General features: G+C 44.5%; 1 protein-coding gene and 1 long non-coding RNA gene across 7 annotated transcripts; one reads left to right on the top strand and one right to left on the bottom strand.

Moving 5' to 3' along the window:
* Window positions 1–24,575: 24,575 nt before the first annotated feature.
* On the top strand, window positions 24,576–59,958 carry LOC120044898 (long-chain fatty acid transport protein 4-like). Its single transcript, XM_038989622.1, has 13 exons — window positions 24,576–24,911; window positions 27,117–27,278; window positions 29,738–30,132; window positions 30,616–30,774; window positions 31,067–31,136; window positions 34,641–34,732; window positions 34,875–34,984; window positions 41,339–41,548; window positions 42,011–42,137; window positions 52,273–52,410; window positions 52,709–52,873; window positions 54,041–54,187; window positions 55,289–59,958. Exons 2-13 carry the CDS (start codon window positions 27,118–27,120, stop codon window positions 55,444–55,446), a joined length of 1,932 nt encoding a protein of 643 aa, XP_038845550.1. The 5' UTR covers window positions 24,576–24,911; window position 27,117; the 3' UTR covers window positions 55,447–59,958.
* Window positions 59,959–61,790: 1,832 nt separating this feature from the next.
* Window positions 61,791–66,585, bottom strand: LOC120044897. Of its 6 annotated transcripts, none has more exons than XR_005476597.1 (8): window positions 65,931–66,585; window positions 65,688–65,862; window positions 64,813–65,490; window positions 64,126–64,199; window positions 63,803–64,067; window positions 63,556–63,618; window positions 63,362–63,439; window positions 61,791–62,779 (listed from the first exon to the last, which is right to left on the bottom strand). It is a non-coding gene; the product is annotated as an uncharacterized LOC120044897 (long non-coding RNA). The 6 variants fall into 6 exon arrangements; XR_005476598.1 differs by having other exon boundaries at window positions 64,126–64,241; window positions 64,971–65,490; XR_005476594.1 differs by having other exon boundaries at window positions 63,803–64,199; window positions 64,755–65,490; window positions 65,931–66,582.
* Between the last annotated feature and the right edge of the window lie 5,504 nt (window positions 66,586–72,089).

The raw sequence follows: 72,089 nt of genomic DNA, 5'->3' as shown, positions 1-72,089 counted from the left end.
CTTGTTGGCGTCCTTAAGAAAGCGGTTTCTTTGCAGCAATTGGACCATGAAGGCCTGATTTACACCGTCTCCTCTGAACAGTTGATGAGATGTGTCTGTTACTTGAACTCTGTGAAGCATTTATTCCGGCTGCAATTTCTGAGGCTGGTAACTCTTATGAACTTATCTTCTGGAGCAGAGGTAACTCTGGGTCTTCCTTTCCTGTGGCGGTCCTCATGAGAGACAGTTTCATCATAGTGCTTGATGGTTTTTGCAACTGCACTTGAAGAAACTTTCAAAGTTCTTGACATTTTCCGGATTGATTGACCTTCATGTCTTAAAGTAATGATGGACTGTTGTTTCTCTTTGCTTAGTTGAGCTGTTCTTGCCATAATATGGACTTGGTCTTTTACCAAATAGGGCTATCTTCTGTATACCACCCCTAATCTTGTCACAACACAACTGACTGGCTCAAATGCATTAAGAAGGAAAGAAATACCACAAATTAACTTTTATTAACAAGGCACACCTGTTAATTGAAATGCATTCCAGATGACTACCTCATGAAGCTGGTTGAGAGAATGCCAAGAGTGTGCAAAGCTGTCATCAAGGCAAAGGGTGGCTACTTCGAATAATCTCAAATATAAAATATATTTTGACTTGTTTAACACTTTTTTGGTTACTACATGATTCCATATGTGTTATTTCATAATTGTAGAAAATAGTAAAAAAAAAAGAAGAAAAACCATGGAATGAGTAGGTGTGTCCAAACTGTTGACTGCTACTGTATATATTTGCTACTGCGCCACTAAAAAAATCTCTGTCGACCAACAGCCTATCGACCAAACAATCGACCAGTCAATTAATTGGGGTCATCCCTATCTACCGCTCAGATTTTTTTTTAAACATGACTTAAAAAACGTAAGCCTATGCAACATTAACCAATTAAAAACAGTACTGTAGTAATGAGGTTTGTGCAGTAAGCTATAGGCTCAATATATTATCATTGTATATTGGCTACGCTTGACTTGCCCTGCCAATGTTGTTCTTCTCAGACCATTTATAAATTATATTTCAACATTTTCAGTAAATGATCACACTGGTAATAGATAATTTGTTGAATTACTTGTGAGGCACAGCTGAATGAGCATAATATATATATTGTTTTACTGCACTGTTGGCCTGCATCTGAAGGCCAGTCTGAGCGGAGGGAGTAGCGGTGAGGCTGCCTCTCACCCGACAGAACCATCCCTCCTCTCTCCCTCCCTCCTCTCTCCCTCCCTCCTCTCTCCATCCCTCCTCTCTCCCTCCCTCCTCTCTCCCTCCCTCCTCTCCCTCCCTCCTCTCTCCCTCCCTCCTCTCTCCATCCCTCCTCTCTCCATCCCTCCTCTCTCCCTCACTCCTCTCTCCCTCCCTCCTCTCTCCATCCCTCCTCTCTCCCTCCCTCCTCTCTCCCTCACTCCTCTGAGAAAAGGAGACATAGTCTTCCAGCTGATGGTGAAACTTCGGTCGCACTGCATTATTTCTGTCTCATGCACCAATTCATGTTGTTACTCCCATGACCAGAGAAAGTGAAATATACTGTACCTTGGTATTAAAAAAGAGAATCCGCAAATAATAACAAAGCAAGCTTATCGAAACGCACATTTTATGGCTTATAAAACTGTTGAACAAAAGTGTTGACAGTGCTGAATAACCACTTAAATGAGTAACCACTTACTCATAAAAACAGCAGCTCTTTGCTGGTCTCTCTCTAGTTTTAAAAGTTTTTAATTGTCACATTATCAACTTTGCTGTGCATTGAGGGTTCTTTTTGCAACTGTGCAAACACGGTGATCTGAGCTATCTGATTGGCCAGCGGTAGACATGTATGTGCACTTGATTTTCCGTCTGGGCCGGCCGGGTAGGCGGAGTTTTACCTTCAGACACATGAAATGGTTAAAAATGGGAACACTTGACCTTCCCGGCGCTAGGGCTGCGGAATCAAGCGCACCCCTATTGAATAAAAACAATAGGAACGCAAGGCTTTATCGTTGGGTTTTTAACAGAAATGTTTGGTGATCGACCGGTTGGTGACCACTGCCCTGAGAGGAGGGGAGTAAATTAGTCCCTGGTGACCTTTGTTCGTTTGTTTGTGTGTGTTTAACTTTTCTATTATTTCTTTATTTTCTTTCTCTCTGCATTGTTGGGAAGGGCCCGTAATTAAGCATTTCACTGTTAGTCTACATCTGTTGTTTCTCTCTGCATTGTTGGGAAGGGCCCGTAATTAAGCATTTCACTGTTAGTCTACATCTGTTGTTTCTCTCTGCATTGTTGGGAAGGGCCCGTAATTAAGCATTTCACTGTTAGTCTACATCTGTTGTTTCTCTCTGCATTGTTGGGAAGGGCCCGTAATTAAGCATTTCACTGTTAGTCCACACCTGTTGTTTACAAAGCACGTGATGAATAACATTTGATTTTTGATTTGTGTGTGCGTGTGTGCGTGTGTGCGTGCGTTTAGAGTGATTCAAAAGCCGCCCTGAACATGCAGTGAAAAGGGAGGAAATCTGTGGTTTAAATAATTCAAGGCCATAATGGGTTCCTGTGCATCCAGCCTGGATGGAATAGTGTATAGATGTTTTGTGACATGCTTTGAATCATGCTTCTCTCCCATTAACCTTACTCTCTATATGTATGAGCTCTCTCACAGACTCGCTCACATTCACTCTCTCTCTCTCTTTCTCGCTCTCACACACACACACACACACACACTGCACTCCCTCTCTGACACACACATTCTCAACTTCGCTCTTTATCTCTCACTCACCCGTTCACTCGCTTGCTTACACACTCACTAATTCTCTCTCTCTCCCCCAGTGGATAGCAGGGGGAGTGTCTGCAGTGTGTTTTATGAGCTTTGGCATAAACACATAGTCAGTGGGGGGGGGGGGGGGGGGCATCATGAATTATAAACATGATGGAAAACAAACCAGCTGTCAGTGGAGCCAATGCCTTTCCACTCCTCTGTCCTCCTTACTTCTTTCCTCTCCTCTTCCTCTCTCCTCTCCCTCTCTCCTCTCTCCCCATCCTCTCTCCTCTCCTTCTCTCCTCTCTCCCCATCCTCTGTATCTCAGGGTGTCTTGGGTCTTGACTGTAGCCAGGAGGCAGGACCTCTTCAGGGCCTGAGAAGGGCAGGACATGCCCTTCATGTTCTTTTGTTGTAAACACAAAATAAGAAGCATCGCACACCAGTTGCCTTGGTTACTATGTTGTTGTTTTTATATTTTTTATTTTATTGTGTTTTTATTGTGGTTTTATTGCAAATCCATGTTTGGTCCATTGACCTTAGTTAGAGAAGGGCTTTGGTATTCATTATTTCAATAAAAATGTTTTTATATATACATTTCTGTAAACACTCCAATGAACCCGAAAGAATGAAAACTCCAATGCTGTAAGATACTTGTTCTATTCCTTTTAGGCCTCTGTGTTACACAACGGATACCAGATACCAGAAGCTTTCAAATAAAATAAAAACGAGGCAAAGTTATGACTTACCTTTCTTTACAAAGCCAACAAACTTGCACCATTTCATCACCTTTCATCCTCCTGTTCTGCAGTTGAGCTGAGGGAGGAGAGAGGTATGTGGGTTTTATAAAGCTGTATTGATTGTTAAAATTCAGTCAGTATGTCTGTACCTCAGGCTGAGAAGGAACACAGACCAGAACAGAGCAACTCAGAACATGTTGCGTGTGTCACGTTCCTGACCTGTTTTCCTTTGTTTTGTATTTATTTTAGTTGGTCAGGGCGTGAGTTGGGTGGGTTGTCTATGGTTGATTTTCTATGTTGGGATTTTGTGTTCGGCCTGGTATGATTCTCAATCAGAGACAGCTGTGAATCGTTGTCCCTGATTGAGAATCATACTAAGGCAGCCAGGGTTTCACTTGTGTTTTGTGGGTGTTTGTTCCTGTGGAGGTTTTGTTGCCACACAGGACGGTTTCGGTTTTGTCACGTTGGTTGTTTTTGTATTTTGAAGTGTTTTGTTGATTTTCATTAAAAGAATGAACACTAACCACTCTGCGTTTTGGTCCCCACCTTCTGTCAGCGAGGACAGCCGTAACAGAAACACCCACCAACAAAGGATCAAGCAACGAGGGAGAAAGAAGCAACAACAAACGCAGGATTACAGGAATTGGGAGGAAATTCTGGACCGCGAAGTACCAGGAGAATATAATCGCCCCAAAGCTGAGCTGGAGGCAGCGAAAGCAGAGAGGCGGCGATTTGAGGAGCAAGCACGGAAACAGAAGGTGGAGAGGCATCTGGGTTATAATTCATGGGAGGAGATCGACAGATGGGCGATCGACCCAAGGAGAGTGCCGGAGCCCGCCTGGGATTCAATGGAGCAATGTGCGGAGGGATACCGGAGAATGGAGGCAGCACGACGACGCGGTAGGAAGCCTGTTAGACAAGCCCAAAAATTTCTTGGGGGGGGGCTTAAAGGGAATGTGGCGAAGTCAGGTAGGAGACCTGCGCCAACTCCCTGTACTTACCGTGGAGAGCGAGAGTACGGGCAGATACCGTGTTACGCAGTAGAGCGCACGGTGTCTCCTGTACGTGTGCATAGCCCGGTGCGGTACATACCAGCTCCTCGTATCTGCCGGGCTAGATTGAGCATTGAGCCAAGTGCCATGAAGCCGGCTCTACATATCTGGCCACCAGTGCGTCTCCTCGGGCCGGCTTACATGGCACCAGCCTTACGCATGGTGTCCCCGGTTCGCCTACATAGCCCGGTGCGGGTTATTCCACCTCCCCGGGGAGTATTCAACCAGGTAAGGTTGGGCAGGCTCAATGCTCAAGGGAGCCAGTACGCCTGCACGGTCCGGTATTTCCGGCGCCACCTTCCCGCCCCAGCCTAGTACCACCAGTGCCTACACCACGCACCAGGCTTCCAGTGCGTTTCCAGAGCCCTGTTCCTCCTCCACGCACTCTCCCTATGGTGCGTGTCTCCAGCCCAGTGCCTCCAGTTCCGGCACCACGCACTAAGCCACCTGTGCGTCTCCAGAGCCCTGTACGCACTGTTCCTTCTCCCCGCACTCGCCCTGAGGTGCGTGCCCTTAGCCCGGTACCACCAGTGCCGGTACCACGCACCAGGCCTATAGTGCGCTTCGAGAGGTCAGTGTGCCCTGTCCCTGCTCCCCGCACTAGCCTGAAGGTGCGTGTCCTTAGCCCGGTGCCTCCAGTTCCGGCACCACGCACCAGGCCTACAGTGCGCCTCATCCGGCCAGAGCCATCCGTCTCCCCAGCGCCATCTGAGCCATCCATCTCCCCAGCGCCATCTGAGCCATCCGTCTCCCCAGCGCCATCTGAGCCATCCGTCTCCCCAGCGCCATCTGAGCCATCCGTCTCCCCAGCGCCATCTGAGCCATCCGTCTCCCCAGCGCCATCTGAGCCATCCGTCTGCCCAGTGCCGTCTGAGCCATCCGTCTGCCCAGTGCCGTCTGAGCCATCCGTCTGTCCCGAGCCATTAGAGCCGCCCGTCTGTCCCGAGCCGTCAGAGCCGTTAGTCAGTCAGGAGCCGCTAGAGCCATTCACCAGACAGGATCTGCCAGAGCCGCCAACCAGACAGGATCTGCCAGAGCCGCCAACCAGACAGGATCTGCCAGAGCCGCCAACCAGACAGGATCTGCCAGAGCCGCCAACCAGACAGGATCTGCCAGAGCCGCCAGCCAGCCATGAGCGTCCAGAGCCGTCAGCCAGCCATGAGCGTCCAGAGCCGTCAGCCAGCCATGAGCGTCCAGAGCCGTCAGCCAGCCATGAGCGTCCAGAGCCGTCAGCCAGCCATGAGCGTCCAGAGCCGTCAGCCAGCCATGAGCTGCCCCTCAGCCCAGAGCTGCCATCAGTCCGGTGCTGCCCCTCAGTCCGGTGCTGCCCCTCAGTCCGGTGCTGCCCCTCAGTCTGTTACTGCCCTTTGGAATAGTGGGATTGACATGGAGGGTGGATATTGGGAGGAGGCCACGGAAGCGGGGGTTGACTATGGTGGGGTGGGGACCACGACCAGCGCCAGCGCCAGAGCCGCCACCGTGGACAGACGCCCACCCAGACCCTCCCCTAGACTTTGTGCTGGTGCGCCCGGAGTTCGCACCTTAAGGGGGGGGTTCTGTCACGTTCCTGACCTGTTTTCCTTTGTTTTGTATTTATTTTAGTTGGTCAGGGCGTGAGTTGGGTGGGTTGTCTATGGTTGATTTTCTATGTTGGGATTTTGTGTTCGGCCTGGTATGATTCTCAATCAGAGACAGCTGTGAATCGTTGTCCCTGATTGAGAATCATACTAAGGCAGCCAGGGTTTCACTTGTGTTTTGTGGGTGTTTGTTCCTGTGGAGGTTTTGTTGCCACACAGGACGGTTTCGGTTTTGTCACGTTGGTTGTTTTTGTATTTTGAAGTGTTTTGTTGATTTTCATTAAAAGAATGAACACTAACCACTCTGCGTTTTGGTCCCCACCTTCTGTCAGCGAGGACAGCCGTAACAGCGTGATAGAAACACCCATTGATAGCAGCATAAGATTACAGGGTAACCATGAAGGAGACTCACAGGGTGTATAGCTACTGTACTGGTAGAATATTCCACAGCACCAGACAGAGATGGATGCCAGTGAGACAGAATATGCTCACAGGCACACACACACACACCGTGAGCGCCAAAAATATTGGGACAGTGACATTTTTTTCCAGTTTTGTCTCTGTACTTCAGCCCTTTGGATTTGAAATGGTACAATGACGATGAGATTAGGATGCAGACTGTCAGTATTTTCATCCATATCGGGTGAACCGTTTAGAGATTACAGCACTTTCTGTGAATAATGATGAGTGAGAAAGTTACAGACGCACAAATATCATACCCCCCCCAAAATGCTAACCTCACCTGTAATTGTAATGGTGAGGTTAGCACTTTTGGGAGTATATAATATTCGCGTGTCTTTAATTTTCTCACTCGTCATTATTCACGATTTGTTCAGGATTAGCCGTAATCATGGTAGCATCCACATTAAGGGCTTCGAAACATATTATATTCTTATTTACAATAAAAGTGACTCCAAAATGACACAATACATTATTTACCATTCATTTCTATTGGGTACAAAATAATCTGAAACACAACCAAAACAAACAGCAAATGCATCCAACAAGCTTGATGTACTCATTGCATGCTATGAACATGGGACCAAATACTTCACTTTTACCTACTTTAATACACATAAGGGAATTTGTCCCAATACGTTTGGTCCCCTAAAATGGGGGGACTATGTACAGAATGTGCTGTAATTTCTAAATGATCACCCGATATGGATGAAATACCCTCAAATTACAGCTGACAGTCTGCACTTTAAACTCATAGTCAGGGCGGCAGGTAGCCTAGTGGTTAGAGCGTTGGACTAGTAACCAAAAGGTTGCAAGATTCAATCCCCGAGCTGACAAGGTAAAAATCTGTCGTTCTGCCCCTGAACAAGGCAGTTAACCCACAGTTCCTAGGCCGTCATTGTAAATAAGAATTTGTTCTTAATTGACTTGCCTGGTTAAATAAAGGTCAAAGTAATTGTATCATTTCAAGGTGCTGGAGTAGAGTGCAAAGCTAAAATTTTCACTGTCCCGATAATTTTGGAGCTCACTGTATGTACTTCACGTGTCAAGGAGTAAAGAGCGTACCATAAACTCACTCCACAGCTAACCTGAAATGTTGCGGACGGAGCCATCCAATGGGTACCTTTTGGGAGGCTCAACACATTGAAACGTTGTCAAGGAGGGCGGTTGTGTGTGTTGCAGGGCAGTCAGACAGTGGAGGAAGCTAAACTGTTAGCAGCACACTGTTACACACACATGCATGGCAAGCTCACACACACACAAGTGTACTGCACGCAGGCACACACACACTAACACCTTCCGACACACACAAACCTCTTGCATAATGATGGCGGTGTCAGACCCAGAGAGCCCACCACAGGGCCATTACCACATGTGTTTGTGATCTGCTGATTTTTAGAAGGAGACTGAGGCTGTGTACCACTGAATATTTCATCCTGCATTCTCCTTTTTCTACTGATTAATAAAGTACAACTACAGACCACTATATTTTTTTATTTTCCTGAAAAACTGAATCTCTCTATTTCTCCATTGATATTTGCCCAGTGAACAATGAGGTAAGAAGACAGTTCTTTCCACTCCAGGGTCCTCATTTATAACCATTATGTCCATTTCACACTAAATATCTGCCTGGCTATTTCTGAAAAGACTGAGCAGGTACAAAAATATTGAGATTTATAAACTTGACGCACGCCATACATACGCATGTTTCCCGTTATAAATCCGACCCCTTCTGAATTTGTGCTTGCGTGAACGAGTATTAAAACTCTGCCAGAAAAACGCCCATAATTCACTTTATATGGTGACAATAATGACCTTATTTGCTGTATACCTTGGAAGTATTGGAATTAGGACAAGAGAGTTCCTGAAAGAAAAATACAATAGAAAATTGTTGTAGACCTGTAAACAGATTCAATTCAATAATGTTTTGTGTTAACTTTTTCCCGAACCTAAATATGCTCCACTGCCCACTAAATGTTAAACACTGTCTAGTATGTCTAATCGAAAAAATTATTAACTTCAGTGGTAGCCTACATACACACTTCAAAGCTATTCATCTGTTACGTTCTAATGTACACAATGCATTCACAAAGTATTCAGACCCCTTGACTTTTTCCATATTTTGTTAAGTTACAGCCTTATTTTAAAATGTATTAAATCTTTTTTGCAAATTTATAAAATAAAAAAACAGAAATATCACATTTTAATAAGTATTCAGGCCCTTTACTCAGTACTTTGTTGAAGCACCTTTGGCAGCGATTACAGCCTCGAGTCTTCTTGGGTATGACGCTACAAGGTTGGCACACCTGTATTTGGGGAGTTTCTCCCATGCTTCTCGGGAGATCCTCTCAAGCTCTGTCAGGTTGGATTGGGAGCGTTGCTGCACAGCTATTTTCAGGTCTCTCCAGAGATGTTCGATCAGCTTCAAGTCCGGGCTGTGGCTGGGCCATTCAAGGACATTCAGAGACTTAAAGATTAAAGCCACTCCTGCATTGTCTTGGCTATGTGCTTAGGGTTGTTGTCCTGTTGGAAGGTCAACCATCGCCCCAGTCTGAGGTCCTGAGCGCTCTGGAGCAGGTTTTCATCAAAGATCTCTCTGTACTTTGCCCCGTTCATCTTTCCCTCGATCCTGACTAGTCTCCCAGTCCCTGTCGCTGAAAAACATCCCCATAGCATGATGCTGCCACCACCATGCTTCACCGTAGGGATGGTGCCAGGTTTCTTCCAGATGTGATGCTTGGCATTCAGGCCAAATAATTCATCAGACCAGAGAATCTTGTTTCTCATGGTCTGAGAGTCTTTAGGTGCCTTTTGGCAAACTCCAAGCGGACTGTCATGTGCCTTTTACTGAGGAGTGGCTTCCGTCTGACCACTCTACCATAAAGGCCTGATTGGTGGAGTGCTGCAGAGATGGTTGTCCTTCTGGAATGTTCTCTCATCTCCACAGAGGAACTCTACAGCTCTGTCAGAGTGACCATTGGGTTCTTGGTCACCTCCCTGACCAAGGCCCTTCTCACCCGATTGCTCAGTTTGGCCGGGCGGCCAGCTCTAGGAAGAGTCTTGGTGGTTCCAAACTTCTTCCATTTAAGATTGATGGAGGCCACTGTGTTCTTGAGGACATTCAATGCTGCAGAAATGTTTTGGTACCCTTCCCCAGATCTGCGCCTTGACACAATCCTGTCTCTGAGCTCTACGGACCCCATGGCTTGGTTTTTGCTCTGACAACTGTGGGACCTTATATAGACAGGCGTGTGCCTTTCCAAATCATGTCCAATCAATTGAATTTACCACAGGTGGACACCAATTAAGTTGTAGAAACATCTCAAGGATGATCAATGGAAACAGGATGCACCTGAGCTCAATTTCGAGTCTCATAGCAAAGAGTCAGAATACTTATGTAAATAAGTTATTTTTGTGGGGGGGTTACATAAAATTGTAAAAACATGTTTCCGCTTGTCATTATGCGGTATTGTGTGTAGATTGATGAGGAAAATATTTCTTTAATCCATTTTAGAAGAAGGCTGTAACATAACAAAATTTTGAAAAAGTCCAGGGGTCTGAATACTTCCTGAATGCACTGTATAATATACTAAACCGCTACTTAAAATACTAGCCTATCTAATAGGCCCAATTAAATGAGAGATTCACATGGTCATTTGTTGTAGGCTACAGCTTCTTCAGGAATATGAACCCATCATGGCCTGAAAACGTGGTGAGGAATGTGTTCAGAAAATGGTCATGACAATATTTAGTATAAATGAAAAATTGTTTACTTGAGACATTTGAAATTACAGTAGGCTATTTAGACGTAGACTATTCAGACCTAAAACAAGTACATGGAAAAGGTAAACCGTCTGTTCTACATTAAAATGCGCTCCGGATGGGATCACATATATCAAAATACTACAAATAGTGTATCTATTTACTACTGTTAAGTGGGTCCAATTAAATGAGAGATGTGATGTTGTAGGCCCACAGGCAACTTTGCGAGTATCAACCATGACAGTCAGAAAAGGTGAGTCATTTATTATTTAATGATCATGAAAATTGAATAGGAAATAGATGCATATTTCTAATGATTTTAGCTCTTCTCACTAACGCCAAATGATTGCATCTTGTTATTATATTTACCTTTTGTTGTTGTTGTTGTTATGAACAAGCGTGTCATACCCCACACCCATCTGCACAAAATACCTGGCTTCTTGCCTGCTTGCAAACCAATACTTCAACCACTAGAAACCCTGCATATTCATGATCTAAAGTGTCCAGGAAGCTAAGCACATTCTCATGTCAAGTTCAATTTTTATAAATGACAACTTTTGTATGAAAACTGGCGCACGTCTGTTTTGCGGCATTTTTTGGACATACGCAAGGTTAATAAAGGAGTCCCCAGGTGTAGCTGTAGCTACAAGAAAATACCAACTCTACAATATTGGGCTCCCGAGTGGTGCAGCAGTCTAAGGCTCTGCATCTCAGTGCTAGAGGCGTCACCATAGACACCCTGGTTTGAATTCAGGCTGTATCACAACCAGCCGTGATTGGGAGTCCCATAGGGCGGCGCACAATTGGCCCAGTGTCGTCCGGGTTTGGCCGGGGTAGGCCGTCATTGTAAATAATAATTTGTTCTTAACTGACTTGCCTAGTTAAATAAAGGTTCAACAAAAAAATGTACATGATGATGTCATGAATCCGGCAAACTTGTAAGTGGTATGGCACCTGGTGGGTTATAGAAGAAACTGGGTTCTCTGTTCAGATGTGTCCATTTAACAGTATCAACACAGCATCACCATTAATCAACAGCATTATATTCAACAGTATAATCTTGGGTACCAAGGAGTTTGTGCTGTGAGGTAAAAACACCTGCTATATTACAGTGCATAAATTGTTATAAAAAATATCAGTAACACATCTCATTCAATATCACCCAACTCTTTATTTTTCCCCAAAAATTCAGATTTTCATAATTAAACATGAAACATTTTCATAATTAAACAAGGGTATGACTGTTGTTTTTTAAAGATTTGTGCTTGAGCCCTTCTGACTTGAAAAGCTGTTGTCTGTCTACTGGTGAAATAGATTTGTTAATGCCGCCGTCTAGTGGTCAAAGGGTACCATCACACCTAGTGAAGGGAAACCGAGGCTTTCTGAGGTCATGGGGCTTTCACCAAATTGTGCCGGAAAACGGGTTTAACACAATGCACATTAGTGACATCTGCTGGTCAGCAATGAAAAGCAGCGTTTGATGTTCATGTATACGTGTTTTTCTACAATATTAATAACATCTCCGTTGCGCGGCAGCTAACCGCGGAAGCCTTGTTCACACTGCAGGCCTTAATTCTCAAATCAATTTAGTTTTTCAAATCCGTTTTGGACTACTGAATGTCAAATAGCAAGTTACAAGTGACCAAATCTGATGTGTGTGTGTGTTCAGACAACAGTCATTTGACAAGGCTACGCTAGTTGTCATAGTAACGATGGGTGTGTGCAGTGGTGCAGGCTGATTGTTGGTGGTGCTTGTGCTTCCTATCTATCACTCAGAAGTTATGTAGCAGTGGAGGCTGGTGGGATAAGCTATAGGAGGACAGGCTCATTGTAATGGCTGGATTGGAATCAGTGGAACGGTGTCAAACATGTGGTTTACATATGTTTAATACCATTCCAGCATTTCCACTGTTATATTGCAAGCTAAGGTGACAACAATGCCTGCAATGGATGTTCCCCAGTTGCTTTGAATGTTCAAAATCATAGGGTAAGAACACTTTTAAAAACCTCAAAGAATAAGATGATCCAACATTCAAAATGAGTCCTATAGCTGTTCAGCTTTCTAGCACATTCACTCATTTGTTTGTAAACAATTAACAAGCTAATTAGCTACCACTGTCAACAGAGTAGTAGCTAGCAAGCTAAGCTAAGTTATGCCAAATACTGAAAGTCTAAAAAACACTTGAGGGCAAATAAATCAGATTTGACCCTTCAGACACCAGTCACATGGCCAAAAAGATTTGTATCTGACTTCAAACCACCAACAAATGTGGCTTGAAGTATCTGATTCCATTTGCTTTTTGGTTGTTCAGACTGCAGGAAAAAGAACCTGTTTCGAATCGGATATGGAAATAAATAGGATTTGAGTTACTTCAAGCTGCCAATGTGAACACGGCTTTAGTCAGTGTTGCCATGTTTGCGATTTTCCGGACAAATTGGGTTATATTGAAAACGATGTCGTGGGTGGAAATGTATTGGTAGCGGGGTTTTGGGCAATTTCTAAGTTCCATGGCGGCCGCCATGGCATTTCTCTTCACTGTGACCTGCTGCTGACTGTTAGGCACTGAGGCAGGATGTTGCTGAGTGAGTGAGTGAAGGGGGGGCACATCTTCTCTATGCTGGTGTAAACTATCTGACATGAGATGTAGAACTATCAGGGGCTATAGACTACCTGCCTTTAGCTAAGAAAACTGTGGCAAAATGTAATTACAATCATAAACCCAGATTTGAGTCTGTAACAGCCTATGACTATTGAAATGACAAGTCAATCTCGCAAATGGGACATTTATAACGGTTTGTTGTCTTAACATCTGGCACGTAATAACGGCACAATTGCCAGAAAATAGCCTGACATTTGTTTTTTTTATGTTCATCCAAGTGTTTCTTGCTCAGAGATTGAGATCCTCTGTCCAATGCTCATCACTCAAACTCTCCTGTCGGATTTATCTATAGTTATGCACATGCGCAAAGGGGATTTATTTACATTTATAAACCTGTTTCGAGCCCTGAATGCTGATTTATTTTTGTATATTTAACTGCCAATGTTATTAGAACAGGCTGAAAGGCTGAACCCCGTGGTATTTCTGACCATATACCACAGGTATGACAAAACATTACATTTTACTGTTCCAATTGCAGTGGTAGGCAGTTTACAATAGCAATAAGGCACCTCACGGGTTTGTGGTATATGGCCAATATACCACAGCTAACGGCTGTATCCAGGCACTCCAATCCAATGCGGAGTGCCTGGATACAGCCGTTAGCTGTGGTATATTGGCCATATACCACAAACCCCCGGGTATATTGTGCTATATGGTATATGTGCCGTATTGCTTAAATCATAGCAGTCAAACTAATTAAATTGACATCCATTGACGGAAAATGACTTGGCGAGTTTAATAAGGGTAAATTATCTTTTCTCTTGCCACATATTCAAATTCCGTTATAACAACTTAAAATTATTATTATTTTGAGGCAACCCAAATGTTGCTTCTAACTTCGTTACAAGTTACTATGATATTCCTTCTTAATTGATTTTCGAGGGCTGAGGGGCTTACGTTCCCTGCTTGGGCAGGGAACCCACCCAAAAGGCCGACAACTAGCCCACATTTGTTTTTACAGCAAGAGAGAAGTTGCCATATTTATACAACTAACCATTTTCCCACAACGTTATCAAACGTTATGGGAAAATGGTTAGTTGTATAAATATGGCAACTTCTCTCTTGCTGTAAAAACAAATGTGGGCTAGTTGTCGGCCTTTTGGGTGGGTTCCCTGCCCAAGCAGGGAACGTAAGCCCCTCAGCCCTCGTTTTTGGTCGAGTTTGCGAGTGTAGAATTATGTTCACTTTGGGGCCCGAAAATCCCCATAATTAAATTCGCGACGATCTTACATACGCTAAGAAAAGTCCGCCAAAAAGTAAAACCTCAACATCAATATATGGAGTCAACATACAAGTGTAAGTAAAAACGAATGTAAATCAATTAGAAATTGTGCTACTAATGCACATGACGGAACAAACACGTCTCGTAAAAATAATTATGTTTTTGTTTGGTTAGCTTTTGGAAATTGTAGGAATAAAACATTTTCCTTCTTCAGAAGATCCAGCTAGACAGGTTAACGTTATTTAGCTAATTCATTTGCTAGCTATCATACAGTAGACATATATTAATAATTATATATTTAATGTAAGTATACATACAATCATAATTGACTGTAGCTCATATAAAGCACCCACAAGGCACCGGTGGCTGAAAACACAATCATCGCGGGATGAACAAGTGACGAATTTCCGGCTAAGGGCGGTCCATTTAAAACCTTTCCTTCCTCGCCCTGCAAGTGTATACTCGTCAGACGTCTTCAGAAGTGTCCCCTTAATTTTAGGGCTGAGGGGCTAGAGTGTGTTTGGACTGCTGCCTCATTTATCAAACAGCTTCGCACCTTCCATCATGCTTCCTTTTTGGGGGGGTTTAAGGTGAATCTATGGCATTATTTAGGATGCTTAAGACAGAAGCTTATACTTTACTAAATAAAACGAGTTGTTTGAACAACAATGTGCAGAAAGTGTGATTTCACATAAAACGATTGTGAAAATAATGTTTCCCCGGAAATTGACCACATTCCCATGATCTAGTTCCTGAGACCCCGACTCTGCTGAGCTACCGTTCAAGTGACGCTACATGAAAAACATCCTGACTAAGCTGTAAGGTGTCCATAGAGGTTGGTGTAAGAAAGCAACTTGGAATAGAAGAAAAAACCTGAAATCAGTGGGATCTCGCATTTGAAACATACAATTTGAAAAACCACGCGATCAAACGAAGCTTCGCCAGTCCTAATCATACCTCCACCCATAATATACTGAGGACCAATGAAAATGCCGTGCGTGTGTCGTTGTACGTTTTCTGGGCGCGGGAACGAGAGAATTAGAAAACTACAGGGAAATGGAGACAAACACCCCACGAAATATAGTTTACGTCTTTTTTTTTGTTGCCTTTTATGTGGCTTAATTTGCCTTTTATGTGGCTAATACTGTACTTCGAGTGGTATGGAGACAGAACGCAGTTCTGAAATCTGTGGCAATGTCCCAGATGTAAAAGTGTCAACACCAAAGGGGGAGGGCTTTTCCACAGTTAAAGGAGCTCATAAAATATGCGAATTAAATTTATTTTGGGTAGCAGACATATACAACAAAATGTACAATGTGGACCCAGAGGATATCACTTGAAGGTATTAATTAAAACGCTTGTTTTCCCGAAGTGGTCCTCGGCGGTAAAAAAAAATAATAATAACACATAATGATTAAAATACAATACAAAATTACAAACAATCATAAATACATTAATTTATATTGACATTCTAAAAAGTGGCACTATTCACTGCACTTCTCCCTAACCTTAAAAATCAACCATATTCATTTCACATTAAAACAATCTATTAATTGAACGTCATAACGATCCTTCAAATAAATACACCTGACCAGCAGTAGGGGGTACAAGGGGCAGTGGAGTGGTTTCTTTGACTTAGACAACCTTGTCCAAATGAAACACTTTTTTATTTTTAAAGCTATTTTTACTTTTTCTTTGCTTGATCTCTAAGGGAAGGCTATTCCACAGACAAATGTCTGTATGGAAAAACGTGCTCCTCGCAGTACGGTTAACTCTTGGGATTTTACAAGACATAACACTAGCTCTGTTGTTGTGACTGTGTTGGTTATTGACCATATCAATGTGGTTTTTCACGATCATTTAAGATGTCAAACATATGATTAAGTTTAAGTTGGTCCACTCTGGACTCCAGAGGCAACAAGCCCACCTCCCTGAACTCCTGTACCCCTATGTGGGTCCTAGGGGGAACATTCAGCATATAACATTATTGTGCTCATTAAGCATAGTAGATTGGAAACTTTGTCCTCTGTCAGCTCAAAAAACTCAAACTGTGTTCCACAAAATTACTAATGAGTTGTGCACTGGGCAGGTTCATAACTACCTCTGTTGTAGCTTGGGGTGACACCATGTTGTAATTGCTCCAAATTCAAGCTTCTTCTTTCAGCTGTAGGTAACTAACATCGTTATTTTTCATTTAGTTAGCTAGAAGGTTGTTGTCATGCTACATCATCCTTGCCGCTAGGTGGCGGTAATGTAGCATTACTGAAACATTATCAACAAAATGGTTACGGGTTTGAAAACTGTCAGAGGGTACTAGCATAGGTAGAACAATGAGCACATCTTTGGTATTAGTGCACTTTCATCACGGTACTATGGACTTTGCTTTGCCACAAATTAACTGGCAGAGGTTACTAGTGCAGTAAGGTACCTTAATTAAAGTGCACTTGTACCTTCTGCCTGTTAATTTGTGGCAAAGCAAAGTACAAAGTGTGGCACCATTCAATATCTAGGTTTATTAATCTAGGTTTATTTCAAGCGTATCATATCATAACCTCTAACACAACTTGGTGATGGTATCTTGAAAGTAATCTACCTGCCTTATCTCTAGGTCTAGATGCCTGATAACCAGACCAGATTATTATACAGCCTGAGATGTGGCATGTGGAAATATTCCATATAAGTTATAGGCCAAGGATTTAACTGAATAGGATATTACAGATGCACAATCGAGAGCATCCTGTCGGGCTGTATCACCGTCAGGGTACGGCAACTGCACCGCCCTCAACCGCAAGTCTCTCCAGAGAGTAGTGCGGTCTGCACAACGCATCACCAGGGGGCAAACTACCTGCCCTCCAGGACACCTACAGCACCCGATGTCACAGGAAGGCCAAAAAGATCATCAAGGACAACAACCACCCGAGCCAACTGCCTGTTCACCCCGCTATCATCCAGAAGGAGAGGTTAGTACAGGTGCATCAAAGCTGGGACAGAGAGACTGAAAAACAGCTTCTATCTCAAGGCCATCAGACTGCTAAACAGCCATCACTAACACAGAGAGGCTGCTGTCAACATACAGACTCAAATCTCTGGCCACTTTAATAAATGGACTTAATAAAGGTATCACTAGTCACGTTACATAACGCCACTTTAATAATGTTTACATATCCTACATTACTCATCTCATATGTATATACTGTTCTATACCATCTACTGCATCTTGCCTATGCCGTTCGGCCATCGCTCATCCATATATCTATATGTACATATTCATTCCTTTACATTTGTGTGTATAAGGTAGTTGTTGTGAATTTGTTAGACTACTTGTTAGATATTACTGCACGGTCAGAACTAGAAGCACAAGCATTTCGCTACAGTCACATTAACATCTGCTAACCATGTGTATGTGACCAATAAAATATGATTTGATTTTGTTTGACTCAGGATACTAAAACATCCATTCCAGCTCCAAGTCACCTGTAAGTCTACTGATGTGGAATCGCTTTTGCATATCACTCACACATACACACATCCTAGTCCTTGTGTCTTTCCCATGTCCAGACCTCAAGTACTGGCCATGTCAACCCTGAAGAGGAGATGGAGGACCTGAAGAGGAGACGGGCAGAGTTAAACTCAGAGATTACACTGCTGGAGAAAGAGTGCGTACAAGTGGAGAATTACTAGAATAGAGTTGACATTAGATCATGATCATTCATTCAGATGTGCTTCACTATTACTACTCTACTGAATGGTAGGAAAATATTATACTTCTATCAAAGCTGATATAGATTGTGGCAGAGTAGTTAGTGTGTGTGAAGACGTGTGTGTGTGTGTGTTTTATCTGATAGTGTCCTAATATTACTGATAACATTAACACTTAGTTTTCATACTGTGATCTGTTATTACCAACCATATACTTGGCAGTATAGGTGAAACCATGTGTGAGGGATGAACTGTCTGTATGTCTATAGTGGGATCACAGTTGTTGAGTTGGAGCAGGACATTGACCTGCTGCATGAGTACAACAACGTCACAGACATCGGACAGTCACTAGTAGACAGGATAGGTAAGGCCTACACACGCACACACACACACACACACACACACACACACACACACACACACACACACACACACACACACACAGGCATTCACGGTACACACACAAATCCCCATCTCACTATCTTTATCTCTCTCACGCACATACACACTAGGTACTAACTACTCTACCGTAATCTTATCAGCTTTGGTCAAAGTATATATAATTTCCATCCAGTAGATTAGCCACAGTCCTTAAAGAACATGTACATTAGCCAATGATTGGGTTCTAATTTCAAATCATTCAACTCTATTCTACTATAGTAAGTCCCCAGTGGATCTAATTTCAAATCATTCAACTCTATGCTACTTTACTAATTCCCCAGTGGAGTCTTGTCTTATTCAGGGACAAGTATTTGCAAAATATTGTTGAATGACTGTTGGCACCTGTCTGCTGACACTGAGGAAGTGTGTTAAGGTTCACATGGAGGGTGTTCTAATCACAGCAGATCTGTCACATCTATCTTTGTCTCAGGTTGGTTATTAGTTCATATTGAATATTAGAAGTAAACTGTTTTTCCCCAGTTGATGTTACTGGTGAAAGAAAGTCAACCATTTATTCCTATTAGTTTATACGTATTGCTTCTTAAAGAGTCCACTGTCTTTCTTTCCCAGCTAGCCACTGCACAGTACCCCTCAGACAGACAGTACAGCAATGTCAAGAGTATGATAATACCATCCTTCTACACCACAGTGTGAAGCAGCAGTGGTGCCGTTTCCCTCTTCACAGAGAGAGCCTTTCAGAGTGTCCTAAGCTATTCTACTCTGCTCTTTGACTGTGGGCTGAATGAGCTGTCTGGGGGTTAGTGGTAGGGGTGGCCTGTTGCAGGCAGTCATAGAGGTCATAGCGGACAGAGTCTACAGCGGATGTCGTTCAGGCCCTGGGTCGGTCGGTCAGTCTGGCTGGGAAGACAAGTATGCCTCTGTGTGTGTTGCAGACCTGGGTTCAAATACTATTCGAAATCTTTCAAATACTTCTAGCATTTGTATTTTCCTGCCTGGAGTGTCATATGACAGGGTTTTCGGACTAGTCTATTTGTTCCATTAAGCCAGGCAAGCTCAATCAAGCACAGATAAAGTATTTAGAGTGCCTTCAGAAAGTATTCATACCCCTTGAAATATTCCACATTTTTGTTGTTACAGCCTGAATTCAAAATGTATTAAATCAACAACAAAAAATCTCACCCATCTACACACACAATACCCCATGACAAAGTGAAAACATGTATTTTTTAAATTTTACCAAATGTATTAAAAATGAAATAGAGAAATATCTAATTTACATACAGTACCAGTCAAAAGTTTGGACACGCCTACTTATTCCAGGGTTCTTCTTTATTTTTACTATTTTCTACATTGGAGAATAATAGTGAAGACATCAAAACTATGAAATAACACACATGGAATCATGTAGTAACCAAAAAAGTGTTAAACAAATCAAAATATATTTTAGATTCTTCAAAGTTGCCACCGTTTGCCTTGATGACATCTTTGCACAGTCTTGGCATTCTCTCAACCAGCTTCATAAGGTAGTCACCTGGAATGCATTTCAATTAACAGGTGTGCCTTGTTAAAAGTGAATATGTGGTATTTATTTTCTTCTTAATGCGTTTGAACCAATCAGTTCAAGACCAATGTATTTTTCGCAGCTTTTCTTAAGTCTCTTAAAATAGTCAACATTGCTGGAGAAAATGGTAGGGGGGGTATACAGAAGATAGCCCTATTTGGTAAAAGACCAAGTCCATATTATGGCAAGAACAGCTCAAATAAGCACATGGTCAGTCAATATCGAAAACTTCAAGAACTTTGAAAGTTTCTTCAAGTGCAGTCGCAAAACCATCAAGCGCTATGATGAAACTGGCTCTCATGAGGACCGCCACAGGAAAGGAAGACCCAGAGTAACCTCAGCTGCAGAGGATTCTGCAGTATGAACTCTAAAGAGTTACCAGCCTCAGAAATTGCGCCCCAAATACAGTTGAAGTCGGAAGATTACATACACTTAGGTTGGAGTCATTAAAACTCGTTTTTCAACCACTCCACAAATGTCTTGTTAACAAACTATAGTTTTGGCAAGTCGGTTAGGACATCTACTTTGTGCATGACACAAGTAATTTTTCCAACAATTGTTTACAGACAGATTATTTAACTTATAATTCACTGTATCATAATTCCAGTGGGTCAGAAGTTTACATACACTAAGTTGACTGTGCCTTTAAACAGCTTGGAAAATTCCAGAAAATTATATCATGGTTTTAGAAGCTTCTGATAGGGTAATTTGAGTCAATTGGAGGTGTACCTGTGGATGTATTTCAAGGCCTACCTTCAAACTCAGTGCCTCTTTGCTTGACATCACGGGAAAATCAAAAGAAATAAGCCAATTTGTAGACCTCGACAAGTCTGGTTCATCCTTGGAAGCAATTTCCAAATGCCTGAAGGTACCACGTTCATCTGTACAAACAATAGTACGCAAGTATAAACACCATGGGACTACGCAGCCGTCATACCGCTCAGGAAGGAGAATCGTTCTGTCTCCTAGAGATGAACATACTTTGGTGCGAAAAGTCCAAATAAATCCCAGAACAACAGCAAAGGACCTTGTGAAGATGCTGGATGAAGCAGGTACAAAAGTACCTATATCCACAGTAAAACAAGTCCTATATCGACATAACCTGAAAGGCCGCTTAGCAAGGAAGAAGCCACTGCTCCAAAACCGCCATAAAAAAAGCCAGATTACGGTTTGAAACTGCACATGGGGACAAAGATCGTACTTTTTGCAGAAATGTCCTCTGGTCTGATGAAACAAAAATAGAACTGTTTGGCCATAATGACCATCGTTATGTTTGGAGGAAAGAGGGGGATGCTTGCAAGCCAAAGAACACCATCCCAACCGTGAAGCACGGGGTTGGCAGCATCATGTTGTGAGGGTGCTTTGCTGCAGGAGGGACTGGTGCACTTCACAAAATAGATGGCATCATGAGGGAGGAAAATGATGTGGATATATTGAGCTACATCTCAAGACATCAGTCAGGAAGTTAAAGCTTGGTCGCAAATGGGTCTTCCAAATGAACAATGACCCCAAGCATACTTCCAAAGTCGTGGCAAAATGGCTTAAGGACAACAAAGTCAAGGTATTGGAGTGGCCATCACAAAGCCCTGACCTCAATCCCATAGAAAATTTGGGGGCAGAACTGAAAAAGGGTGTGCGAGCAAGGAGGCCTACAAACCTGACTCAGTTACACCAGCTCTGTCAGGAGGAATGGGCCAAAATTCACCCAACTTATTGTGGGAAGCTTGTGGAAGGTTACCCAAAACGTTTGACCCAAGACAATTTAAAGACAATGCTACCAAATATGAATTGAGTGTATGTAAACTTCTGACCCACTGGGAATGTGATGAAAGAAATAAAATCTGAAATAAATCATTCTCTCTACTATTATTCTGACATTTCACATTCTTAAAATAAAGTGTTGATCTAACTGACCTAAGACAGGGAATTTTTACTAGGATTAAATGTCAGGAATTGTGAAAAACTGAGTTTAAATGTAGTTGGCTAAGGTGTATGAGTTCAAGTAACAGACACATCTCAACATCAACTGTTCAGAGGAGACTGTGTGAATCAGGCCTTCATGGTCGAATTGCTGCAAAGAAACCACTACTAAAGGACACCAATAAAAAGAAGAGACTTGCTTGAGCCAAGAAACACGAGCAATGGACATTAGACCGGTGGAAATGTGTTCTTTGGTCTGATTTTTGGTTCCAACCGTCGTGTCTTTGTAAGACGCGGTGTGGGTGAACGGATGATCTCCGCATGTGGATTTCCCACCGTAAAGCATGGAGGAGATGGTGTTATGGTGCTTTGCTGGTGACACTGTCTGTTATTTATTTAGAATTCAAAGCACACTTAACCAGCATGGCTACCACAGCATTCTGTAGCGATACACCATCCCATCTGGTTTGGGCTTAGTGGGACTATCATTTGTTTTTCAACAGGACAATGACCTAACACACCTCCAGGCTGTGTAAGGGCTATTTGACCAATAAGGAGAGTGATGGAGTGCTGCATCAGATGACCTGGCCTCCACAATCCCCCAACCTCAACCAAATTGAGATGGTTTGGGCTGAGTCGGACTGCAGAGTGAAGGAAAAGCAGCCAACAAATGCTCAGCATATGTGGGAACTCCTTCAAGACTGTTGGAAAAGCATTCCAGGTGAAGCTGGTTGAGAGAATGCCAAGAGTGTGCAACGCTGTCACCTAGGCAAAGGGTGGCTATTTGAAGAATCTCAAATATAAAATATATTTTGATTTGTTTAACACTTTTTTGTTATTACATGATTACATATGTGTTATTTCATAGTTTTGATGTCTTCACTATTATTCTACAATGTAGCAAATGGTAAAAAAATCAGAAAAACCCTTCAATGAGTAAGTTTTATGTGTATAAAGCAACCGCACCTGCTTTATGTCAGACTGACAGTGTCTGGAGGAAGTGTTTACACAGAATTAAGAGAACTTTAATGGAGGAATCTTTGTTTTAAACTTGCTCTCCTACATGGCACTGATATAAGAGGGTTATGCATTTAATTCCTTTGTGTTTAGGTACGCCCACATTTAGTATGTAAATATAAAAACCTGCCTCTGAAGTTTCGGTGAAAATGAAGCTCTTCTCTGTTTCCAAATTTAGCGCTAGCAAGTTTATGGGTCCAATATAAACATAGGCCTAATACAAACACATCATTTTTTTTACATTTTTCATAATAAAACAGCTTCATAAAAACAATTTTAGTATAAAACAGCTTTATAAAAACATAATTTGAGTATAAATGTGTTATTTTCTAATTAAGTTATTCTTGAAGGTTGAAAAATACAATAAAAAGATAATAATTTTGCAGTATAAATGTGTTATTTTCTAATTAAGTTATTCTGGAAGGTTAAAAAATCCAATAAAAAGATAATACTTTTGCAATATAAATGTTCCTACATTTGTATTATCAGATGCTTTTATTTTTGTCTGCAAATTATGTCATGGGTGCGTGTACAGAGAGAAAGTGATATGTCCTCTTGATATGTCCTCTTCTCTATCTACACACTCTTAGTAAAAAGGTGATATCTAGGACTTAAAAGGGTTCTTCGGCTGTCCACATAGGATAACTCTTTAAAGAACCCTTTTGGGTTCCATGTAGAACACTTTTTTCCATAGAGGGTTCTACATGGAACCCAAAAAGTTTATCCTGTGGGGGCAGTTGAAGAGCCCTTTAGGAACCCTTTCTTCTGAGAGTGCAGTGTCTTTAGAGGTTGTCTACTCTATGCTAGTCCACAGCCACATTGGCTCCTATTGTAGGAGGAAGTTGTGAAGGTCACCGAATGAGAATGAGGCGTTTCCCGTAATCTATGTGGGAAAACACTGATAACGTTTTGTCTTGGGCACTTAGTGACTGTTAGAAGTGCTGCTGCACCTCCCAGATGATTCAATGATTAGTAGGCTAGGCCTACTGGTGTCTTCTCTTGTTATCTGATCTTCTGCATTTCTCGAAAAGAATAGTGTCCTCTGACCCTGCACTGTCCTGGACAGGTTTTTATACTGTACATGTTGTCATGCTGTAGAAATAGGATATAGCAAGCAACCGCTAGGCACCCTCATTGAATAAGAATTGTATAATACTAGTCAAAAAGGGCTTTCTGTAATGATCAAATGTTACCCTGTGATCATTTTAGCAGTCTTTTTAAATATTCAGTTGTCTGCAGTGACTTACTGTACTGCAATAGAAGTATGTGGTTATGGTGTAAAAATAATGCCTTTCTGAACTCTGCACCTCGGTCCATATCCGAGCATACAAACTGTGCCAATGCTGCGTCGTTGCGCTCTAGTGGAGGCCAGTGTTTTATTATAGGAAGAATAGAACTGCCGTTATGCGCAGGTCTGGTACAGTTCCAACGTTCACCAGCGGCTCCTCGAGTGGTGGTGGTATGACTGTATACGCAAATCTCCCCCACCCATAGGATTTGTAGCTATGTGGGCTTAATGCGCGTCACACAGTCCTGCAGCAGGCCCGTGTCGGTGTCACAACCAGCTGGAATGAGGCGTGCACTCACTCGTCGAAAGAAGGGCCACATTTCCTTGATTGTGAAATTTATGCTGTAGCAAGCTCCACCTCTATGGGAAGCAATTATAAACTATGGGTAATTTGATTGGTCCTAGCGCTAGTCACTCTTCGCTGCTGACACATAATACCGGTGGATACGGAGGACGGCTCAACTAAGAAAAATGATAAGGTCATTCGAATTACTGTAGCGAGCGAGTTTATTGCTACAATGAAACTGAAAAAATTGTACTGGCGATAGGAATGAACGGATGATTTATATAGAGGCAAAGTCGAACCAAGGAGGCAGGCAAATTTGATATAAATACGCCGGAGGGGGGGCAATGCGCTGTTATCGGAGACCCCTGTGTCTGTCAATGTGCAAGTAGACGCCAGAGCGGTGGAAGGTTTTGCTAACGCAATCAAGGTGGAATTGTACAAAACAAGTTCCACGTCCGGTGTAATACGCACATTACTGTGTTTGTGGGGGACGTGAAACAAGGTAGGCCTCATAACACTTGTAATTTCTATATCATTCAATGGTCTGGGTTTCCGGATCCATTATTAGCCTATTTAGTAGCCTAGCCTAGTGAAGTCTGAATAGCTCAGGCTTCACCCAACTGTCCTTTATCAACCTTGCCAGTGTATATATGGAAGAAAGCCTGTGTTTGAATGGACCAGGTTTGATTCTGTTGGACCATTTATTTTCCGTTATGTAGGCCTACCCTAATGTTATACAGCGATCAGTGCCAAGAGTGCAGTTGGCGGAAAACGGGATACAGTCAGCAGCGTTGACACAATACATTTAGAGGCTACAGGATAGCCACCACTCCAGTCTAGTGTGCCGTTCGTTGCGCTCCACTTATCATCTTACCATAAATGGACAACGAGTACGTACGATCGAATGGAGATGTAACGGTTCTGATTAGGTTATATTTGGTAGGCTCGCGCACATGGCGTAGCTGCTGGTGATGGGCTCGAGCTTTTTTATTTGATGTATTTCCCATCAGCAGTGAGCACGCCTCTCTCGCCGCTGCTTCTATAACGCTACGGTGCGTTAAACCATATAGTTTATAGATCAGGTTATTAAACATTCACCTTTTTCTGATGTTGGATGATGATGATTTATAGCCAAGTAAATAGTAATATTATTTAATCGCAGCAATGTTTCACCCTCTATTGAGGGCCATAGCCTTAGCTACATTATAAATGTATGTATTGCCATGTTGGCCAGACAGAGCATGTAATATCCCTCGTTTCGCATGATGATGAGCACTTTGACGCACGCGATCATAACTAATTCTGCTCCCCCTTCATAACGGAAATATATATCTCATAAACAAAAATGATGTGCTATTGTTGACACAAGTACCAACTATTGTTACCACATGTGTCCTCTGGATCTGTGCTGGCTCTAGTCTCTGTGTCCGACAGTAAATCATCTATTTTAATGTCATCTGTGAGCCCAAGCTTGTGCTGTAAATGGACAGGATGTCCAGACAAGAACCATAATAAACAACATTTCTCTCCGGTGCTGCATACCGACATGACGCTATTGGTCCAAAGCCAATTTTATAATTCTTTGATACCAACATATACCTAATGTACCTTTGGCCTAGTTTTTACATCGACTGTGGTGCTGGCCTGGTACCTGGCCAGGAAGACTTCTTAGGTCAGAACAGTCACAAACTGGACCTTGCAGAGACAGACAAGCATAGGGCCTATCCATAATTGCATGTAGTGGTCTAAATCTGGAAGTGATAAATAAATAGGAACACCTTTTAAAGGGGAGGGGGATAAAGAGGGAACCACTGTAGGGATTTAGAACAGAGAAAGTGAGGCCCCTCTCCCCTGATGGAGAAAACCCTGGATGAACTGAACTGATCTACAACTAGATGTGATGAAGGTAGCAGAGGTTGTTTTTGGTCACCCTCTGTAGCCCTTTCCTGCAGTCAATGACCAATAGCACCCTCTTTGGCCTCATGGGTGGAAAGTTATTCATATTTTTTTTCATAATTACTTTTTTAATGAAAATCCTGTCTTTCTATGTCAAACAGTTATATTTCAGTCTTCTGTGATGTCTATAAAGTGTATTATTGGCATGGAAACTCAACATGGAATACATTTAAACTATATATCTGACATGGTACAGGTGTCTTTTTTTAAGCCCATAACCATGTGTGTTTAAGACTACCAAGAATCCCTCTGTTTGGCCCTGATTTAGCCCACTGCAGTAAGATGTTAAATGAATTACCATACCTGGTGGTGACACTCATCTAGTGCAAAAGGTCAGACTGTAGGCTGTAGACCTATTGTAAGGGTATATTTTATATATTAGCTAGTAATTCAGTAGGCACTCCTATCCAGAGAGCACTACAAGTGCTTTCAACTAAGGAAGTAGAGAAGACCACACACCACACACCACAGGTTCACTGTGAGTGCAACCTCTGTGCTAGAACAGAAGAGAGAGAAAAAAAAGTGAACATGTTTTGTCATTTATAATGATAGTTTTTCAAGCTTTAGAACAGCTTGTTAAACGTTTGTTTCGTGGGACGGAAACAAGGAAGCAAGGTGTCCTTTGCAAAAGCCAAATTGACAAACTCTTTTTCAGAAATATGGAACCATTGATCGAGACTTGTTATTCTAAGTCTAGAAAATGGATGTAAGATGATGACATTAACGGTGACTTGTCTTCCTTTCTCTCAAGGATGATGCGCCTGGCTTGCTGCACCGTCCTCCTCTTCCTGCTCCGTCTCTTGGTGGGCCTGCCCTGGTTCCAGGTTCTCCCCTCCATCCTCATCTTCTACCTGGGCTCTGGAGGCTGGAAGTTCCTACTCATTTTCGCCAAAACCATCAGCAGAGATTTACAGTGAGTGGACGTATAGTGTGGGATGTTGGGTGTGTGTCAGTGTGGACCTGTCTACACCTGTCTGCAAGTCAGAAGCACGTTTACAGAAACACGTGCGTCAGTGCTCCTCGAGTTTTAATGGCGTTAAACAACCAATACATTTAGACAACAGATACCTTCACCATGGTTAGGACTAGAATAGGACTTTAATAGGACTTTAAGTTAGGACTATAGGAGTTCCATTGTCTACAAAAAGAAAAGCAGCACATTCCTGTAAGACGAGGAGGAATGTGCCACAGAGGAGACAAACGCTCACGTGTGTTACAGAAGGGAATGTTGAGTTAGTCATGTATGGAGGAATGCTCAAGGACAAACGAGACTAAACGTGACGGAGAGAGCAAAGACAAAGCAGACAGATGAGAGAGACAGGTGCTGAGGTTTCTTTGTGTTACGAGTTCACATTCAAAGCTAGCTAGTGTTGTGATCAGTTCACCATGGTGACAGGTACTTTCCCTTGCACCCAAGTAACGCTTCAATGTTCTGATCCGAAAGTCTGGATTGGTGTAGTAACTCTTCAATGTTCTGAAGTGTCTGGATTGGGGAAGGGGAATCAGTTGTTACCACAATACAAGAAAAGCCCTTACTTGGAGTGAAGTTTGTGGTGCGTCAACCTGATTATTCAGAGAAGTAAAGTAATGTCCTATCTCACTTTCAATTTAAAAAAAATAATATTATTTCACCTTTATTTAATCAGGTAGGCCAGTTGAGAACAAGTTCTCATTTACAACTAATTACTTTACCTGGACAAGATAAAGCAAAGCAGGGCGACACAAACAACACACATGGGATAAACAACCGTACAGTCAATAACACAATAGAAAAGTCTATATACAGTGTGTGCAAATGTAGTAAGATTACGGAGGTAAGGCAATAAATAGGCCGTAGTGGCGAAATAATTACAATTTAGCAATTAAACACTGGAGTGATAGATGTGCAGAAGATAAGTGTGCAAGTAGTTGCACATTCAAGCAATAATAAATGATATGGTTTATTCCATTAGGGACAAACGTGTCGGCCACACGGGTTTCATCAGTGTCATAGATGAATCACATAATAAATAAATAACTTTATAGGTTGGTTTATTATGTGATTAATCTACGACACTGATGAAACCCGTGTGGCCGACACGTTTGTCCCTAATGGAATAAACCTTATCATGTCTTAGACCGAGTGCCGCAGAGGTCTCAGACACTGCATCTCAATGCAAGAGGTGTCACTACAGTCCCTGGTTTGAATCCAGGCTGTATCACATCTGGCCGCGACCGGGAGGCCCATGGGGCAGCGCACAACTGGCCCAGCGTCGTCCGGGTTAGGGAGGGTTTGGCCGGCAGGGATATCCTTGTCTCATCGTGCACTCATCGTGAAACTCCTGTGGCGGTCCGGGCACAGTGCACGCTGACACTGTCTCCAGGTGTACGGTGTTTCCTCCGACACATCGGTACGGCTGGCTTCCGGGTTGGATGTGCATTGTGTCAAGAAGCAGTGCGGCTTGGTTGGGTTGTGTTTAGGAGGACGCATGGCTCTCGACCTTCGCCTCTCCCGAGTCCGTACGGGAGTTGTAGCGATGAGACAAGACAGTAACTACTACCACTTGGATACCATGAAATTAGGGAGAAAAGGGGGGTAAAATAAAAATAATAATAAATAAATAAAATATTTGAGCCACCACAGTAGTTTGGATCCTCACGATAGTGTTAAAAGAGTAGTAGTGGTGACTGGCCGTTATTGTGAGACTCATGTGAGGGCCTCTGTTTCCCTTTACCCTACTGTACAGTTTAGTAATAAAACTTAAGAGGAAGTAGTCACTGGTTGGAGAGACGCCTCGTACCCCTTGAGTGACTCACCCCAAAGGAATGGTTTCGGTTAAACCTGCCTGTTCAGAGGGACAACCCCAAACCTTGATGGACCTGTATGGCTTATGAATACAAATAATGTCCTCTATATCCTAACCTGTTTTTATTGCTTATTTAGACTTTGTCCTGGAGAGCGAAACAAACCTTGGTGTTACAATATTTTACAACTCAAAGCCGCTGTTGCACTAATGAGTCTTTAAATGGACATTAATGTCTGTTTGCTCAAGAATTGCCACAGTTATAAAATGACATGCTCCAGTTTTATCAGCGTATTTGTTTCTCAATGTAAATTGGAAGCTTTTTCTGGATTTGAACTTTGATCCCAGAAACAAAACATGTATTACTTCATCATAGATTGCTTAATGTAGTTTATTGCTTCCTCACAGTGTACTTCACACCAGCTGCTATTTAGTCAGGAAAACCATGCAAAACGACATCAGGGTTGTGTTCATTAGGGCATGCACGTCCGGCTAGTTTACCACCATGTCTCTACATTCAGATTAACGTCACGTTCTCTTTAGGCTCTTAGTTCTCTGAGTTGTTCTTTAACCTCCCTCTCCTCCACAGTGCGGCAGGCGTCCTCCTCAAGGTGAAGTCAAACGTCAATCGTCACCTGAAGGAACGAAACACCCTCCCTAAGATTTTCGCCGAGACGGTGCGTCGCCATGGGGACAAGACTGCGCTCATTTTCGAGGGCACGGGCGAGAAGTGGTCCTTCCGGCAGCTGGACGAGTACTCCAACCGCGTAGCCAACCTGCTGCTCCAGAGGGGCTTTGTGGAAGGGGATGTGGTGGCTCTCTTCATGGAGAACCGGTCCCAGTACGTGGGCCTCTGGCTGGGCATGGCCAAGATAGGAGTGGAGGCTGCTCTGATCAACTTTAACCTGCGGCTGGAGGCCCTGGTGCACTGCGTCACCATCTCAAACGCTAAGGCCGTGGTGTTCGGCAGCGAGCTGACCGAGGGTGAGGACCAGGGGAGTTAGTGGATGGATGGAGGGAGGATGGGTGATGGAGGGAGTGGCGGGATGGAGGGAGGATGGGTGATGGAGGGAGTGGCGGGATGGAGGGAGTGGCTGAGTGACAGGTGGCTGGAGGGATTGTTTGAGTGACGGATGGAGGGAGGTAGTGGATGGAGGGATGGACAGGGGGCTGTAAATCTTTATTTAAGGAAATTGTACATGCTAAAGGCCCATTCCTGGACATACTGTAGAATTAGACTAATGCTGGACTACATTCTTTTTAGTCTCGGACTAGGCTTAATCTGAGTCTGGGAAACCAGTATAAGGGTTTATTTGATTCTCTGTTTCTATGACATTAACTTTAAGATCACTTTCCTGTCTTGTCTCGCTCTCCATCTCTCTCTCACTATCGCCCCCTTTCTTTCTCTCTCTACCTCCCTCTCCCTTGCTCTCTCTCTTCCCTGTCCTCCCTCCCTCTATCCTATAGCGGTGTGTGAGGTCCACAGTTCCATGGGGAAGACAGTACAGATGCTGTGTTCAGGGGACTGGGACCCCAAACGTGTCCCTGCAGGGACAGAGTGCCTGGAGCCTCTACTGGATGCCGCCCCGACCCACCTGCCCATCCGCCCAGATCGCTGCTTCACTGGTCAGTCAATCAATCTGTCCAATCATACTCAGTCAGTCAAACAGTCTGTCCAATCATACTCAGTCAGTTTATAAGGAGCCAGACCTGGACTCGGATAGTATTTTTCTTTCCAAAATGTTTTAGTGTTTGATTGAACCTGTCTAAAGTGCAGTGTTTGCAATTTCTGGAGTATTCCATTGCGCTAGGCAGGCAAGATCAATCAAGCCCCTAGTTTTACTGCTTTCTCCACTGTTTTCTATTGTATGTCTGTTGTATGTTTTTATTGATTTCTCCCCATATGTCTGTCTTCCAGATCGTCTGTTCTACATCTACACATCTGGGACCACCGGGATGCCCAAAGCTGCCATCGTGGTGCACAGCAGGTACGCACTCTGGACCTCCTATTTCTCTTCTCTCTCTCTGTATCTCTCTCTCTCTCTGTATCTCGCTCCCTCTCTCTCTCTCTGTATCTCTCTCTCGCTCTGTCTCTGTCTGTCTGTCTGTCTCTCGCTCTCTCTGTCTGTGTGTGTGTCTCGCTCTCGCGCTCTCTGGAGCTCTCTGTGGAGCTCTCTCTGGCTCTCTGTGGAGCTCTCTCTGGCTCTCTGTGGAGCTCTCTCTCGCTCTCTGTGGAGCTCTCTCTCGCTCTCTGTGGAGCTCTCTCTGGCTCTCTGTGGAGCTCTCTCTGGCTCTCTGTGGAGCTCTCTCTGGCTCTCTGTGGAGCTCTCTCTGGCTCTCTGTGGAGCTCTCTCTGGCTCTCTGTGGAGCTCTCTCTGGCTCTCTGTGGAGCTCTCTCTCGCTCTCTGTGGAGCTCTCGCTCTGTGGATCTTGCTCTCGCTCTGTGGAGCTCGCTCTCGCTCTGTGGATCTTGCTCTCTGGAGCTCACTCGCTCTCTTTCTGGAGCTCGCTCACTCGCTCTCTGTGGAACTCGCTCTCTGGAGCTCTCTGTGGAGCCCGCTCTCTCTCGCGCTCTGTGGAGCTCGCTCTCGCTCTGTGGATCATGCGCTCGCTCTCTGTCTCCCTGGAGCGCTCTCTCTCTCTCCCTGGAGCGTTCTTGCTCTCTCTCGCTCCCTGGAGCTCTCTGGAGCTCTCGCTCTCTCTCTGGAGCTCACGCCCTCGCTCTCTCTCTCTGGAGCTCTCTCTCGCTCTCCTTCTGGAGCTCGCTCTCGCTCTCTCTCTGGAGCTCGCTCTGTCTCTCTCTCTCTGTCTGTGTGTGTATCTCGCTCTCGCGCTCTCTCTCGCTCTCTGTGGAGCTCTCTCTGGCTCTCTGTGGAGCTCTCTCTGGCTCTCTGTGGAGCTCTCTCTCGCTCTCTGTGGAGCTCTCTCTGGCTCTCTGTGGAGCTCTCTCTGGCTCTCTGTGGAGCTCTCTCTGGCTCTCTGTGGAGCTCTCTCTGGCTCTCTGTGGAGCTCTCTCTGGCTCTCTGTGGAGCTCTCTCTCGCTCTCTGTGGAGCTCGCTCTCTCTCGCTCTCTGTGGAGCTCTCGCTCTCGCTCTGTGGATCTTGCTCTCGCTCTGTGGAGCTCGCTCTCGCTCTGTGGATCTTGCTCTCTGGAGCTCACTCGCTCTCTTTCTGGAGCTCGCTCACTCGCTCTCTGTGGAACTCGCTCTCTGGAGCTCTCTGTGGAGCTCGCTCTCTCTCGCGCTCTGTGGAGCTCGCTCTCGCTCTGTGGATCATGCGCTCGCTCTCTGTCTCCCTGGAGCGCTCTCTCTCTCTCCCTGGAGCGTTCTTGCTCTCTCTCGCTCCCTGGAGCTCTCTGGAGCTCTCGCTCTCTCTCTGGAGCTCACGCCCTCGCTCTCTCTCTCTGGAGCTCTCTCTCGCTCTCTCTCTGGAGCTCGCTCTCGCTCTCTCTCTGGAGCTCGCTCTGGCTCTCTCTCTCTGGAGCTCGCTCTGGCTCTCTCTCTCTGGAGCTCGCTCTCTCTCTGGAGCTCTTTCTCTGGAGCTCTCGCTCTCTCTCTGGTGCTCTCGCTCTCTCTCTGGAGCTCCCGTTCTCGCTCTCGCTCTCTCTCTGGAGCTCTCGCTCTCTCTCTCGACTCTCTCCACTGTTTTCTATTGTATGTCTGTTATATGTTTTCTCTCTGGAGCTCTCGCTCTCTCTCTGGTGCTCTCGCTCTCTCTCTGGTGCTCTCGCTCTCTCTCTCTGGAGCTCCACAGGCTCTCTCTCCAGAGAGAGCTCCACAGGCTCGCTCTCGATCTCTCTCTGGAGCTCTCGCTCTCTCTCTGGAGCTCTCGCTCTCTCTGGAGCTGTCGCTCTTGCTCTCTCTCTGGAGCTCGCTCTCGCTCTCTCTCTGGAGCTCGCTCTCGCCCTCTCTCTGGAGCTCGCTCTCGCGCTCTCTCTGGAGCTCGCTCTCTCTCTCTCTCTGGAGCTCTCGCTCTCTCTCTGGAGCTCTCGCTCTCGCTCTCTCTCTGGAGCTCTCGCTCTCTCTCTGGAGCTCTCGCTCTCTCTCTCTGGAGCTCGCTCTCGCTCTCTCTCTGGAGCTCGCTCTCGCCCTCTCTCTGGAGCTCGCTCTCTCTCTGGAGCTCTCGCTCTCTCTCTGTCTCTCTCTGGAGCTCGCTCTCTGGATCTCGCTCTCTCTCTGGAGCTCGCTCTCGCTCTCTCTCTGGAGCTCGCTCTCGCCCTCTCTCTGGAGCTCGCTCTCGCCCTCTCTCTGGAGCTCTCGCTCTCTCTCTGGAGCTCTCGCTCTCTCTGTGGAGCTCTCGCTCTCGCTCTCTCTCTGGAGCTCTCGCTCTCTCTCTGGAGCTCTCGCTCTCTCTCTGGAGCTCTCTCTCTCTGTATCTCTCCCTCTCTCTGTATCTATCCCTCTCTCTGTATCTCTCTCTCTCTCTCTCTGTATCTCTCTCTCTCTGTATCTCTCTCTCTCTGTATCTCTCTCTCTCTGTATCTCTCTCTCTCATTCTGTATCTCTCTATCTCGCTCTCGCTCTGTCTCTCTCTCTCTCTCGCTGTATCTCTCTCCCTCTCTCTCTCTCTGTATCTCTCTCTCGCTCTGTCTCTGTCTGTCTGTCTGTCTGTCTCTCGCTCTCTCTGTCTGTGTGTGTGTCTCGCTCTCGCGCTCTCTCTGGCTCTCTGTGGAGCTCTCTCTGGCTCTCTGTGGAGCTCTCTCTGGCTCTCTGTGGAGCTCTCTCTCGCTCTCTGTGGAGCTCTCTCTCGCTCTCTATGGAGCTCGCTCTCTCTCGCTCTCTGTGGAGCTCACTCTCTCTCGCTCTTTGTGGAGCTCTCGCTCTGTGGAGCTCGCTCTCGCTCTGTGGATCTTGCTCTCTGGAGCTCACTCGCTCTCTTTCTGGAGCTCGCTCACTCACTCTCTGTGGAACTCGCTCTCTGGAGCTCTCTGTGGAGCTCGCTCTCTCTCGCGCTCTGTGGAGCTCGCTCTCGCTCTGTGGATCATGGAGCTCGCTCTCGCCCTCTCTCTGGAGCTCGCTCTCTCTGGAGCTCTCGCTCTCTCTCTGGAGCTCTCGCTCTCTCTCTGGAGCTCTCGCTCTTTCTCTGGAGCTCTCGCTCTCGCTCTCTCTCTGGAGCTCTTGCTCTCTCTCTGGAGCTCTCGCTCTCTCTCTCTGGAGCTCGCTCTCGCTCTCTCTCTGGAGCTCGCTCTCGCCCTCTCTCTGGAGCTCGCTCTCTCTCTGGAGCTCTCGCTCTCTCTCTGTCTCTCTCTGGAGCTCGCTCTCTGGATCTCGCTCTCGCTCTCTCTCTGGATCTCGCTCTCGCTCTCTCTCTGGAGCTCTCTTTCTCTCTCTCTCTGGAGCTCTCTTTCTCTCTCTCTGGAGCTCTCTCTGGAGCTCTCTCTCTCTCTTTCTCGCTCTCTGCAGCTCTCTCTTTCACTCTTCTGCTCCTTTCCTCTCTCTTTCCCCTCTTATCCTGTCTTCTAATTCACTCTTTCTCTCACCTGTGTTTGACAGGTACTACCGCATGGCAGCCTTGGTATACTATGGCTTCGGTATGACGTCTGATGATGTGTTGTACGATTGCCTTCCCCTCTACCACTCCGCAGGTAACACGTGTGTGTGTGTGTGTGTGTGTGTGTGTGTGTGTGTGTGTGTGTGTGTGTGTGTGTGTGTGTGTGTGTGTGTGTGTGTGTGTGTGTGTGTGTCCATTGTAATTGTTTCTGAAACACGTGTGCATGTCTTCTCTAGGAAACATTGTCGGCGTGGGGCAGTGCCTGATCCACGGCATGACGGTGGTCATCAAGAAGAAGTTCTCTGCCTCCCGGTTCTGGGACGACTGTGCCAAGTACAACTGCACGGTGAGACAGAGACACGCTGCTAGCTGACTCCCAGTAGCTCAGAGACTGTATGACTCATATCTACAGAATAGGAGACCAGTAGAGAGAAGATGCATGTTTTGGGTTACTGCTCTGTTCAACTGTGTTGATGTTTATCTACAGCGATAGCTCAAGGATATTAGGGTTTACCATTAGGGTTTACCATTAGGGTTTACCATTAGGGTTTACCATGAGGGTTTACCATGAGGGTTTACCATGAGGGTTTACCATTAGGGTTTACCATGAGGGTTTAGCATGAGGGTTTACCATGAGGGTTTAGCATGAGGGTTTACCATGAGGGTTTAGCATGAGGGTTTACCATGAGGGTTTACCATGAGGGTTTACCATTAGGGTTTACCATTAGGGTTTACCATGAGGGTTTACCATGAGGGTTTACCATGAGGGTTTACCATTAGGGTTTACCATTAGGGTTTACCATTAGGGTTTAGCATTAGGGTTTACCATTAGGGTTTACCATTAGGGTTTACCATGAGGGTTTACCATGAGGGTTTACCATGAGGGTTTACCATTAGGGTTTACCATTAGGGTTTACCATTAGGGTTTAGCATTAGGGTTTAGCATTAGGGTTTACCATTAGGGTTTAGCATTAGGGTTTACCATGAGGGTTTACCATGAGGGTTTACCATTAGGGTTTACCATTAGGGTTTACCATTAGGGTTTACCATTAGGGTTTAGCATTAGGGTTTACCATTAGGGTTTACCATTAGGGTTTACCATTAGGGTTTACCATTAGGGTTTAGCATTAGGGTTTAGCATTAGGGTTTAGCATTAGGGTTTACCATTAGGGTTTACCATTAGGGTTTAGCATTAGGGTTTAGCATTAGGGTTTAGCATTAGGGTTTACCATTAGGGTTTAGCATTAGGGTTTACCATTAGGGTTTACCATTAGGGTTTAGCATTAGGGTTTACCATTAGGGTTTAGCATTAGGGTTTACCATGAGGGTTTACCATTAGGGTTTACCATTAGGGTTTACCATTAGGGTTTAGCATTAGGGTTTACCATGAGGGTTTACCATGAGGGTTTACCATTAGGGTTTACCATGAGGGTTTACCATGAGGGTTTACCATTAGGGTTTACCATTAGGGTTTACCATTAGGGTTTACCATTAGGGTTTACCATTAGGGTTTAGCATTAGGGTTTACCATTAGGGTTTACCATGAGGGTTTACCATGAGGGTTTACCATGAGGGTTTACCATTAGGGTTTACCATTAGGGTTTACCATTAGGGTTTAGCATTAGGGTTTAGCATTAGGGTTTACCATTAGGGTTTAGCATTAGGGTTTACCATGAGGGTTTACCATGAGGGTTTACCATTAGGGTTTACCATTAGGGTTTACCATTAGGGTTTACCATTAGGGTTTAGCATTAGGGTTTACCATTAGGGTTTACCATTAGGGTTTACCATTAGGGTTTACCATTAGGGTTTAGCATTAGGGTTTAGCATTAGGGTTTAGCATTAGGGTTTACCATTAGGGTTTACCATTAGGGTTTAGCATTAGGGTTTAGCATTAGGGTTTAGCATTAGGGTTTACCATTAGGGTTTAGCATTAGGGTTTACCATTAGGGTTTACCATTAGGGTTTACCATTAGGGTTTAGCATTAGGGTTTACCATTAGGGTTTAGCATTAGGGTTTACCATGAGGGTTTACCATTAGGGTTTACCATTAGGGTTTACCATTAGGGTTTAGCATTAGGGTTTACCATGAGGGTTTACCATGAGGGTTTACCATTAGGGTTTACCATTAGGGTTTACCATTAGGGTTTACCATTAGGGTTTAGCATTAGGGTTTACCATTAGGGTTTACCATTAGGGTTTACCATTAGGGTTTACCATTAGGGTTTAGCATTAGGGTTTAGCATTAGGGTTTACCATTAGGGTTTACCATTAGGGTTTAGCATTAGGGTTTACCATTAGGGTTTACCATTAGGGTTTAGCATTAGGGTTTACCATTAGGGTTTACCATTAGGGTTTACCATTAGGGTTTAGCATTAGGGTTTACCATTAGGGTTTACCATTAGGGTTTACCATTAGGGTTTACCATTAGGGTTTACCATTAGGGTTTAGTTTACCATTAGGGTTTACCATTAGGGTTTACCATTAGGGTTTACCATTAGGGTTTACCATTAGGGTTTACCATTAGGGTTTACCATTAGGGTTTACCATTAGGGTTTAGCATTAGGGTTTACCATTAGGGTTTACCATTAGGGTTTACCATTAGGGTTTACCATTAGGGTTTAGCATTAGGGTTTACCATTAGGGTTTACCATTAGGGTTTACCATTAGGGTTTACCATTAGGGTTTAGCATTAGGGTTTACCATTAGGGTTTACCATTAGGGTTTACCATTAGGGTTTAGCATTAGGGTTTACCATTAGGGTTTACCATTAGGGTTTAGCATTAGGGTTTACCATTAGGGTTTACCATTAGGGTTTAGCATTAGGGTTTACCATTAGGGTTTAGCATTAGGGTTTACCATTAGGGTTTACCATTAGGGTTTAGCATTAGGGTTTACCATTAGGGTTTACCATTAGGGTTTACCATTAGGGTTTAGCATTAGGGTTTACCATTAGGGTTTACCATTAGGGTTTAGCATTAGGGTTTAGCATTAGGGTTTACCATTAGGGTTTAGCATTAGGGTTTACCATTAGGGTTTACCATTAGGGTTTACCATTAGGGTTTAGCATTAGGGTTTACCATTAGGGTTTACCATTAGGGTTTACCATTAGGGTTTAGCATTAGGGTTTACCATTAGGGTTTACCATTAGGGTTTAGCATTAGGGTTTACCATTAGGGTTTACCATTAGGGTTTAGCATTAGGGTTTACCATTAGGGTTTAGCATTAGGGTTTACCATTAGGGTTTACCATTAGGGTTTACCATTAGGGTTTACCATTAGGGTTTAGCATTAGGGTTTAGCATTAGGGTTTAGCATTAGGGTTTACCATTAGGGTTTACCATTAGGGTTTAGCATTAGGGTTTAGCATTAGGGTTTAGCATTAGGGTTTACCATTAGGGTTTAGCATTAGGGTTTACCATTAGGGTTTACCATTAGGGTTTAGCATTAGGGTTTACCATTAGGGTTTAGCATTAGGGTTTACCATTAGGGTTTACCATTAGGGTTTACCATTAGGGTTTACCATTAGGGTTTACCATTCGGGTTTACCATTAGGGTTTACCATTCGGGTTTACCATGAGGGTTTACCATTAGGGTTTACCATGAGGGTTTACCATGAGGGTTTACCATGAGGGTTTACCATGAGGGTTTACCATTAGGGTTTACCATGAGGGTTTACCATGAGGGTTTACCATTAGGGTTTACCATGAGGGTTTACCATTAGGGTTTACCATGAGGGTTTACCATGAGGGTTTACCATGAGGGTTTACCATGAGGGTTTACCATTAGGGTTTACCATGAGGGTTTACCATGAGGGTTTACCATTAGGGTTTACCATGAGGGTTTACCATGAGGGTTTACCATGAGGGTTTACCATGAGGGTTTACCATTAGGGTTTACCATGAGGGTTTACCATGAGGGTTTACCATGAGGGTTTACCATGAGGGTTTACCATGAGGGTTTACCATGAGGGTTTACCATTAGGGTTTACCATGAGGGTTTACCATTAGGGTTTACCATGAGGGTTTACCATGAGGGTTTACCATTAGGGTTTACCATTAGGGTTTACCATTAGGGTTTACCATTAGGGTTTAGCATTAGGGTTTAGCATTAGGGTTTACCATTAGGGTTTACCATTAGGGTTTACCATTAGGGTTTAGCATTAGGGTTTACCATTAGGGTTTAGCATTAGGGTTTACCATTAGGGTTTACCATTAGGGTTTACCATTAGGGTTTAGCATTAGGGTTTACCATTAGGGTTTACCATTAGGGTTTACCATTAGGGTTTAGCATTAGGGTTTAGCATTAGGGTTTACCATTAGGGTTTACCATTAGGGTTTACCATTAGGGTTTAGCATTAGGGTTTACCATTAGGGTTTACCATTAGGGTTTACCATTAGGGTTTACCATTAGGGTTTACCATTAGGGTTTAGCATTAGGGTTTACCATTAGGGTTTACCATTAGGGTTTAGCATTAGGGTTTAGCATTAGGGTTTAGCATTAGGGTTTACCATTAGGGTTTAGCATTAGGGTTTAGCATTAGGGTTTACCATTAGGGTTTAGCATTAGGGTTTAGCATTAGGGTTTAGCATTAGGGTTTACCATTAGGGTTTAGCATTAGGGTTTAGCATTAGGGTTTACCATTAGGGTTTAGCATTAGGGTTTAGCATTAGGGTTTAGCATTAGGGTTTAGCATTAGGGTTTAGCATTAGGGTTTACCATTAGGGTTTAGCATTAGGGTTTAGCATTAGGGTTTAGCATTAGGGTTTACCATTAGGGTTTAGCATTAAGGTTTAGCATTAGGGTTTACCATTAGGGTTTAGCATTAGGGTTTAGCATTAGGGTTTAGCATTAGGGTTTACCATTAGGGTTTAGCATTAGGGTTTAGCATTAGGGTTTAGCATTAGGGTTTACCATTAGGGTTTAGCATTAGGGTTTAGCATTAGGGTTTAGCATTAGGGTTTACCATTAGGGTTTAGCATTAGGGTTTACCATTAGGGTTTAGCATTAGGGTTTAGCATTAGGGTTTACCATTAGGGTTTAGCATTAGGGTTTAGCATTAGGGTTTAGCATTAGGGTTTACCATGAGGGTTTACCATTAGGGTTTAGCATTAGGGTTTAGCATTAGGGTTTAGCATTAGGGTTTAGCATTAGGGTTTACCATTAGGGTTTAGCATTAGGGTTTACCATTAGGGTTTACCATTAGGGTTTACCATTAGGGTTTACCATTAGGGTTTACCATTAGGGTTTAGCATTAGGGTTTACCATTAGGGTTTAGCATTAGGGTTTAGCATTAGGGTTTAGCATTAGGGTTTAGCATTAGGGTTTACCATTAGGGTTTAGCATTAGGGTTTAGCATTAGGGTTTACCATTAGGGTTTAGCATTAGGGTTTAGCATTAGGGTTTAGCATTAGGGTTTAGCATTAGGGTTTAGCATTAGGGTTTAGCATTAGGGTTTACCATTAGGGTTTACCATTAGGGTTTAGCATTAGGGTTTAGCATTAGGGTTTACCATTAGGGTTTAGCATTAGGGTTTAGCATTAGGGTTTACCATTAGGGTTTAGCATTAGGGTTTAGCATTAGGGTTTAGCATTAGGGTTTAGCATTAGGGTTTAGCATTAGGGTTTAGCATTAGGGTTTACCATTAGGGTTTAGCATTAGGGTTTAGCATTAGGGTTTACCATTAGGGTTTAGCATTAGGGTTTAGCATTAGGGTTTAGCATTAGGGTTTACCATTAGGGTTTACCATTAGGGTTTAGCATTAGGGTTTAGCATTAGGGTTTACCATTAGGGTTTAGCATTAGGGTTTAGCATTAGGGTTTAGCATTAGGGTTTACCATGAGGGTTTACCATTAGGGTTTAGCATTAGGGTTTAGCATTAGGGTTTAGCATTAGGGTTTAGCATTAGGGTTTACCATTAGGGTTTAGCATTAGGGTTTACCATTAGGGTTTAGCATTAGGGTTTACCATGAGGGTTTAGCATGAGGGTTTAGCATGAGGGTTTACCATGAGGGTTTACCATTAGGGTTTACCATGAGGGTTTAGCATTAGGGCTTACCATGAGGGTTTACCATGAGGGTTTACCATTAGGGTTTACCATTAGGGGTTAGCATTAGGGTTTACCATGAGGGTTTACCATTAGGGTTTAGCATTAGGGCTTACTATTAGGGTTTACAATTAGGGTTTACCATTAGGGTTTACCATTAGGGCTTAGCATTATGGTTTACCATTAGGGTTTAGCATTAGGGCTTACTATTAGGGTTTAGCATTAGGGTTTACCATTAGGGTTTACCATTAGGGTTTAGCATTAGGGTTTACCATTAGGGTTTAGCATTAGGGTTTACCATTAGGGTTTACCATTAGGGTTTAGCATTAGGGTTTACCATTAGGGTTCACCATTAGGGTTTACCATTAGGGTTTACCATTAGGGTTTAGCATTAGGGTTTACCATTAGGGTTTACCATTAGGGTTTAGGGGGAAATCTGTTCAGGTGGTCAAAGTAGTCAAATGTAATTCAACAGGAAGCCATGTGGGTAGACAGCATTATAAGACTGTGTTGTTCTACAGAAGTACCCAAAGATTTGGGGAATAATATAATAATAGTTAGATCTGTAGATTGGTGTGGGTTCCTCACTTATACGCCCTCGTCTCATTGTGCTGGTGACTGACTCACTGACTGACTGTTTCTCTCTGATCCCCAGATTGTCCAGTACATCGGGGAGATCTGCCGGTACCTGTTGAACCAGCCGGTAAAGGACATAGAGGGTAAACACAAGGTCCGTATGGCGCTCGGTAACGGCCTGCGCCAGTCCATCTGGGAGGAGTTCACCTCTCGCTTCAACGTGCCACAGATAGCAGAGTTCTACGGAGCCACAGAGTGCAACTGTAGCCTGGGAAACTTCGACAACATGGTGAGGCCCTAGGAGGACATTTTGGATCTCACAGCAAAGAGCTGAAAGCAAATGATGACGCTCTCATAGTTTATTTTATAGTATTGGCAGACATTTTGGCTCTGAGGGCCTGCTTTTTCTATAGTGTGTGGTCCCAGGAAATTAACATCGTCTGTGTAGTGTTGATCTTTATTATGGCTTTCACTTCACATCTCAAAGCACATAAAAACACTTAGGGTATTTCATCCTCAAAATAAAAATTTGGGTATTAGTGGTCAGTGATGGCACTCTGTCACTTTGTATTGAATTTGGACTGCATGCTGTCTGTCTCCATTCTCCCATTGTTTTGCTGTATCATAGCTATGTGTCTCCATTCTCCCATTGTTTTGCTGTATCATAGCTATGTGTGTAGCAGTTGCTGAACAGAGTTTCAGTGGTTTTAGATGGGTTGACCATAACAGTATGGTATTTTCTCTGTTACAGACAGGAGCATGTGGCTTCAACAGCCAGATCCTCCCCTTCATCTACCCCATCAGACTGGTGAAGGTAGATGAGGAGACCATGGAGCTAATCAGAGGCCCCGATGGCGTCTGCATCCCCTGTGGGCCTGGTACGTCACTACTAGTATAGCTATAGTATTACTCTCTCAGGCCTGGTTAGTTTTAGTATAGCATACCTATAGAATACTCTCTCAGGCCTGGTTAGTTTTAGTATAGCATACCTATAGAATACTCTCTCAGGCCTGGTTAGTTTTAGTATAGCATACCTATAGAATACTCTCTCAGGCCTGGTTAGTTTTAGTATAGCATACCTATAGAATACTCTCTCAGGCCTGGTTAGTGTTAGTATAGCATACCTATAGAATACTCTCTCAGGCCTGGTTAGTTTTAGTATAGCATACCTATAGAATACTCTCTCAGACCTGGTTAGTTTTAGTATAGCATACCTATAGAATACTCTCTCAGGCCTGGTTAGTTTTAGTATAGCATACCTATAGAATACTCTCTCAGGCCTGGTTAGTTTTAGTATAGCATACCTATAGAATACTCTCTCAGGCCTGGTTAGTTTTAGTATAGCATACCTATAGAATACTCTCTCAGGCCTGGTTAGTTTTAGTATGCATACCTATAGAATACTCTCTCAGGCCTGGTTAGTTTTAGTATAGCATACCTATAGAATACTCTCTCAGACCTGGTTAGTTTTAGTATAGAATACCTATAGAATACTCTCTCAGGCCTGGTTAGTTTTAGTATAGCATACCTATAGAATACTCTCTCAGGCCTGGTTAGTTTTAGTATAGCATACCTATAGAATACTCTCTCAGGCCTGGTTAGTTTTAGTATAGCATACCTATAGAATACTCTCTCAGACCTGGTTAGTTTTAGTATAGCATACCTATAGAATACTCTCTCAGGCCTGGTTAGTTTTAGTATAGCATACCTATAGAATACTCTCTCAGGCCTGGTTAGTTTTAGTATAGAATACCTATAGAATAGTCTCTCAAACCTGGTTAGTTTTAGTATAGCATACCTATAGAATACTCTCTCAAACCTGGTTAGTTTTAGTATAGCATACCTATAGAATACTCTCTCAGACCTGGTTAGTTTTAGTATAGCATACCTATAGAATACTCTCTCAGGCCTGGTTAGTTTTAGTATAGCATACCTATAGAATACTCTCTCAGGCCTGGTTAGTTTTAGTATGCCTACCTTAACCCTGACATTCTGAATGCTGTGCAAGCCTGATGCTCTGCAAGCCTGATATAGCAACTTTGAACTCATCATGAGGGTCCGCAGTTTCTTGTGGGTCTGCGTACCCACATCCGTACCCACATCCCTACCCACATCCGTACCCACATCCCTACCCACATCCGTACCCACATCCGTACCCACATCCGTACCCACATCCCTACCCACATCCGTACCCACATCCGTACCCACATCCGTACCCACATCCCTACCCACATCCGTACCCACATCCCTACCCACATCCGTACCCACATCCCTACCCACATCCGTACCCACATCCCTACCCAAATCCGTACCCACACATGCAGTTAGAGCCGGGCCTAGTATTTGGGGGCCCTAAGAAACATGTATCAAGAGACCCCAGGCTAAACTACAGGAGATCTCGAAGCAGTTGTGGGCCCCAGAGACGAGGTGTGCCGGCCCGCCCTGGCACCTGTCAACCACTACCCCACCTATGGGTTAATTAACCCATAAGGCACAAGGGGGTGTGGTATATGGCCAATATACCACGGCTAAGGGTTGTTCTTAGGCACGACGCAAAGCGGTGAGTAGCTGCTGCTGTTGCAACAGCTAATGGGGATCCTAATCAACAAAACTGCCTGGCTGTCCAGGGAACTGAGCAGATTGAAGATCGACATAGCAGCTCTGAGTGAAACGAGGTTAGCTGACGATGGCACCATCACTGAACCAATAGGTGGCTATAGGTTTTTCTGGAAAGGGAAACCAAACGATGAGGACAGAATACATGGGGTAGACCAACCTTCTCAGGCATCTGCATGACTTACCCTCTGGCAGAAATGAGCCTTGTGAAAATCAGGATTCCTCTCAACAAGACCAGGCATGCCACAATAATTAGTGCCTACGCACCTACATTACCAAGCCCTGACAATGTGAAAGAGCAGTTCTACTCCGAGCTAGACAAATAATGATTTCTTGAGACTTCAATGCTAGGTTTTGATTGATTTTATTAAAAAAAAAAAAAAAACAGACATAAGGGCGCCAGCTGGTGACGCCTCCACATACAATTTAAGACAATCAAGGATAACAAAATAAATCTTAAAAGCTTATTTCCCTTGTGGGAAAAGATGGCACTAACGGACAAAGAGTGATTTACAAAGATGGAGTGTGACACTTCAAAAAAAACTGTTTCTAGACTGTTTCTCCATGTAACCCACATACAAATTAGCATAGTTAGGAGCCATGGGGGATCCCATAGCAATACCCTTCGTCTGAAGAAAGAAATAATTTAGAAACATGAAGTAGTTGTGTGTGAGTACTATTTCAGCCAATGTTATAATGCATTCACTGGAAGGTAGTTCATTAGGGTCACGTTGCAGAAGAAAATGTTCCATGGCTTCAATACCGCCCTCGTGTGGAATATTGATGTATAACGACTCAACATCAAAAGTAACTAACAAAGTATTCTCAGGGAGAGGATCAAGAGATTCAATAATAGGGATAATTTAAAGACCCTTGCTCCCTTCGGTCTCAACGTAGACTTTGATCTGAAGCCATTCTTGGGATTATTGTGATTTTGCTATTGTAAATGTTTGTAGACTTATGTAGCCTAATTGTATCTATGATCGTACGCTACCCGTTTATGTTTTTTGTATGCTATTTTAATATATGAGAATTAACCAATGATATCAGGCCACACCTAGTCATAATTACAGACACCTGTGTGTGTATTTTGACACTATATAAATGAGTCATCCCGCAGTGTTTGTCATTATACCCTGATGAAGACAGCTTGTCTGTAGAAATGTTGGACATAAATATTTTTGCATCTGAGCTCCTAGAGTGTGCGGCTCTCCTTTATTTTTTTAAGTGTTCCACTCCGCTAGCCAGCACCTCGCCTAAATAGGTGTTCCACTCCGCTAGCCAGCACCTCTCCTAAATAGGTGTTCCACTCCGCTAGCCAGCACCTCGCCTAAATAGTTGTTCCACTCCGCTAGCCAGCACCTCTCCTAAATAGGTGTTCCACTCCGCTAGCCAGCACCTCGCCTAAATAGTTGTTCCACTCCGCTAGCCAGCACCTCTCCTAAATAGGTGTTCCACTCCGCTAGCCAGCACCTGGCCTAAATAGTTGTTCCACTCCGCTAGCCAGCACCTGGCCTAAATAGTTGTTCCACTCCGCTAGCCAGCACCTCGCCTAAATAGGTGTTCCACTCCGCTAGCCAGCACCTGGCCTAAATAGTTGTTCCACTCCGCTAGCCAGCACCTCGCCTAAATAGGTGTCCCACTCCGCTAGCCAGCACCTCGCCTAAATAGTTGTTCCACTCCGCTAGCCAGCACCTCGCCTAAATAGGTGTCCCACTCCGCTAGCCAGCACCTCGCCTAAATAGGTGTTCCACTCCGCTAGCCAGCACCTGGCCTAAATAGTTGTTCCACTCCGCTAGCCAGCACCTCTCCTAAATAGGTGTTCCACTCCGCTAGCCAGCACCTCGCCTAAATAGGTGTCCCACTCCGCTAGCCAGCACCTCGCCTAAATAGGTGTTCCACTCCGCTAGCCAGCACCTGGCCTAAATAGTTGTTCCACTCCGCTAGCCAGCACCTCTCCTAAATAGGTGTTCCACTCCGCTAGCCAGCACCTCGCCTAAATAGTTGTTCCACTCCGCTAGCCAGCACCTCGCCTAAATAGTTGTTCCACTCCGCTAGCCAGCACCTCGCCTAAATAGTTGTTCCACTCCGCTAGCCAGCACCTCGCCTAAATAGGTGTGCGTTTCTTTCGCCTCTAAAGATGGAGTGGGAACCATGGGCTCCCACTCCTGAGCAAATGCTCAGAGCATAGCCTCGCCATCACCAACAGCATCTTCAGACAAGTTCAAAATGACATGGATGCGCCCAAGATCCAAGCACAAGCGGCTGATGGATTATAACATTGCATGACATTAAGGATGTCAAGATTACAAGAGCCATGCGTGGCGCAGAGTGCTGCACGGACCGAATGGTCAGAGCGATCCTTGGCATGCACATCGTGCCAAACCACGCACATCGTGCCAAACCACGCACATCGTGGACCACGCACATCGTGCCAAACCACGCACATCGTGCCAAACCCACAAGGTGGCACAAAAAATCTCGACCCTCCCCAGATGGCTGGAAGATGCACACATCTGGGCTCAGTTGCAAGGCAGCTTGGAAACCCAACTTGCAAACTGCATCATATGTGGTCTGTCGTATGGTAATTTGGTAAAAAGCCAATTTGACATTTGTTCAGTACATTGTTTTCACTGAGGAAATGTATGAGTCTGCTGTTAATGAAAATGCAGAGGATTTTTCCCAAGGCTGCTGTTGACGCATATCCCACTAGTTATTGGGGTCAAATTTGTCTCCGCTTTTGCAGATTGGGGTGATCAGTCCTTGGTTCCAAATATTGTGGGAAATGCCAGAGCTAAGGATGATGTTAAAGAGTTTTAGTATAGCCAATTGGAATTTGTGGTCTATATTTTATAATTTCATTTAGGATACCATCAACACCACAGGCCTTTTTGTGTTGGAGGGTTTGTATTTTGTCCTGAAGTTCATTCAATGTAATTGGAGAATCCAGTAGGTTCTAGAAGTCTTTAATAGTTGATTCTAAGATTTGTATTTGGTCATGTATATGTTTTTGCTGTTTGTTCATTGTTTTAGAGCCAAAAAGTTAGGAGTTTGATCCATACATCTCCATTTTGGATAAATAACTGTTTGTTTAGTGTGTTTTTCCCCCCCAATGCATTCTTCATCAAACCAGTTGTCATTGTTCCTTTTCTTAGGTTTTCTGCTTGACATTTTTTGATTTGTTAGAGAAGCTGAAACGTCAAATATACTGTTTAGGTTTTCTACTGCCAAGTTTACACCTTCACTATCACAGTGAAACGTTTTGTCCAGGAAGTTGTCTAGAAGCGATTCAATTAGTTGTTGCCTACTTGTTTTTTGGTAGGTTTCCACACTACTTTCCTTCCATCTATAGCATTTCTTAATATTATTCAGTACTTTTGGCTTTGATGCCTCATGGTTGAGTATTGCTCTTTTCAAGTAGACTGTGATTTAGCTGTGATAGGGGCATCAGTGGGCTGACTGAATGCTCTCGGAGACTCTGGGTTGAGGTCAGTGATAAAGTAGTTTACAGTACTACTGCCAAGAGATGAGCTATAGTTGTACCTACTGTAGGAGTCCCCTCGAAGCCTACCATTGACTATGTACATACCCAGCGTGTGACAGAGCTGCAGGACTCCCCAATATGCACCCCTAGTTGTGCCTAGGGGGGCATATGGGGGGAATGCTGTCACCTGCAGGTAGATTTTTGTCCCCCTGTGTGCTGAGGGTGTCAGGTTCTGGCATTTAGGTCGCCACAGACTAGTACATGTCCCTGGGCCTGGAAATTATTGATTTCCCCTTCCAGGATGGAGAAGCTGTCTTCATTAAAGTATGAGGATTCTAGTGGGGGATATAGGTAGCACACAGGAGGACATTTTTCTCTGTTATTTCTAGCCAAACGTAAAATGTTCCTGTTTTGATTAATTTAATGGAGTGAATTAGGTCTGCTCTATACCAAATTAGCATACCCCCTGAGTCCCTTCCCTGTTTCACACCTGGTAGTTTGGTGGATGGGACTACCAGCTCTCTTTAACCTAGAGGGCAGCCAGTGGGTCCCTCTCCTCTATACCATGTTTCTTGTAGGATGACAATGTCTGTATTTCTGAGTTCTTTGGTGATGTCCAGGTTCCTGCTCTTTAGGCCGAAGGCAAATTACCTCAGGCCTTGGAAATTCCAGGATGAGATGGAAGGCTTTGTGTTCCATAAAGTGCCCAATGTTAGTCGTGTGGTTTGGCGTAAGACCAGTAAGTGTAAATAGAGCCTGATGAGTTTGCCTGCTCACGGCCTGAGCGTATGTGTGACTTTTCATGTTGAGGCCCTCTTTGCGGGAGTGGGGGGCATGGGATGGGCAGGTGGGGGCATAGGTCTGATCTGAAGGAGCCTATATGGGGTGTGGGTATGGTTGGTTTGGGGGGGGGGGGGGGGGGGGGGTATTGATTGGGTGTGGATGTGGCTGGTGGTGCTGTGGCCTGGATGTAGGTCCTCTCGGCGTGGGTCCTCTATGTAGGTCCGGGGGGGTGACACTCCCGCAGGTCTGTGAGAGTGTCTCGCTGGTCTTGGCAGGTGGTCTGTCGATCTGTGGCTCCTGTGTGAGGTGTTGGGGCTGCGGTTGAGTGCCATGTCCTTTAGGGTTCTGGCAAAGGTGGGCTCTGCTGCCTGGTATAAGTGGACCTAGTCGTAAAGGCTGTTCAAGTCCAGGGTGGAGTGGTGGGCCAGGTAAACATTTGGTTTTGAGGCACAGTCACAGGAAATACTTGTGTTTACCTGCTGTATGGTAGCAGGGTGGAAGTATTTTGTGGTAGCAGGGAGGAGATAACCACTTGTGCGTTGGGGAAAGTAGAATAAGCTTTTTCGATCACCCCCTTTCCTGCTGTGCTCTCAGGTCATTTGTGCCTGTGTGTATTATTATGTGGCTGGGTGACCCTAGTTGGTCCTCAGACCTTAGATCTAGTGCACGCTGGGTGTTTGGACACCAGAGTTTATTTTCTTGTATATATTTCCCGTTTGAGTCCATAAGGAACACAAGCCACAGATTGTACCCGCGGGTTGTCAGGAGTACTATCAGGGTGGCTGACAGAGGGGGTGGTATCCCCTGGGCTTTGGGTTCTTCATTTGTCTGTCCTGCTGTGATGTCGAGGCTATGGTCTGAGGTGGGCTGTTCTGCTGGCTTCTCTGTGGGTGTGGCCTGTCTCTAATGGGTTGTTCTGTCACATGTCATCGTTCTCACCTTCTCCTCCAGCACTCTCACCTTCTCCTCTAGTGTTCTGTTCTTCTCCTGCTCTTTCTCCTGTTGATGTTGTCTCACCACAGTCCAGAGTGCAGACATGGTTGTGCATTCTGGTTGAGGGAATGTTGTTGAGCTGGACTATTTTGTTTGTGTTGGCTGGCGTGTGTTCACCTGCTGTTCCAGCTCCACCTGCCTTACTTCCAGCTGGGTGCATTTTATACTTCATTTCAATGAGGGACTAGTGCTCTGTGCTGGGAGGTTGACTTTCCTCTTGGGGTTGCTCGTCTGTGGGGTTATATAATGAAGAGGTCTGACACGCTCGGTATCTTTCTCAAGAGAGCTTCTCCTGCTGCGCTCCCTCTATGATTATGAGAAAGTCCAGCTGAAACTGTTTTGGGGTTGCCAAGTACCAATACTGTTCCAGACTTGTACAGGTTGACATTGGCTGACTCGGTCATTGTTGTCTAGTATCCTGCGTTTCTACCCTTCGCGAACCCCCCCCTCTTAACTGAGGGTGTGTTAATATAGCTCTGTGCCATGCCAGGGGATGGTCTGTGTGGAAGATTAAGTTGCTTACGTTTCCATTTTTATAGCAGTCAGCAAAAAGTGTCTCTTTATTTTCCATAAGGAGCTTCTTTTTGTACTCTTTCAGTGCCTTCTCATTTTTTACATCCAGTGGCTACTGTATTGTAATGGCCTCTGCACAGAGGGAGGGAGCTTCAAAGGCCTCTGTATTTGGTTGGGGGAGGCTATGAAACTCTCCTGTCATAGTTGGGCTGAAGGGCTTTGACACCTCTCACTTCACACCTCAGTGCTAATTGAAGTTGCAGACAGATCTGTTCTGTCCTAGCAAGCTTGGTAGCCTTAGCTTTTCTTATTTTATTTAACCTTTATTTAATTAGGCAAGTCAGTTAAGAACAAATTCTTATTTACAATGACTGCCTATCAAAAGGCAAAAGTCCTCCTGCGGGGACGGGAGCTGGGATTAAAAATGCATGACAAAACACACATAACACACGGGTGTTGTATGTGGAGGATGAGGGCTGCATTCGGTATCTCGGATAAGGGGGAGTGAGGCCTAAGAGGGTTTTATAAATAAGCATCAACCAGTGGGTCTTGCGATGGGTATACTGAGATAACCAGTTTACAGAGGAGCATAAAGTGCATTGATGTGTCCTATTAGGAGCATTGGTGGCACATCTGATGGCCGAATGGTAAAGAACATCTAGCCGCTCGACAGCACCCTTACCCGCCGATCTATAAATTACATCTCAATAATCTAGCATGGGTAGGTTGGTCATCTGAATCAGGGTTAGTTTGGCAGCTGGGGTGAAAAGCCTGCGGCTTTGATATGTGTTGAGAGAAGGACAGTGTAACGTCTAGCCATACTCCCAAGGACTTGTATAAGGTGGCTACCTCAAACTTTAAACCGTCAGTGATGGTAATCACACCGGTGGGGAGAGGGGCATTTTTCTTACCAAACCACATAACCTTTGTTTTGGAGATGTTCAAAACAAGGTTAAGGGCAGAGAAAGTATGTTGGACACTAAGAAAGCTTTGTTGTAGAGAGTTTAACACAAAATCCGGGGAGGGGCCAGCTCAGTATAAGACTGTATCATCTGCATATAAATGGATGAGAGAGCTTTATACTGCCTGAGCTATGTTGTTGATGTAAATTGAGAAGAGCGGGGGGGCCTAGGATCGAGCCTTTGGGTACTCCCTTGGAAACAGGCAGTGGCTGAGACAGCAGATGTTCTGACTTTATACGCTGCACTCTTTGAGAGAGGTAGTTAGCAAACCAGGCCAAAGACCCCTCAAAGACTCCAGTACTCCTTAGCCGGCCTACAAGAATGGAATGGTGAGGGTTTGTTCTCCAGGTCTTTAACTGTTTTCCAGAACTTTTGGGGTTAGCCCTACAGAGAGAGAACTGTTCCTTAAAGTAACAAACTTTTTCTTTATCGGGGTGTGTTTAACAATACCACTGAAAATATTAAAAAAGAAGGTCCAAGCATCTTCGACAGAGCAGATCAAGCTGATTCTATACCAATTTACAGACACCGGGTCATGAAGGTTTGCTCATGAAAGTTTTTTTAGCAAGCGTCTATGACCAAGCAGCCATTACGAACACAGGCTGTAAAACAGTGATCACTAAGGTCATTACAGAAAACACCAGACTGATACCTATCAGGATTGTGAGGATAAAACTAAGGAGAGTTGCCTTTTATGGTTGTTTGCAGTCATACCTTGTGGGATTGGTAATAATCTGAGAGATTTAGTGAGTCCCATTGCTTTAGGACTTGGTCAGGTGGTTCAAGCATGTCCCAGTTTAGGTCACCTAGCAGAACAAATTCAGACTTGGTGTAAGGGGCCAGGAGAGCGCTTAGGGAAGGTAGGGTGCAGGCCGGTGCTGATGGTGGACAATGAAACCCAGCAACAGTCAACAAAGAGCTATTTGAAAGTTTAATGCTTAAAACCAGCTATTCAAATTGTTTGGGGACAGACTTGGTGGAGACAACAGAGCACTGAATGTGTTTCTTGGTAAAGATTTCCACTGCACATGACTTGCCGAAAAAGGTCATAACCAGAAAAGTTGTGTTCAAAACACTCTTTCTTAACCCTCAGTAATGACCTACACATCAAGATTGGAGCTGTGAACCCACACTTTCAATTGATCAATTTTAGGTAATAAGCTTGTAGTGTTAACGTGCATAAAATCCAGGCTTTTTACGAGAGCAGAAATCGGTGAAACTGATATCAGAGCACAAGTCAGAATTGGGGCTAGCAACAGTAGATGGGCCAAAGTATACATGCACATTTCCAGATATCATCAGCAGTAATACAATCAGGGCACGGTAGAGGACAGGGAGAGCTCAAAGTAAAATATATTTTTGTAATGTCTTGGCTTTAAAAGTAGCTTCAGACTAAACATTAGTCACTCAGTTCCAGGTTGGATGGTGTTTTCAGGTTTCTGTTGTGCTTCTTTTGCTGGTTGTTGGTTTGCAAGAGCATTTGATGTATAGTCCTTGAGAATAAGAATCTTTGGTAGTCGGAATCCTTCCATGTAATTTTGTCCAAAATCATGTTGTAGGTTTGGAGTTTTGATTTGGAGTGAAAGTTATGTTGTGGAGGGTAGTATCCTGTATATGTCCTTGTGAAAAAATCCAAGTTTATCTATCTCTCTCGCTCTCTAGGTGAGCCCGGCCAGTTGGTAGGCAGGATCAATCAGAAAGACCCCCTGAGAAGGTTTGACGGCTACGTGAACGAAGGAGCCAACAGCAAGAAGACTGCTAACAGTGTCTTCAAGAAGGGAGACACTGCCTATCTCTCAGGTGAGAAGCTATTTAACTTTATAGACTGAAAGAGATCAATAAAGTCTGTCTGTCTTTCTCTCCCTCACACACACATTCTGACATTGAGGTGTTGAGGGATCTACTACTGAGTTGAACCTTGGCCCAGTCAAAGCTGACTGAATTTCATGAGTCTCTGTCTGGAAAACAGTGGTATTTGTTACTGAGTGGACTGTCCTGGCTAAATAAAAATGTCGGTCCTCATCATGGACCAATATGGTTACATGTACTTATACAAACACACAGCTTTGTTACTGATCTGTTTGCTTTCTCTCGCCAGGCGATGTCCTAGTCATGGACCAGTACGGTTACATGTACTTTAAGGATCGTACAGGGGACACGTTCCGTTGGAAGGGAGAGAACGTGTCGACCACAGAGGTGGAGGGAACCCTGAGCCGTCTGCTGGACATGAAGGACGTGGTAGTCTACGGAGTGGAGGTGCCAGGTACAGTAACCACTCCAGACCACCACACAGCTCTTTTTACACCATTGTCTGTATTGATTTTCAATTTATAACAATGGGGACATCGTCTTTGTTATCATGACACCAAAACCAATCAAACAGCTTCCACTCCCCACTGCCCAAACGGGTACAACAGTTCTCATACACAGAGTATCATAGTTTCCCCAAAGAAAGGATCTTAGCTAACCTGGCACCTAATTTCTGTCTGTTGACAACTCAGCTACACAGCCAAGAGAGAGTAACAATTGATGTTTCTTCTGTGTGAACAAACGAAATGCGTCAAATGAAGTGCTTTGCTGTTCTACGAGTGGTGTGGGACGGCGTGGTCGAGATAAATAAAGTACCCTGTTAGCTACAAAGCTTACGGGAAACTCACCCCAGATCCCCAGTTTTGGTGAAAGGAGGAGAAGCGCCTAAGAAGAACTATCCCACTGGGCACAGAAGTCAATTCAATGTCTATTCAATGTCTATTCAACGTCTATTCCATGTTGGTTCAACGTAATTTCCTTGAAATGACGTGAAAACAAAGTTGATTCAACCTGTGTGACCAGTGGGATAGTGCTCTGAATGTCAATGGATTATCAAGAGTGTGTGCTTTGCTTTGCACTTTCTATTTCAAGGATGTTGTTAACCGTGTAGCCTACTGGTCGTAATGTGAAGAGCACTGAGCAGCAGTAAACCGGGTTTGGGCTGTGTGGCCCATGACGTCATCACTACAACATGTTTGCATGGCAATTCCAACTGTCTCCTTGATTCTTACAGTAGTTGTGAATTACTTGATGAATGTAGATGCAGATGCCTGTTACCATCAATTAATTGTCAGTGATAAAAACATGTTTTCTGGTGCATCAGGCACTGAGGGGACTATACCACCTTCTTACATCCCATGTGTAACTGTTGTTTTTGTCGTTTTGCTTTATCTTGGCCAGGTCGCAGTTGTAAATGAGAACTTGTTCTCAGCTGGCCTAGCTGGTTAAATAAAGGTGAAATAAATTTTAAAAACTAAATGTGGAAAAAGTCAAGGTGACTTTCTGAAATCACTATGTTTTCTGATGCGTGTGTCCGGGGCAGAGGGGACTGTGACTTTTTAACCCCTGTAGCAGGCTGAGTGCTTTATACAATCATAAATGTTTCCTTTGCATGTCTCAGGCGCTGAGGGGAAGGCTGGGATGGCCGCCGTAGCAGATCCAGAGAGATCTACAGACCTGGAGAAGTTTGGGAAGGATCTGGAGAAAGCTCTGCCACCCTACGCACGACCTGTCTTCCTACGCTTCCTCAAAGAGGTCAACAAGACAGGTGGGTGCAGTTGGACATGTATACATTATACAGTATCTGTTACTTACGTTATACACTGAGTGTACAAAACATTATGAACACCTTCCTAATATTGAGTTGCACCCCCCTCTTTTGCTCTCAGAAGAGCCTCAATTTGTCGGGGCATGGACTCTACAAGGTGTCGAAAGCGTTCCACAGGGATGCCGGCCCATGTTGACTCCAATGCTTCCCCCAGTTGTCAAGTTGGAAACTGTTGAACATGAAAAACCCAGCAGTGTTGTAGTTCTTGACACAAACCAGTGCGCCTGGTACCTACTACCATAGCCCGTTAAAAGGCACTTAAATAATTTGTCTTGCCCATTCACCCTCAGTGGCACACATACACAATCCATGTCTCATTCTTTAACCCGTCTCCTCCCCTTCATCTACACTGATTTTAAGTGGATTTAACAAGTGACATCAATAAGGGATCATAGGGGGCCTCCCAAGTGGTGCAGCAGTCACCGTGCTAGAGGCGTCACTACAGACCCGGGTTCGATCCCAGGCTGTGCCGCGACCGGGAGACCCATGAGGCGGTGCATAATTGGCCCAGTATTGTCCGGGTTAGGGGAGGGTTTGACCCAGCATTGTCCGGGTTAAGTGAGCAGTGTGTCAAGAAGCAGTGCAGCTTGGCAGGGTCGTGTTTCGAAGGAGTTAAATTGGGGGTAAAAAAATACAAAAAATCTATAAATAAATAATAAGGGATCATCGCTTTCACCTGGATTCACCTGGTCAGTTTGTCATGGAAAGAACAGGTGTTCCTATTGTATTGTACACTCAGTGTATATTGTATCCTCCTCAGGGGGAGGTCAGGGACTGTATTCAAGAAGTGATGAAGTAGGACTGTGGATCTAGGATCAGGTCCCTTCTGTCCATATAATCTTATTCATATTGATCTAAAAATACAAAACTGATCCTGTATCAGCTGTTCTACTTGAGTCTCTAATTCAACCCTCTATGACTATTTGAATATGAGCCCCAAAGTAGCCCAGTCTCAGATACATCCCTCTTTTCCCTCTCTCTCTCTCGCTCTCACCCCTCCCTCATCCCTCTCTCTCTTCTCCCCTCTTGCTCCTCCTCCAGGCACCTATAAGTTCCAGAAGACAGACATGCGACGGGACGGTTTTGACCCCAGCATGGTATCAGACAAACTGTACTTCCTGGACCCCACCAGGGGGCGCTATGTGGAGCTGCATCAGGAGCTCTACAGCAGCATCATCTCAGGGAAGCAGAAACTGTAACTGTGAGATCTGATCACTCTTGCCCCCCCCCCAAAAAAATATCACCCCATCCACCCCCACACACACACACCCTATTCCTGAAGTCACTCTCCCTCCCCCAGAAAAACTCTTAACTCTTACAACCCACCTCTCTGCTCTCTCTAAGCCCACACCCCTCGTTACCTCAGTGAGGGGTGATCTGGCTCATCCAGGTCACATGACAAGCCAATCTGACACCATATCCCACGATAGACCTAGAGTGACCTTTTACCTCTAAAGGCACCTCCCCCCGGAGCTTGACCTTGACCTGACCTGTAGCTATAGGAACGCTCGCTGGAAGGACATAGCTCGCTGGCTGAGAGGGGCGTGTGGCATGTCCAGAATGCAAAAACATAGTAACTTACTCCAAATGTAAGAGTCCTAGCTAGAGGAACTTGACACAATGAAAGAACTTCAATTGAATGAAGGAAACAGTCCTGTCGGTCTGTCGGTTTGTCCGTCTCATGTTGAGGTCACTCCCTCATAGGCCCAACCTGCACACTGCCCAATCAGTGACCAGTGGCTTCTGTTGTGACAGAAAATGGCCGATTTGGTTTTGGTGGTGTTGACTCGGCCCATCCATGTTAGACATACAGCTAACCTGAAACTGATGGATTTAAGTGCAATAGGGCTCCAGCAGTGGCAGTGCAATGTACAGCTGTGAAGAAGCTCTCTAATATATTTAAATGTCTGCATTATACCAAATATATTTAATTTGTAGAATAGTCTTTACACATTTTAAAACAAAAGGATGATTGTATGTTCAAGTTCCTGATAATATGCCAATTCAAATTCTAATCCATGTTTTTCTATATCCACAATTGTGCTCGGCTTTCTCCTGACCCCACCCACTAGGGGTGCTCCTCCTAGTCTTCAACTATAGAATCTACAGACCAACTCCCAGCTGCTGGAGCACCAATGACTCTTACAGTTTCAAACCTGCTTCTGAATGTTCTGATTCTGGGTAAATTCGTTTATTTTTTGTCTGTGTCAACATTGTGCAGGTTGGGCCCAATGGATTGGCTTCGTCTTGTATGGCATAGTAGACATTTGAAAGCTTGCCGAAGAGCGCGCTGAAGGGAAAAGCACTAACCTCCTCTGTCTCTGTTGAGGATAATACTGTGGTGCTACAGACAGGAGGAGACTCTGACTCTGGTGCAGCAGACAGAAGGAGACTCTGACTCTGGTGCAGCAAGCCGAACGATCTAAACCAGGCTTCTCCAACCTTGTTCCTGGAGAGTTACCGTCTTGTAGGTTTTCACTCCAACCATAATCTAGCGCACCTGATTCTAATAATTGATAACCTGAATCAGGTCAGTTAAAACTGGGGTTGGAACGAAAACCTACAGGAGGGTAGCTCTCCAGGAACAGGGTTGGAGAGACCTGATCTAAAGATGGTCCTTGCTCGAAGGGGGAAGAGGAGAGGAAGAGAGAGAAAATATGCTTATTTTCGTTATTGTTGTTTGTTCTACTTTCTTGTTTCATCTTGTCAGCAGCATGAATGATCAACACAGAGTACTGTGCCTTTAGTGTGAGTTTACCATCTCAGATTCACAGACCCTGTCCCCATCACCCCCTACCCTAACCCTTCATCCCCTACTATCCCATAGCACCCTATGCTAACCCATCACCCCCTACCCTAACCCTTCACCCCCTACTATCCCATAGCACCCTATGCTAACCCATCACCCCCTACCCTAACCCTTCACCCCCTACTATCCCATAGCACCCTGCTCTAACCCATCACCCCCTACCCTAACCCTTCACCCCCTACTATCCCATAGCACCCTGCTCTAACCCATCACCCCCTACCCTAACCCTTCACCCCCTACTATCCCATAGCACCCTATGCTAACCCATCATCCCCTACCCTAACCCTTCACTCCCTACTGTCCCATAGCACCCTATGCTAACCCATCACCCCCTACCCTAACCCTTCACTCCCTACTGTCCCATAGCACCCTACTCTAACCCATCACCCCCTACCCTAACCCTTCACTCCCTACTGTCCCATAGCACCCTACTCTAACCCATCACCCCTACCCTAACCCTTCACTCCCTACTGTCCCATAGCACCCTACTCTAACCCATCACCCCCTACCCTAACCCTTCACTCCCTACTGTCCCATAGCACCCTACTCTAACCCATCACCCCCTACCCTAACCCTTCACTCCCTACTATCCCATAGCCCCCTACGCTAACCCATCACCCCCTACCCTAACCCTTCACTCCCTACTGTCCCATAGCACCCTACGCTAACACAGCACCCCCTACCCTAACCCTTCACTCCCTACTGTCCCATAGCACCCTACTCCCTCACTCTGCTATTGCTCCCTTGTCTGTCCTCTGTCCCTATCATCAGGTATTAACCCACATTTCCCCATTCACTTTAATTCAGCACCCCAATTCTGTTGTACCCTAACCCATGATCACTCCTGTTAGGCATGGCTCCCAACCTCTCACCCAGTCTCCCAACCTCTCATCCAGTCTCCCAACCTCTCACCCAACCTCTCACCCAGTCACCCAACCTTTCACCCAACCTCTCATCCAGTCTCTCACCCAGTCCCTCAACCTCTCACCCAACCTCTCACCCAGTCTCCCAACCTCTCACCCAACCTCTCATCCAGTCTCTCACCCAGTCTCCCAACCTCTCACCCAACCTCTCATCCAGTCTCTCACCCAGTCCCTCAACCTCTCACCCAACCTCTCATCCAGTCTCTCACCCAGTCCCTCAACCTCTCACCCAACCTCTCATCCAGTCTCTCACCCAGTCTCTCACCCAGTCTCCCAACCTCTCACCCAACCTCTCATCCAGTCCCTCAACCTCTCACCCAACCTCTCATCCAGTCTCTCACCCAGTCCCTCAACCTCTCACCCAACCTCTCATCCAGTCTCTCACCCAGTCTCCCAACCTCTCACCCAACCTCTCATCCAGTCCCTCAACCTCTCACCCAGTCTCCCAACCTCTCACCCAATCTCTCATCCAGTCCCTCAACCTCTCACCCAACCTCTCACCCTTCCCAGGCACCTCTGTTTGATCCTTGCTTCTCTTGTTATGGCTAGACATTCCTCTCGGTCTGTCATGCTGTTATTCCCTCAGCTCCGAGGACATGGCGTGTGACTCCTCCCAAGCTCTCGTACCGTCGGCAGTACTCTACGTGATGTGTCACCATGTCCTCTCAAAACAAACAAATTATGAGCCGGTTTCGTCAGCCAAATATCCTGTCTGTGTGAAATCGAAGGTGGAGACCGAGGCACAATGATTCTCCTCGTCTTCTGTCTGGTGTGTCTCTTGTCGTGTTACACGTGCACACCTCGCTGATGAGGAAGAGGAAGTGACGACATAGTTCTCCATCTCCACCCATCAGTATCAGTGTATTTATTACTAGTGACGATCGTTTCATTTGTCAAATGTTTGAGGAAGAACATTTTTAAATTAAGCGGGGAAAAATGTTGTAAAGAAGAGTATATACATTTTGGGGTTATATGAGAATGCTGCTTTGACACTTGTGATCCTGGGGTGTCAAATGGTAGTATGACCACAAGGTGGCACCTGTCTGGGCAGCCCCAGAGGAGTCCAAATGGGCATTGGGCAATATTCTGAAGTGGCTTCCTTTCCTTGTCTCCTTTCCTCCATCTGCACTGATCTAAGGAGTGGAGAGGTGAAAAATTGCCATATTGTTTACACCTTGTGTTGAAGCAGAGGAGACAAGGAGAGGAATCTGTTTTAGACTATTGAGATTCACCTCGTCTGCCCCAGATGTTTCCATTCCCACTTTTTTGTAATTTTAAATTATTATTTTATAAAGTATTATTCATTCTTTATTTGATTGTGCATTGACTGTGTCGTGGCTATGCATTGCATTTGTTAGTTATTTTATGTGTGTGAAATCAAAGCTTTGATGTCTCAGGATTCTGGAAGTGAGTGAAGGGTTTCCGTGAGTTTATACGTCTACCTGTTTGACTGTAACCAGAACCCAAACCTATGATGGCACCAGCCCACTATCTTATGACACTGAATAGAGACAGACTGTTGTCTGTCACAGGCTCTCTGAGGTTATGTGTCTTTGGGCCGGTTTCCCGGACACAGATTAAGCCTAGTCCTGGAATGAAACATGTCTCGATTGAACATGCTTTTTAGGGAAACCAAGCCCCTATGTCTGTCAAACCAATGGGAGCTATAGTAGTGTGAGAGAGTGACAGGGTGTTGGTCACATCTTTAACCAGAGGGAGGCTGTGTTTCCCAGAAAAAGCCTCATTGCTGCTGCCTACTGCTACCCATAGAGATAGATAAAGGACTCATCTTTGTATCTGTGCCATGTATAATGCCTGTGGCAGCATGGAGTGGTCTCCATTAGGAAGTAGTCCATTGTCTTATTCACGATTGGCCGATCCCTCCTGATGACCCGGTTGGACATGACTCCAACAGGGTCACCAGGATGGATCAGTCAATGAAGTTGGAAGTCCCACCCAGTTGACTACGTTCAAATTGTGGAAGCCCTCAATGGCGCTGCCCATGCTAACATGGCCTTTTGGCTACTAGAGGCCTCTATCATTCTCTAGTACAGTGGTCACCAACCTTTTCTGAGTCAAGATCACTTTCTGATTCAAAATGCAAGCTGAGATTTACTGCTCATATGTATTTTTTAAATGTAAGCCTATGCAACATTAACCAATTCAAAACTGTTCTGTAGCAATGAGGTTTGTGCAGTAGGTTATGGGCCGAAGACATTATCACTGTATATTGGCTACGCTTGACTTGCCCTGCCAATGTTGTTCTTCTCAGACCATTTTGAAATTATATATTTTTTAAATGTGGTATATGATCACACTGGTAATTGTTGTATTCATTGTGAGGCACAGCTGAGTGAGCATAATCTTTTTTTTTTTTTTTTTTTTTTTACTGGACTCATGGCCTGCAACTGATGGTCAGTCTGAGGTGAGAGTGACACAGTCCAGCTGAAACTCAAGTTGCACTGCATTATTTCTGTCTCATGCACAAATTCATGTTGTTACTCCCATGACCAGAGAAAGTGAAATATTCCTTGATATTAAAAAAGACAAGCTGCTAATAATAACAACGCAAGCTTATCGAAACACTTTGCTACTCCTTCATTACAGCTGCAGTGCTGGTTGTATTCCTTCATTACAGCTGCAGTGCTGGTTGTATTCCTTCATTACAGCTGCAGTGCTGGTTGTATTCCTTCATTACAGCTGCAGTGCTGGTTGTATTCCTTCATTACAGCTGCAGTGCTGGTTGTATTCCTTCATTACAGCTGCAGTGCTGGTTGTATTCCTTCATTACAATTGCAGTGCTGGTTGTATTCCTTCATTACAGCTGCAGTGCTGGTTGTATTCCTTCATTACAGCTGCAGTGCTGGTTGTATTCCTTCATTACAGCTGCAGTGCTGGTTGTATTCCTTCATTACAGCTGCAGTGCTGGTTGTATTCCTTCATTACAGCTGCAGTGCTGGTTGTATTCCTTCATTACAGCTGCAGTGCTGGTTGTATTCCTTCATTACAGCTGCAGTGCTGGTTGTATTCCTTCATTACAGCTGCAGTGCTGGTTGTATTCCTTCATTACAGCTGCAGTGCTGGTTGTATTCCTTCATTACAGCTGCAGTGCTGGTTGTATTCATTCATTACAGCTGCAGTGCTGGTTGTATTCCTTCATTACAGCTGCAGTGCTGGTTGTACTCCTTCATTACAGCTGCAGTGCTGGTTGTACTCCTTCATTACAGCTGCAGTGCTGGTTGTAGCGTTAGTGGAAGTAGGGAGTATGTGTATTTTAACAAAGTGCATCTCTCTGGTCATGGTTTTGAAATCTCACAGATGGCTCAGATCACTGTGCAGTCATGGTGATCTCAGCTATCTGATTGGCCAGTGGTAGGCCTATAGGTGCACTTGATTTGCTCTCTGGGCCGGCCAGGTAGGCAGAGTTTTACCTTCAGACACATGAAATGGTTAAAACCACTTGGCCTTCCCGGCGCTAGGGCTGCTGAATCAAGTGCACCTCCCGCCAACAGCACTAAATAAAACTAAACAATAGGAACGCAAGGCTTTATCGTTGGGTTTTTAACAGAAATGTTTGGTGATCGACTAGGAATGCCTTGGAGATCGAATTGTTGGATCACGATCGACCGGTTGGTGACCACTGCTCTAGTGCTGCCATACCAGTGAACCCTCATTCCATAAGAGTAACCATTATGTCCCTAACTAAGTCTATTAAAGAATGTCTGATGTATTTATCAAATCAATGCATTGCTCTTCTATAGTACTGGGATTATGGCTAATGAATAAAACAGATTGATGAATGGAAACAGTATGTTTATCCACTGTTGTATTGAAGTGAAGAGTCTCAAAGGGCCAGTAAGTAATGGTCTATACCATGATTTTTTATCATCATTCACATCAGTTATATGGTATGCTTGAGCCAATCGTGAGGCCTGATGCTATGAGAAACAGGAAGTAGGATATAGCACTAGAAGCCTGCATTGAATATAATAGTTTTTTTTTTTTGTCCTTGTTCTCAATGCACTCTAGCCCTTGATCTGTCAAGAAAACTGCATCAGACACATTAACCTATCATGGGGTAGTGTGCATTGTGTGGGGACCAAAACATCTTTCTCCTAACTGATGATTGATTGGGCCATAATTCTGTATCTCTGGTCAGAAAGAATCACTCCAGTTCAGTAATAATAATAACCTGTTCTTCTCACTGACCTGGCCACATGATGCACATTTAATTTGTCTTGTTTTTCTGTTCTGTTGTGGTACTCAGGAACAATGAGCAATGGCAGAGAAGGGAAGGTGTGTGTTACTTTGTTGGACAGGCTGCCATGCTTAGTATGTCATACAGAGTGTGTGTGGAGGAGGTGTGTGAGGTGTATGTTGTCTGCAACACACTGATGTATCTAAAAGACTAGCTGGCTGTAAATCATGCATTTAAAAAAAACATTGCCAACGGCAAATCCATATTAATAAAAAGTATTTAAATTGTTGGATTGTTAATTGTTGTATTGTAAAATGACCTTTTGCTCTTCTGACTGACAATGTTGCCCAGTGTATGACTCAGTCATTAACAAAGGCTTCTTGGTTGGTAGAAGGACAAACAGTGAATTGAATAATTGTTTTAAAAAAAGCACAAATGTCCCTTAATCTATGACTATGACTTCATTGTGGTTCCAGAACAGGGTACTTGTCTTCCTCTCTTTTTTTTCTTCCTCTTCCTCTGCAACAATGAGGATCACCTTGGTGACAGTGGCCATGGTGATGGGTGTCCATGAGGAAGTACAGCCTCAGAGAGACATTGACCTGCAGAAGGTTGAGAGACCAGACTCATACATGTCATCATGCCTCTTTCTCCATTCTTTCATCTGCTTGCTTTCATTACCCAGGGTGCATCAGTGAAGGGCCTGCTCTGCTTCAACAAGGCATTTCACATCACACTATCTGGGTAACTCCATCAGTGTGAGCTCATCTTTGAGGGAAACAATTAACTTAATTTTAAGAGGGCAATAGGGAACCCTCTTTGCCTGCCAGTCAGTCTGTTGTCTTAGTTTTTCATTAGGCGTGTAACATTGAAGGGGAACAGCAACTGCTGATTTGGCCTCATTTTTTAGCTTGCTCCTCAAGAAATGCTGGCGACCATGACAGAAGCACAACGTGAGTTGGCTTGGGGGTGTGGTTTGATGTGGGTGTGTCCTTGCCACCACCAAGACACACCCATCTGTCAAAACCTTGTCTGCAGCTGTCCCCCTCATATACAACAGTAGTTCCCTGATCCTGGTGCAGAATACACAGGGTTTCTCCCTCCTCATTTTGACTGATAACATTCAATTCAATAATACAAATAGACAATACAAGTAAAATTTGTGTCTAGTAAAATGGTAGTACCGAGTGCCAGGTCTCTCTCCATTCAGAGACATCAGTATCAAGCCCGTCTGTCTCCATGTGCTGGCTCCATACATGTTTCTGTGAATGCATACACACACAGTCACTGTTCTATTACCAAAGGCAGTTAGCATAGGTCATATCTGACACACAAACAGGTACTATGTTGATGTATGAACAGGTCAGAATAAACGTACCCTATTATGGTCTCCCCATCAAATGACTGAGGATGCCGGCTGGCATAACCATCTCCAGTCCATCTGTAAAAATAGGCAGAGTTCATCAGTGACACATGGAATCAAAAGGGTGTTGCTATTGCTGGACTCTGCATCTGTGAAAACACACACAGTCACTGTTCTATTACCAATGGCAGTAATGGGTAGGTGATATCGGATAAACAAACAGGTACTACGTTGAGGTTTGAACAGGTCAGACTAAACCTACCAAATTCTGTTGTCATCGACGACCATTGGTGAGCAGGCAAGAGGTGAGGCTGGAGGTGAGGTCTTTGCCAGAGCCCCATTGATGGGAATAGCAGCATAGATCAGCTCCTGGCCCCCCATCAAATATACTGGTTGGTCTCTCACACAAACACACACACCACACAGCACTGATTACATTATCAATGGTGGTTATGATCAGCCTGGTGAAACCAACCTGATCTCTGTGTTCACCTTTCTATTTAATTTCAGGCTGAGGCTGGTTCCACCTGGTTAGGTTATGACCTGGACATTATATGGTGAACACAGGGCTCAGGCTGGTTCCACCTGGTTAGGTTATGACCTGGACATTATATGGTGAACACAGGGCTCAGGCTGGTTCCACCTGGTTAGGTTATGACCTGGACATTATATGGTGAACACAGGGCTCAGGCTGGTTCCACCTGGTTAGTGTAACGCTCGTCTTTAGGTGGAAGAGAGGAGGACCAAGGCGCAGCGTGGTGAATGTTCATGATGTCGAATTTTAATGATATCCAATAAAACAGAACACTGACAAAATACAAAATAACAAAACGACGTGAACAGACCTGAACTTGAGAACATAAAACATGAACGCACGAACAAGTAGGAACAAACGAAACAGTACCGTGTGGTGAAACAAACACAGACACAGCAACAATCACCCACAAACAAACAGTGAGAACAGCCTACCTTAATATGGTTCTCAATCAGAGGAAACGTAAAACACCTGCCCCTGATTGAGAACCATATCAGGCTAATGCAATGAACCCAACATAGAAACACATAACATAGAATGCCCACCCAGCTCACGTCCTGACCAACTAAACAAGGCTAAACAAAGGAAATAAGGTCAGGAACGTGACAGTTAGGTTATGACCTGAACATTATATGGTGAACACAGGGCTCAGGCTGGTTCCGCCAGGTTAGGTTATGACCTGGACATTATATGGTGAACACAGGGCTCAGGCTGGTTCCACCTGGTTAGGTTATGACCTGAACATTATATGGTGAACACAGGGCTCAGGCTGGTTCTACCAGGTTAGGTTATGACCTGGACATTATATGGTGAACACAGGGCTCAGGCTGGTTCCGCCTGGTTAGGTTATGACCTGGACATTATATGGTGAACACAGGGCTCAGGCTGGTTCCACCTGGTTAGGTTATGACCTGGACATTATATGGTGAACACAGGGCTCAGGCTGGTTCCGCCAGGTTAGGTTATGACCTGGACATTATATGGTGAACACAGGGCTCAGGCTGGTTCCGCCTGGTTAGGTTATGACCTAGACATTATATGGTGAACACAGGGCTCAGGCTGGTTCTACCAGGTTAGGTTATGACCTGGACATTATATGCATCTAAGAAGTAGAAAATAAGCAAACAAATAATGCCAATTTATTTACATTATGTTTCACTATTGGGTTTTCAAATGTATCAAAGTAATGAAGTGTGTTACCTTGTGTATTTGTACAAATGATGAGCCTGTAAAAGCTGTTGTCGATGACAGGTTTGTCTAACCGGATACTTGCCAACATGTGGCTGACTGTTCCATTCATAGTTATGCTCACAGTGAAGTCAAGTCTTCACTATGCTGCATGTTCTGCTACCATCTGTACATCTCTCCAACAACTGCAACAGGCAATCTGATGAGGTGGTGACGGCTGGGAGGGCCTGTGACAGGGTGATATAATAGAGAGCCAAGTGATAAATTGCATTTTGTTCTAAATAAAGGACAAAGCTTTTCGCTAATGCACTTCACAACCAAAATAACTCTGTTAGTGGCATCTTCCTGGCTGGGGAATTAGTCTACTAGCTAGTTTATCAAGCCGGGTTTTTTTTAATACAACTTTTCACATTACACACATTACCTCTCGTTGTTGACGAAGCCGTCTGTCATCAGGGCAGTAACTCTGGTCACTATGAGAGACTTCAGGATGTCCTTTTCATGAGGAGTCCAGGGAGATTCTGGCATCAACGGAGGAGGTGCCACACGGGTATTTGTGTTGCATGACACACTTTTACTCTGAGATCCTGCCTGACAAGCTGCGAAAATAGCAAGCGAACAGTGAATGAAATTATTTTTACATTGCTTGAAATGTTATGATACCCACCTTTGCTCGTTCTGGTAAGTCCCGGCATTCCGTTCATAACCAGGGGATCTGTCTGGCACCAAACTGTACATTTTGTATAATTGAGTCAACGATTGTCATCATCCCTAAAATAGTTTAAGAAATAACGTAATCCCGTTTTGAAGCTATTTCTATGCTATACAGATGTAGACTGACTGGCTCCCGATTGGATTGGATTCAAGCCGGTGACGCCGTTACACTATACAACCAACTGTGACATGTTACGCTATGGCCCTGGGTTGGTTAAGTTTGTTGCTGCTAGTGAGTACACTGTAGTAGTCAGACACGAGTTAGCTACCATAGCTGCATCCAGTATTTATTTGTGCCCTAGACATGGGTTGCACCTCATAGGCTAACGTGACAGTTTCGTCAAAATTACACTAACTTAGTGACATTGCTTAAGTAGGCAAATAATTAGTAGGAACACCTTTTCCATATTATGATTTTGTCAAATGTAAGCACCCACCTAATTATGATAACATTTGAAAAAAATCATAATATGGAAAAGGTGTTTCACACAAGTATATGTGAATTGGACATTTGTTTTTTTGGATATCCCACTCCCCCTGAGAGACCCTCAGAGAGTGGGGTCATGGCCAGGGATCAGCCATTACTGACAGTGACCCTGGAACAATTAGGGTTAAGTGCCTTGCTCAAGGGCACATAGACAGATTTTTCACCTAGTCAGCTTGGGCATTTGAACCTGCAACCTTTCGGTTACTGGCCCAATGTTCTTAACCGCTAGGCTGCCAACCACCTATTCTGCACAATAGGGTCCTTCGGCAAGGCAGGTAAACCACGGTTGTTGGCTGTGCAACGTGCTGGTCCTTCGGCAAGGCAGGTGAACCACGGTTGTTGGCTGTGCAACGTGCTGGTCCTTCGGCAAGGCAGGTAAACCACGGTTGTTGGCTGTGCAACGTGCTGGTCCTTCGGCAAGGCAGGTGAACCACGGTTGTTGGCTGTGCAACGTGCTGGAAGCATGTATTGCATGGTCAGTCTCAAATGGCCGTGATCCTTTGACCGCATTGGGGGCGATGAAACAACGGAGGCCAACTCAATGAAGGAAAGCGAAGTGGACAGAGGGGCGATTTGCACGTGGAGCTTGGCATAAAGGGGGTATGATTTGTTGACATCATTGTAATCCAAACCCAACCAACTCGCTGTGATGCACTGAGCTTCCAAACTCTGTTTTAGACAAGACTGACTTTATGGGCAAAATTATCCTATTTACATTTTGTAATACATTTTGACACTAGAATAAATGCTTCTGACTCATATCGATGCCACACGGGCAGTTTTCCAAGGAATTAGTTGTTCACTTTGACCTCTAGTCTGTGAGTCTTTAATTTAAATAAGTTCTTAGTAATCGACATGTTACCCTACCCCACATGTTCAGTACTCTGTTTGTTATTGGCTGTCTGATAGGGAAGGGAATGGTGTGTCCCAGTGGTGGTGGGGACAGGGTAGCATTAGGACAGAGGCTGAGGCTGAACCCGAAGCAAACAGTGCTAGGGGTCAAAGGGTTGCAACACTGACAGGATGACTAGCAATACACGCCAAGTTCCCTCCGCCCACGGGGGAGACACACTGGACAACCACGGACATACAACTGCCTTATGAGATACATGTCTTGCTGCCTGATTTACAGACTCTTCCTGTTGTTGACGCTGTTGAAAGAGTCAAATTGCTGATGTGTGAGTGCAGGCCATGTTTCCCTCTCTGACTGTAAATTCTCTAATTAAAACCAAGGACTATACTGGTGTAGGTTTGACTCTCTATGTGTAGCCTACTGTCTGTATGTTATGTTCAGCTTGCAGGGAAGAGGCTGGGGTATGACTGGCTAGGTGTTACTCTTATAGGGTTACTCTGGTAGGCTTGATTGAGTCTCTCTGTGTGTACTTTCTATGTGTTTGCAGGGAAGTGGTACATTGTGGGCCTGGTGTACGACTCCCCAGTCTTCGCCCCCTACAAAGACAAGCTTAGAGTATCCATGGGCATCCTGACTCCACAGACCAACGCCAAACATCCTGACTCCACAGACCAACGGCAACGTCAATCTCCTGACTCCACAGACCAACAGCAACGTCAACCTCTTAACTCCACAAACCAATGACAACATCAATCTCCTGACTCCACAGACCAACGTCAATGTCAACCTCCTGACTCCACAAACCAATGACAACATCAATCTCCTGACTCCACAGACCAACGTCAATGTCAACCTCCTGACTCCACAAACCAATGACAACATCAATCTCCTGACTCCACAGACCAACGTCAATGTCAGCCTCCTGACTCCACAAACCAATGACAACATTAATCTCCTGACTCCACAGACCAACGTCAATGTCAACCTCCTGACTCCACAAACCAATGACAACATTAATCTCCTGACTCCACAGACCAACGTCAATGTCAGCCTCCTGACTCCACAGACCAACGTCAATGTCAACCTCACCAAGTCGGCCCAGAGGATAACAGAATGATATACAACACTAGAATGGGCATTGGCATCCAGGCAACCTAACTAAAGAACAGCCACCTTGGTTAGGGTATTGAAGATGTACTATGATGGACAAATATTCCTACCGTATCATTATGTTCTTTCTCCTTGTGTGAAGATCGTCATGATGCCGCAGTAAGCTCTACGCATACGAAAAGACAGTGATACATGGTGAATTCATCCATTTTTTTTTATGAGCATGTCCTTATTTCTATTACAGCATATTGGATGACTGTCATTCATATTACATTCACCCAGTTCAATGTAGCATCGATAGGTTTAGGCTTCTACATGATACTTGAATTTTCCATTTTTCTCTAAATCTGTAAACTTTCATTCATTGGCTAGGTTGTCTAGCCTTTGCCTGCAATTTATCAGTTTCATTCCGTTTTCTTACCCTTAAGAAATGTTTTCACCAGAATCGACGGAATGAATGCACCCCTGATCACACACAAACACAGTTCACTTTCATAGGAGCCACATAAAAACAACATGATCACTTTTCTCATTGCATAATTCCTTCTCGCATTTACGCGATCTCCTCCTCTCACATTTTCCCTTCACTTGTAGACTTCAGTGCACAACACATTAGCTGTCTGTGACCAGGCAAAAAACCTTTCGAAGCCAAACCTTGATATCATAACCGTTAAGCGCTACACAGAGCCTACATCTTTGTCCCCATATTCACTAACGTCAGTCAACATAGTTACTAGAACTAACGTGTTAGTAAACCCACTGCAATCATGCAGTACAGTCAGCAAGCAGTTTAGCACCGGCTGCACCAGCAGCCAAGGTGGCAATAAATTAATAAAACCAAAAGCTTACCTTGACTTGGAAGAGTTCCAGTGTTGGATAGCCATAGCCATAGCCAGCTAGCTAACATAGCATCCCTCTCTGTTTGAGCCTGGTGTTTGAGTAGGCTAAACTAGCTAGCTGCATTCGCTAGCTAAGTGAAAGTTAAAGTGAAAATTAATACAACAAAATATAGCAAGCTCGCTTTCTCTTGGTTTTATAATGAATTCAATGTACCCAGAGGAGGACGGAAACTAGTTGTCCTCCGGCTACACCATGGTGCTACCCTACAGAGTGCTACTGAGGCTACTGTAGACCTTCATTGCAAAACAGTGTGTTTTAATCAATTATTTGGTGATGTGAATATATTTAGTGTAGTTTTATCTAAAACGTTTCATAAAAAATAACAATTTCACCTTTTCCACTGATAAAGATGGTCCTCCCCTTACTCCTCTGAGGATCCTCCACTGCTCTAGTCCTCTGCCTGACCTTACAAGAGAAGTCCTCTGCCTGCCCTTACAAGAGAAGTCCTCTGCCTACCCTTACAAGAGAAGTCCTCTGCCTGCCCCTACAAGAGAGGTCCTCTGCCTGCCCCTACAAGAGAGGTCCACTGCTTGCCCTAACAAGAGAAATTCTCTGCTTGCCCTAACGAGAGAAGTCTTCTGCTTGCCCTAACAAGAGACATCCTCTGCTTGCCCTAACAACAGAAATCCTCTGCTTGCCCTAACGAGAGAAGTCTTCTGCTTGCCCTAACAAGAGACATCCTCTGCTTACCCTAACAAGAGAAGGCCTCTGCTTGCACTAACAAGATAATTCCTCTGCTTACCCTAACAAGAGAAGTCTTCTGCTTGCCCTAACAAGAGACATCCTCTGCTTGCACTAACAAGAGAAGTCCTCTCCTTTTCCTAACAAGAGACATCCTCTGCTTGCCCTAACAAGATAATTCCTCTGCTTACCCTAACAAGAGAAGTCTTCTGCTTGCACTAACAAGAGAAGTCCTCTGCTTGCCCTAACCAGATACGTCCTCTGCTTACCCTAACGAGAGAAGGCCTCTGCTTGTCCTAACGAGATAAGTCCTTTGCTTGCCCTAACAAGAGACATCCTCTGCTTGCCCTAACAAGATAATTCCTCTGCTTACCCTAACAAGAGAAGGCCTCTGCTTGCCCTAACAAGATAAGTCATATGCTTGCCCTAACAAGAGAAGAGCCTTCTCTCAGCATCTTCATAACAAACCAGCATATCTGTTCAAAGTTGGTGATCTTGGTTTCATCTGGGAACTGTTGTGATTCTAAACATAGTGAAAGAGAGAGAGAAATCACCAACACTGGACAATTGACGAGTGGAAAAACATGGCCTGGAACATGACCTCAACCCAATAGAGCATTTTTGAGCTAGAACAGGCTGTTCTCAGCATGAATGTACTGCCGTCTAATCTTCAGCAACTGCATGATGCCATCGCGTCAGCATGGTCCAAAATGTTGAATGCCCTGAAGAATTCAGGCTGTTCTGGAGGCAAAGGGGGGTCCGACCAAATACTAGAAGGGTGTACCTAATAAACTGGCCGGTGAGTGTATGTGACCGTATACAAACATAAGCAAGGTTTGAGATTATTATGTTTTAGTCAAATATTAGATCTGTTTGGGCTTCTTGCGGTCGATTTGCAGTCTACAAATTATTTGTAATTATGTTCCGGCCCCCTGACCATCCACTCATGAAAAAATCGTCCTGTGGCTGAATCTAGTTGAAAATCCCAGGATTACAATATTAAAAGTTCTTTGAACATCGTCGTTTTTTCCAGACTATAACCAGGTGAAGGACATTACGGTAGAGGCGACCAACCAACTACAATGACTGTGCAGTGGTCCTGAAGCACAAGAAGATGGACAGAGTGTACACACTGGGGATTTAATATTTTCCCAGTATTTTACAAATGTTCCATCCCGAGAATAAATCCCTTTTCTCCCGGGTAACCCGGTATGCCCCACCAAAACCTGAAGTGTCATTCAAAAGCATGATAAAGCTTATAAATAGGCCTAAGTATGGATTTGATTAGAGCTTTGATTAAATGAGCCTGGTGAGGCATACATTAAAGCATACATTAAAGACATTTAATGAGACCAAGCCCAAAAGATTGTGCCGTTATCCAATACATACTGTACAGTGCATTCGGAAGGTATTCAGACCCCTTCACTTTTTCCACATTTTGTTCTGTTACAGCTTTATTCCTCATCAATCTACACACAACACCCCATAACATGAAATACTGAAATATCACATTTACATAAGTATTCAGACCATTTTACACAGTACTTTGTTGAAGCACCTTTGGCAGCGATTACAGCCTCGAGTCTTCTTGGGTATGACGCTACAAGCTTGGCACACCTGTATTTGGGGAGTTTCTCCCATTCTTCTCTGAAGATCCTCTCAAGCTCTGTCAGGTTGGATGGGGAGCATCGCTGCACAGCTATTTTCAGGTCTAGAGATATTTGATCGGGTTCAAGTCCAGGTTCTGTCTGGGTCACTCAAGGACATTCAGAGACTTGTCCCGAAGCCAATTCTGTGTTGTCTTGGCTGTGTGCTTAGCGATGTTGTCCTGTTGGATGGTGAACCTTTGCCCCGGGTCCTGAGTGCTCTGGAGCAGGTTTTCATCAAGGATCTCTTTGTACTTTGCTCCGTTCATCTTTCCCTCGATCCTGACTAGTCTCCCAGTACTTGCCGCTGAAAAACATCCCCACAGCATGATGCTGCCACCACCGTGCTTCACCGTAGGGATGGTGCCAGGTTTCTTCCAGACGTGATGCTTGGCATTCCGGCCAAAGAGTTCAGTCTTGGTAACATCAGACCAG

Source organism: Salvelinus namaycush, chromosome 3, assembly GCF_016432855.1.
Source record: "Salvelinus namaycush isolate Seneca chromosome 3, SaNama_1.0, whole genome shotgun sequence".
Taxonomy (NCBI): Eukaryota; Metazoa; Chordata; class Actinopteri; order Salmoniformes; family Salmonidae; genus Salvelinus; species Salvelinus namaycush.
This window is presented reverse-complemented; position numbering and strand designations above follow the sequence as displayed.

Excerpts from the sequence above, each read along its gene's own strand:
- LOC120044898 (XM_038989622.1), top strand. The coding sequence starts at position 27,118 with ATGATGCGCCTGGCTTGCTGCACCGTCCTCCTCTTCCTGCTCCGTCTC. Across the intron at positions 30,133-30,615 it reads CGGCAGCGAGCTGACCGAGG|CGGTGTGTGAGGTCCACAGT; the intron begins GTGAGGACCAGG and ends TCTATCCTATAG. Across the intron at positions 52,874-54,040 it reads CTACGGAGTGGAGGTGCCAG|GCGCTGAGGGGAAGGCTGGG; the intron begins GTACAGTAACCA and ends TGCATGTCTCAG.